Source organism: Aegilops tauschii, chromosome 7 (assembly GCF_002575655.3).
Source record: "Aegilops tauschii subsp. strangulata cultivar AL8/78 chromosome 7, Aet v6.0, whole genome shotgun sequence".
In the NCBI taxonomy this organism is placed as follows: domain Eukaryota; kingdom Viridiplantae; phylum Streptophyta; class Magnoliopsida; order Poales; family Poaceae; genus Aegilops; species Aegilops tauschii.
This window is the reverse complement of record NC_053041.3, coordinates 521,693,257-521,765,345: the sequence shown is the minus strand read 5'-3', so window position 1 is coordinate 521,765,345 and position 72,089 is coordinate 521,693,257. Positions and strand designations below refer to the sequence as shown.

The 72,089-nt window shown below is 46.0% G+C and overlaps 1 protein-coding gene and 1 pseudogene across 1 annotated transcript; both read right to left on the bottom strand.

Moving 5' to 3' along the window:
* Positions 1 to 53,215: 53,215 nt before the first annotated feature.
* On the bottom strand, positions 53,216 to 53,575 carry LOC141027330 (UDP-glycosyltransferase 72B1-like). The gene has a single exon (XM_073504332.1). The coding sequence runs from the start codon at positions 53,573 to 53,575 to the stop codon at positions 53,216 to 53,218; it is 360 nt and encodes a 119-aa protein (XP_073360433.1).
* Positions 53,576 to 55,619: 2,044 nt separating this feature from the next.
* LOC109755843 (hydroquinone glucosyltransferase-like) lies at positions 55,620 to 63,602 on the bottom strand (annotated as a pseudogene).
* Between the last annotated feature and the right edge of the window lie 8,487 nt (positions 63,603 to 72,089).

Below are 72,089 nucleotides of genomic sequence, written 5' to 3'. Positions count from 1 at the left end.
GAATGCTTAATAGTGAAAGATTGGAGCAAAATTGTTAACGATCGCAGAGAAGTACTAGGGGGCATCAATCAGAAGCGCATCCCACGATTAGGAGACAGGTTCATCTGCATGCTCCAATATGATGAATCAGGAGAGCTATACATGTTCTATGCTATTTTACCTGAGAGAGAGCAGCAGGAGTGATTTAGCTAGTTATCATGCTCTTAGTACTTGTTGTCCTCTCATGCGTGTCCGTGTTCTTCGTCCTGAACTTAATCTCAAAGAGTGATTTGCTTTTGTGGTGTTATGAACGCTTCTAATATGATGATGATGATGAGTTATTATATCATTTATGAAAGAAACCGCATATTAGTTTCAACTGGATGGATCCTAACTAAGTGATCAAGTATATGCCATATCCATATCAATGTAAAACAATCACTAAATTAAATTGAAAACACAAAACTAAAGGAAAAATAAAAATTAAAACCAAAACACACCCAAACATTTAGTACCGGTTGGTGTTACCAACCGGTACTAATGTCCTACATGCACCCGGGCCTAGCTCGTGCCACGTGGTGGCACATTAGCGCCGGTTCGTGCCAAATCGGTACTAAAGGGGGGGCCTTTAGTCTCCACTCCATAGTGTCGGTTGCAGAACCGGCACTAAAGGCCCTTACAAACCGGTGATAAAGGCTGGTTCTGCACTAGTATTTCCCTCCTTAGTACCTCACAGGAATTTTTGAATTACTCGCTCACTTCTCACTCCGGACTGCGGGCATGTTTAGTGGTGGAGGTTAGCTTTTATCGACATCGGTGTTGGAGCTTCTTAGCAAGGTGTAGTGTTGGGTTGCCAGTGTTGCCCTTTCCCCCCTTCTCATTGGAGGGGTTTTTCATGTTAAAACCCACTTGTCCCCTGTGTTGATTTGACCTTCTTCATTTTCTTGCTTGTCACATCTCTGCATCATTGTGATGCATATAACCTTTTTTATTATAGTTGATGTAAGGCAACAAGTCCAAAGACATCAAACAAGTAGAGTACAGAACATAGACAATCACGATCGAAACATTATAAGATGTGAAATAAACATCTACGACTAAATTGACTTCTTGCGTAGCAATGCCTCCAAGAAAGAATAAATTCCCTCGTGTAGTCGTCACTCGTCACCGCATCTGGTCAGGGATGGTTTGGACAAGGATTTTCATCTTGATTGCCAAGACATACCAATGGAGGCCAAGACAACAACTCAACAAGGAGACAACACCTTCAACATGATAACGCCTTCAGCAAGGAGACAACACCTTCGACGGCAAGAAGTACATCGCTGTTGAGCCCGACCAGTAAAGGCCGGGACAAGGGTTTTCACCCCGGACATGAAGCGGTGCTCCCATCACTATCTAGATGCCGAATCTTTTGATAGTTGCACTAGTTAGTACTCCATGACAAACCAAAAAAGTGCTAACGTATTGGTGGGACGTTTTCCCACCTTCAGACATCTCGCCACGACCACCGGGAGGTCATCCATGGTGTGGCGGGGATGCAGTCGCTGCCATTCCGCACCACCGTGCGTCGACCTGCATCATCCACCATGCTGTTGCCATGGTACTGGATGATGAAGGGGAGTCGTCGGTGTGTGACCCTGCGTCTATTGAAAGTTTCCTTCCCGGATGCAGTCCTGCACGGGCCTAGATCCGGCCTGACGACGCTTGAAAAATTCCTTTTGCACCATCAACGAGCGTGCACATCGCTGCATGCGACCGCCGCTGATGCGCTGGCGCGCCTGTAGTTGCGCATCTGCGCCTGGCCTGCGGTCCTTGACCTACTTGTTGCGGTCGTCGAGGGCCACCACCCTTGTCGTAAAGACGAGCGGAGGCTGTCGCCACCACCGTCCTATCTTGCCATCAATGGATACGAACACCGTTGCCATCAATGGCATGTGCCTCCTCGCCTGTCGGCTCATGCGCGCGCCGCCCGCACGGCCACCACCGTCGCGCGTGATAGGATAGCAGGGCCCCGGCACGGCAAGCGACATACGCGAGCACACATCAGGGGTCCACGGAAACTAAAACGTTCTTTCTATGTCTTTCCAAACAAAAAAACGTTCTTTCTAGGCTTATTACCTGCATGGATAAATGCCATGATGCGGATCGATGTGAGCTTGAGGTTGCAACTTCCACGAAGTTTCCTCCTCCCAAAATATGAACCGGCATGGCGCAATACCCTGTTCAATTCTAGCACTACTCTAGCTACGCGCCATTGATGCAGGTACAGGCCACAGTTGTTAGATAATAACGAGAAATAAACGAGATAAAGAGACACGGATTTTTACGTGGAAACCCTTGCGGGAGAAAACCACGGACGCACGAAGGCGCAATCACTATGAGGAGGAGTATTACAAGCACGAGACGACAGACCGTCTGAGGTGCGACTACATGGGATATATAAGAGGGCAATACATGAGAGTCTTGGAGGACAAGTAAATTAACGAGTTGTACTCGTACGCGTCGACGTCAACGCAAAGGCCCACACCGGTTGTACTACGTCTAGTCCAACACAGTATAATTTGGATCACAATTTAATAATCTCCACCTTAATCCAAATTCCCTCCAGTAGTCAAAGAAAGTGAATAACTCCATCCAAATCAGTATAAACACCTTGTGCGTCAAAGTTCACATGACTAGTGAGAAATACCAACTAAACCTGAGCAATGCTCAAACTTATTGGTCGGAACTGGCTTTGTCATCATGTCAGCAGGATTATCATGAGTACTTATCTTGCATACCTTCAAATTGCCTTCAGCAACAACATCTCGAATATAATGGAATCTGACATCAATGTGCTTCGTCCTCTCATGATACATTGGATTCTTTGTAAGATATATGGCACTTTGACTGTCAGAAAATATGGTAGGGCAAGATGGATCTCCACAAAGCTCAGTATACAAACCTCTCAACCAGATAGCTTCTTTGCATGCCTCAGAAATAGCCATATACTCGGCATCGGTAGTGGAACAAGCCACAATAGACTGCAAAGTTGCTCTCCAACTCACAGCACAACCACCAATGGTGAAAACATAACCTGTGAGTGATCTTCTCTTATCCAAATCACCAGCAAAATCAGAATCAACAAAACCAACAAGTCCATCTCTAGATTTCCCAAACTGTAAATAAGCATTAGAAGTACCACGCAGGTATCTGAAAATCCACTGAACTGCTTTCCAATGCTCTTTTCCAGGATTAGCCATGTATCTACTGACAACACTCAACGCATATGATAAATCCGGACGTGAACAAACCATGGCAGACATAAGTGAACCAACTGCACTGGAATAGGGAACTCTAGACATGTACTCAATATCTGCATCTGACTTAGGACATAAAGCTGACGATAATTTGAAGTGTGCAGCTAACAGAGTACTCACCGGCTTGGCATTATGCATATTAAAACGACGAAGAACTTTATCAATATATCCCTTCTGACTTAGATATACTTTTCCAGACGGTCTATCTCTGGATATTTCCATGCCAAGAATTTTCTTTGCTGCACCCAAATCCTTCATCTCAAATTCATTACTCAATTGCTTCTTTAGTTCATTAATATCTGACATACTCTTTGCAGCAATAAGCATATCATCAACATAAAGGAGCAAATAAATAGTTGATCCATTGACAGTTTTCAAATAAACACAACTATCTAGTTAGACCTTTTGAAACCTTGAGAGAGCATAAAGGTGTAAAATCTCTTGTACCACTGTCTAGGGGATTGCTTCAATCCATAAAGAGACTTCTTTAACTTACAGACAAGCTTTTCTTTTCCAGGAATAACAAAACCTTCAGGTTGTTCAATATAAATATCCTCTTCTAATTCTCCATGTAAAAATGCAGTTTTAACATCCAATTGTTCAAGCTCAAGATCATGCATGGCAACAATACTGAGTAAAGTGCGAATAGAGCTATGCTTAACAACAGGAGAAAAGACTTCGTTATAGTCAATACCTGGAATCTGACTGTAACCTTTAGCAACTAACCTTGCTTTATATCTTGTCTCATCATTAGGAGAAACACCTTTCCTCTTGAAAACCCACTTGCAACGAATAGGTTTCTTCTCTCTAGGTAATTTTACTTAATCCCAAGTGCCATTCTTTTCAAGTGATTCCATCTCATCATGCATAGCGGTCATCCACTTATTACTATCACCAGAAATAATAGCCTCGAAATATGAACAAGGCTCAGCATTACCTTCAATTTCTTCTGCAACAGTGTAGCGACCAGACCTCAAATGGTCTGTGCTGCTGTGCACCAGTGTCATCCCTGGATTAGTAATGCTGACACGCACAGTACAAATGGAGGATTTATAACAGAGTAGCAATCACACACTTATTACAACGAATATCTCCAAAGAGAATAAGTATGATAAATATGGCTTAAGGCCAACTAAGAACGATAACAGCGGAAGACTTGGAAGATAAGTGAGTCCATCAACTCCAGCGGCATCACTAAGTATAAGACCACGACCTAAGGCACCTTACTCGTCGTCTGAAAAGTCTGCAACATGAAACGTTGCAGCCCGAAAACGGGTCAGCACATAGAATATGCTGGCAAAGTAACACATAGAGAATAATGAACATAATAATGCTATACTACATGCATATATGGCTGGTGGAAAGCTCTATGGTTACAGTTTTGCGAAAAGCCAATTTTTCCCTACTTCAAAGGAACAAATTTTATTTAACTATCATGGTGGTTGTGAAACATTGAGATGGTTGACAGCATCTCAATCCCAATTAAGAATCATTATTAACCCAACAAAATTAATTAAAAGTAACATGGTGATGAGATTCACATGATAATCCAAGTACTAGATACTCAAGTTGTCCATAACCGGGGACACGGCTAACCATGATTAGTTTGTACACTCTGCAGAGGTTTGCGCACTTTTCCCCACAAGACTCGATCTCCTCCGTTGGATTACTCGCACTACATGGTGTTTGAGTAACGGATGACCGAGACACAGTCTTTCAGAAGTGTTTGCACCTTACGTATGGGTAGACAGTTACACCTACTTTCCCCTACATCTGCTAGTCTACCACTGTAAGAGTTCACACAACTTAGTCAACTATGCTAGAGCCCATAATAGCTTGCGGCTGCACACGGAAGTTTCTAGCATGAATAATCTTATGATCCCTTTGAACCTGGGTGGCGGTCCAAAAGAAAAACAGGCAATCCTGGAATACCCAGGTACCTCAATCCACCCAGATGTGAGTTTTAGTTGCCACCTTAAGTAAACCATTATTAACAATCTCACATCTGTCATGAAAATCTCTCAAACCCAATCCACGTCTACGAGCATAGCATGGCAATATAATAGCAACGTAGAAGTAACTCCCAAGGGTTTGATAAACAAAACAGGTAATAGGTACTACCTCAAGTACTTCCCAATACCCACAATTTATTTAGATCCTAATCATGCAATGTTTGAGGAATAGATCTAATGCAATAAAAACTGGGTATGGAAGGTATATGATCAAAGTGTTACTTGCCTTGCTGATGACCCGCGTAACCTAGCGATTCGAAGTAACAAGCGGCACACTCCGGGTACTCTATCGCAAACAAACAAGCAGACAATCAGTACTCATCTAATGCACAGGTAAAACTCGAATGAAAGATCCAACCAGAAAGTTCAACTTAAGAACTCCGGTTTGCAAAAAGAATCAACTCGAACGAAGCAACGAAAGTCAAACGGTGAAAGAAACAAGCTTCGTTTACTAATCTGGATCTAGGTCAAATTTTACAGTAGCAAAAACTTGTTTGAGTAGGTTAAACGGAAAGAGAATTTCGAGACGAAACTCTAGGCGCTTGAATCGCCTGATTCCGATAAACGAGCGAAAAGTTAAACAAAAACGAAGATTCGATCAGAAATCGAATCTGAGATAATCGCCGAAAAAAATCCGACAAAAAAGAAAAACGGACGAACGGTTAAAGAACGGACGTTCGTTAACAGAGAAAAACCGACGAACGCGTTCGTTAAAACGAACGAGTCGGTGAACGCTCACAAAATAACAAAACCGAAAAAAACCGATCTAGGTTTTTTTTAAACGAACGGTTTTTTTTAAAACAAAACCGGCAACGAGGCGAGGTGCGGCTACCTCGTCGAGGGCGTGCTCCGGCGGGGCTCCGGCGGCTCGGGGCGAGGGGCGGCGGGGTCGGGCGGCGGCTCGGCGAGGGCCGGGGCTCCGGCGGCGGCTCGGCGAGCGGCGGCGGCGGCGCGGGCTTCGATGCGGGCGGCGGCGGGTGCGACGCGGCGGCGGCGGGGTGAGGTGAGAGGAGGGGGCCATATATATAGGAGGGGGGTCCGGCGACTTGGGGGAGGGGCAAGCCGGGTGGGGGCGGCTCCCGTGTCCGCCATGGACACGGCGCGGCGGCGGGGCGTCGTGCGAGGAGAGGAGACGACGGGCGTGGGCCGGCGGCCTGGCTCGGCTGGGCTCGGCCCAGTCGAGCGCAGCGCAGTTTTTTTTTTAAAACGTTCCGCGGAAAATAATTCGTAGAAAAATAAATAAAAGTCCAAAAAAGATAAAACAAATTTTCCCCGTCTAGTTAGAAAATCTAGGATAGGGTGAACATTTTTTTGACACAAAATAAATTTTGAAAACATGCAATATTTTTTTAATGGAAATAAAATTGCAAATAAAATCCAATAAATGATTTTAACACTTTTCCTCCAGTATTTCAATTGTTTTGGAGAAGTCATATTTTCTCCTCTCGTTTATTTTTTAAAATGAAATATTTTTCCGGAGAGAAAATAATTAAAACCAAAATCCTCGTTTTATAATTTGATGAAAATTAAATATGAAAAATTCGAGAAAATCCCCAACTCTCTCCGAGGGTCCTTGAGTTGCTTAGGATTTATCGAGGATTTGTCAAAATGCAATAAAATATGATATGCAATGATGATCTATGTATAACATACCAAATTGAAAATTTGGGATGTTACAAACCTACCCCCCTTAAGATGAATCTCGCCCTCGAGATTCGGGTTGGCTAGAAAACAGGTGGGAGTGGTCCTTCCGTAGATCTTCCTCTCGCTCCCAGGTGGCTTCATCTTCCGTGTGGTGACTCCACTGGACTTTGCAAAACTTGATAACCTTACTGCGGGTAACTCGGCTGGCATACTCAAGAATCTTAACTGGTTTCTCCTCATAGGTCAAATCACTTTCCAGCTGAATCGCTTCCAGTGGCACAGTATCTCTCAGTGGTATCTCAGCCATCTCTGCGTGGCACTTCTTCAACTGGGAGACGTGAAATACATCATGAACTCCTGACAATCCTTCGGGCAATTCCAGCTTGTAGGCAACTTCTCCCATACGTTCCAAAACTCTGTATGGTCCGATAAAACGGGGCGCTAACTTTCCCTTAACTCCAAAGCGCTTCACTCCTCAAAGTGGTGATACTCAAAGATAAACTCTGTCTCCAACTTCGTGCACTGTCTCCTTTCGTTTAGAATCCGCATAACTCTTCTGTCTGGACTGGGCTACCTTGAGCCTATCGCGAATCAACCTCACTTTCTGTTCAGATTCCTTAATCAAATCTGGTCCAAACAACTGACGGTCTCCAACTTTGTCCCATAACAACGGTGTTCTACACCTTCTTCCGTACAAAGCTTCGAAAGGGGCCATCTTCAAACTGGTTTGATAACTGTTGTTGTAAGAAAACTCCGCATATGGCAAATTGTCGTCCCAACTAGATCCATAATCTAGTGCACAAGCTCTCAACATGTCCTCCAAAATCTGGTTGACTCTCTCGGTCTGTCCATCTATCTGTGGGTGAAAGGCTGTACTAAATTCTAGCCTGGTTCCCAATGTTTCATGTAACTGCTTCCAAAACTTCGAGGTAAATTGGGTTCCTCTGTCTGATACAATGGTCCTCGGAACTCCATGCAAACATACGATCCTGGTCATGTATATCTTTGCCAACTTAGCACTGGTGTAAGTGGTCTTTACTGGAATGAAATGAGCCACTTTCGTCAAACGGTCGACTACAACCCATATTGAGTCATAGCCTGAACGAGTCCTGGGTAATCCTGTGATAAAATCCATGCCTATTTTATCCCACTTCCATTCGGGTATCGGCAATGGTTGTAGCAATCCTGCTGGCTTCTGATGCTCTGCCTTCACTCTCTGACATACATCACAAACAGCTACATACTCAGCAATATCCTTCTTCATTCCGGTCCACCAGAAAGTATTCTTCAGATCCAAATACATCTTGGTATTCCCTGGGTGAATCGAGTATGGTGAATCATGGGCTTCTTGCAAAATCAACTTCCTGATCTCCGGATCATTTGGCACATATACGCGGTCCTCAAACCATAAGGTATCGTGCTCATCCTCACGAAATCCCTTGGCTTTTCCTTTGCTCATCTTCTCCTTTATCTCTTCAATCTCCTTGTCTGTCTTCTGAGCTTCTCTGATCCTTTCCATCAAGGTAGACTGAATCTCCAATGTCGCTAAATATCCTTTGGGACTATCTCCAAACATAGCTCGCGAAGGTCCTCGGCTAACTCCTGAGGTAACTCTCCTGTCATGAGGGTGTTGACATGACTCTTGCGGCTCAACGCGTCTGCTACTACGTTAGCCTTTCCAGGGTGATAATGCAATCTCATATCATAATCTTTAATGACCTCCAACCATCTCCTCTGTCTGAGATTTAACTCCTTCTGCGTGAAAATATACTTCAAACTCTTGTGATCCGTGTACACCTCACAATGGTTTCCGTTGAGAAAATGTCTCCATGTCTTCAATGCATGCACCACGGCTGCTAATTCCAAATCATGCGTAGCATAATTCTTCTCATGGGGTTTAAGTTGTCGTGAAGCATATGACACAACTCTTCCTTCCTGCATAAGCACTGCTCCAAGTCCTCGACGAGAAGCGTCGCAATAAACTTCATAGTCCTTGCGTTGATCTGGCAGAATCAACAATGATGAGGTAACCAATCGTTTCTTCAACTCCTGGAAACTAGCTTCACATTCCTCAGTCCAATTGAATTTGGTGTCCTTCTTCAATAGCTCAGTCATGGGCTTAGCAATCTTCGAGAAATTCTCGATGAATCTCCGGTAGTATCCTGCAAGTCCAAGAAAACTCCGGATTTCTCCAACTGTCGTGGGTGATTCCCAACTTGTCACTGTGTCAACCTTGGCAGGGTCTACTGCTACTCCTTCTCCAGAAATAACATGTCCAAGGAATCCAACTTCCTTCAGCCAAAATTCACATTTGCTGAACTTGGCATATAACTGATGTTCTCTGAGCTTCTCAAGTACCAATCGTAAATGCTCCTCATGCTCTTCCTCATTCTTGGAAAAGACTAAAATATCATCAATGAACACCACGACGAACTTATCCAGAAATTCCATAAACACTTTGTTCATCAGGTTCATAAAATAGGCAGGTGCGTTAGTCAGACCAAATGACATAACGGTATACTCATACAATCCATATCTAGTGGTAAATGCCGTCTTGGGTATATCCTGCTCTCGAATCTTTAACTGATGGTATCCTGATCGTAGATCGATCTTGGAAAATACTTTAGCTCTTTGTAGGCGGTCAAACAAATCATTGATCATCGGCAGTGGGTACTTGTTTTTGATGGTCACTTCATTCAATCCACGGTAATCAATAACCATCCTCAGCGATCCATCTTTCTTCTCCACTAGAAGTACTGGTGATCCCCAAGGTGACGAACTTGGGCGAATATAGCCTTTATCTAGTAAGTCCTTGATCTGCTTCTTAATTTCCTCCAAATCTTTTGCGGGCATCCTGTACGGTCTCTTAGATATTGGCCCTGTGCCTGGCAAAAGTTCAATCAAGAACTCAATGTCTCTATCTGGTGGCATGCCTGGCAACTCTTCTGGAAATACATCCGGATAATCCTTCACCACTGGTACTTCCTCCTGTACAACTCCTGATAAGGAATTTACTTGAGTCCTCTTCGGCATATGCCGGGATACATACTTGATCCTTTTTCCTTCCGGGGTGGTAAGCAAAATCGTCTTGCTGGCACAATCGATGTTTCCTCCATACAACGATAGCCAATCCATTCCCAAAATCACATACAAACCTTGCGACTCCAAAACTACGAGGTCTCAGGGGAAAACATGCCTACCAATGGCCAATGGTATCTGAAAACATCCTTGGCTGGCCATATACTCTGCTCCTGGCGAGGTTACTAACATAGGGGTTCTGAGAACTTTGGTGGACAGCTTAAACTTATTCACAAATCCCCTTGATATGTATGAATGCGATGCACCAGTATCGAAAAGAACGGTTGCAGTAAATGACTTAACCAAAAACTTACCTATTACTGCATCAGGCTGAGCTTCAACCTCCTCCACGCTCACGTGGTTCACATGTCCTTTGTTGAACGGGTTCGGCTTCTTCCCAGAGCTTGCATTGCCATTTCCATTTTGGGCTTCAGGACATTCATTGGCATAATGTCCAGTCTTCTGGCACTTAAAGCAAGTGACTTGGCTTAGGTCCCTCTTGGCTGGGGTAGATGGGTTGGTGCGGTTCTGTCCGTTGCTTCCTCCATTCCCATTACCATTTTTAGAGCCATTATGGTTGTGCGAACTACCTCCTCCATGGATATGCTGAAACTGTCCTCCCGGCTTCGGGGCAAAACGAGGCTTCTGTTGAGCTCCTGAGTTATACTTCCCTTGTCCATACTTCCTCTTACGGTTTTCAATCTGCTGTTGCTTCCCGTCAATCATGAGAGCTCTATCTACCAACTCCTGGTAGTTGTTGAAGGTTGCTACCATCAACTGCATACTCAGTTCATCATTCAGTCCTTCCAAAAATTTCTCCTGCTTGGCAGCATCTGTAGCAACGTCATCTGGTGCATAACGTGCTAATTTACTGAAATCCTCCACATACTGGCCTACGGTGCGTCCTCCTTGGCGTAGGTTGCGAAACTCACGCTTCTTCATAGCCATATCTCCTGCTGAAACATGAGCTGTACGGAAAGCTTGCTGAAACTGGTCCCATGTGACAGTGTCAATAGGGTGCGTGGCTGTATAATTCTCCCACCATGATGCTGCGGGTCCATCAAGCTAATGTGCGGCAAAACGCACTCTTTCCGCATCTGTGCATCCTGCAGTGGTCAACTCCCTTCCAACTTTGCAGAGCCAATCATCTGCAACAATCGGCTCGGTGCTACTGGAAAACACCGGCGGGTTTAGCCTCAAGAAACGGGCTAAGTGATCAACAGGTGGTGGTGGCAGTGGGTTGTTGTTGTTGTTGTTGCCTTGGTTCTGTACTAACACTTGCATCAGGGCATTCTGTTGCTGAATCAACTGGGTGATCTCCGGTGGGAAAACAAATCCGGTGTCGCGTCTCGGAGGCATCTGATGGGTTAGAAGAGATGAGAGTTAAGAATAGAATGAGGTCTAGAGGGAAAACACTACCCATATGCTCATGAGACAAATACAATCAATATCACTCAAACAATTCAAACAAGGCAAAACAATCGATCTAACTAGCGTTACAAAGTGCTTGAACTATACTATTAAATGGGGGAAAACTACTACTGATAGGGTGGTCTACTAAAAATTCTGATCCGTTGAAGACTCCATGATGTCTGCTCCAGCTTCGTCAACAAAGTCATCTTCACTTGGTTCCGAGTCGGTGTCGTCGATGATGATGTAGTTATCCGGACAAGTGCATTCGTCAACTTCTGCTTTTGGCACTGGATTTCCCATGAATACTCCATTCTTCTTCTCCAGGTCGTCATTCTTCCCTACTAGTGCGATGATTTCCTCCATATAATCCTCGCGTGTAGCCTTGAGTTCTTCTTGGAGCTCCTTGATCTTCGTTAATGCCTTCTTCAGTTCTTCCTTGTCCGTGCACATCTGGTTCTCCTGGCGACGAATATGTTGGTTTTGCTTCTGGATGAAAGCTGCAATTGATCCATCCTTCTTGGTTCTGATCATCTCCCATTGCGCGTCTCGGCGTCCACAAATCTGATAAATTGTATCCTTAAGCTCCTGGTAGTAGACTTCTCCAATGCGTCCCATGGCGATGTGAGCGGCCATGCTCTTCCCTAAACTCCAGGTTGGTGCTTCGAAAACCAATCTTATAGGTTCAGTAACTAGCACAAACGTCCTTCCTGGAATGTGAACTTGAATCTTCCAGCTCTCCTCTTCAGGTAATGTGGCGTTGTAGGTTCCGGTGATGCTTGGTATTCCTATGTTCAAGTACTTGGTGACTTCCTTCAAGTGTCGACCAAACGGCGTGTCTTCATCTGGTTGCATGAACTTGCTCCTTGCATCCGCCATTCCTAAAAGAGTAGAAAAAGGAGAGGGGTCAGAAATGAGAAGAGAGAAGCTTTCTAGGGCTTAAGCTTAGTGGTCGTGTCCTACAGTCAGCGTGTGCTCTGATACCACCTTTGTAGCGACCAGACCTCAAATGGTCTGTGCTGCTGTGCACCAGTGTCATCCCTGGATCAGTAATGCTGACACGCACAGTACAAATGGAGGATTTATAACAGAGTAGCAATCACACACTTATTACATCGAATATCTCCAAAGAGAATAAGTATGATAAATATGGCTTAAGGCCATCTAAGAACGATAACAGCGGAAGACTTGGAAGATAAGTGAGTCCATCAACTCCAGCGGCATCACTGAGTATAAGACCACGACCTAAGGCACCTTACTCGTCGTCTAAAAAGTCTGCAACATGAAACGTTGCAGCCCGAAAACGGGTCAGCACATAGAATATGCTGGCAAAGTAACACATAGAGAATAATGAACATAATAATGCTATACTACATGCATATATGGCTGGTGGAAAGCTCTATGGTTACAGTTTTGCGAAAAGCCAATTTTTCCCTACTTCAAAGGAACAAATTTTATTTAACTATCATGGTGGTTGTGAAACATTGAGATGGTTGACAGCATCTCAATCCCAATTAAGAATCATTATTAACCCAACAAAATTAATTAAAAGTAACATGGTGATGAGATTCACATGATAATCCAAGTACTAGATACTCAAGTTGTCCATAACCGGGGACACGGCTAACCATGATTAGTTTGTACATGCTGCAGAGGTTTGTGCACTTTTCCCCACAAGACTCGATCTCCTCCGTTGGATTACTCGCACTACATGGTGTTTGAGTAACGGATGACCGAGACACAGTCTTTCAGAAGTGTTTGCACCTTACGTATGGGTAGACAGTTACACCTACTTTCCCCTACATCTGCTAGTCTACCACTGTAAGAGTTCACACAACTTAGTCAACTATGCTAGAGCCCATAATAGCTTGCGGCTGCAGACGGAAGTTTCTAGCATGAATAATCTTATGATCCCTTTGAACCTGGGTGGCGGTCCAAAAGAAAAACAGGCAATCCTGGAATACCCAGGTACCTCAATCCACCCAGATGTGAGTTTTAGTTGCCACCTTAAGTAAACCATTATTAACAATCTCACATCTGTCATGAAAATCTCTCAAACCCAATCCACGTCTACGAGCATAGCATGGCAATATAATAGCAACGTAGAAGTAACTCCCAAGGGTTTGATAAACAAAACAGGTAATAGGTACTACCTCAAGTACTTCCCAATACCCACAATTTATTTAGATCCTAATCATGCAATGTTTGAGGAATAGATCTAATGCAATAAAAACTGGGTATGGAAGGTATATGATCAAAGTGTTACTTGCCTTGCTGATGACCCGCGTAACCTAGCGATTCGAAGTAACAAGCGGCACACTCCGGGTACTCTATCGCAAACAAACAAGCAGACAATCAGTACTCATCTAATGCACAGGTAAAACTCGAATGAAAGATCCAACCAGAAAGTTCAACTTAAGAACTCCGGTTTGCAAAAAGAATCAACTCGAACGAAGCAACGAAAGTCAAACGGTGAAAGAAACAAGCTTCGTTTACTAATCTGGATCTAGGTCAAATTTTACAGTAGCAAAAACTTGTTTGAGTAGGTTAAACGGAAAGAGAATTTCGAGACGAAACTCTAGGCGCTTGAATCGCCTGATTCCGATAAACGAGCGAAAAGTTAAACAAAAACGAAGATTCGATCAGAAATCGAATCTGAGATAATCGCCGAAAAAAATCCGACAAAAAAGAAAAACGGACGAACGGTTAAAGAACGGACGTTCGTTAACAGAGAAAAACCGACGAACGCGTTCGTTAAAACGAACGAGTCGGTGAACGCTCACAAAATAACAAAACCGAAAAAAACCGATCTAGGGTTTTTTTAAACGAACGGTTTTTTTTAAAACAAAACCGGCAACGAGGCGAGGTGCGGCTACCTCGTCGGGGGCGTGCTCCGGCGGGGCTCCGGCGGCTCGGGGCGAGGGGTGGCGGGGTCGGGCGACGGCTCGGCGAGGGGCGGGGCTCCGACGGCGGTCGGCGAGCGGCGGCGGCGGCGCAAAGCGGCGGCGGCGCGGGCTTCGGTGCGGGCGGCGGCGGGGTGAGGTGAGAGGAGGGGGTGCTATATATATAGGAGGGGGGGTCCGGCGACTTGGGGGAGGGGCAAGCCGGGCGGGGGCGGCTCCCGTGTCCGCCATGGACATGGCGCGGCGGCGGGGCGTCGTGCGAGGAGAGGAGACGACGGGCGTGGGTCGGCGGCCTGGCTCGGCTGGGCTCGGCCCAGTCGGGCGCAGCGCAGTTTTTTTAAACGTTCCGCGGAAAGTAATTCGTAGAAAAATAAATAAAAGTCCAAAAAAGATAAAACAAAATTTCCCCGTCTAGTTAGAAAATCTAGAATAGGGTGAACATTTTTTTGACACAAAATAAATTTTGAAAACATGCAATATTTTTTTAATGGAAATAAAATTGCAAATAAAATCCAATAAATGATTTTAACACTTTTCCTCCAGTATTTCAATTGTTTTGGAGAAGTCATATTTTCTCCTCTCGTTTATTTTTTAAAATGAAATATTTTTCCGGAGAGAAAATAATTAAAACCAAAATCCTCGTTTTATAATTTGATGAAAATCAAATATGAAAAATTCGAGAAAATCCCCCACTCTCTCCGAGGGTCCTTGAGTTGCTTAGGATTTATCGAGGATTTGTTAAAATGCAATAAAATATGATATGCAATGATGATCTATGTATAACATACCAAATTGAAAATTTGGGATGTTACAAACAGATAAAGCAAAAGAAACAATGTTGCACTCTTCAATTAACCTGTCAGGTTTATTAATAGCCCGCCTAACTCTGTCACGTGCAAGATTCCAACTGGGTGGAATAATAGGCTGATTTGGAGTGGGAGTGACATGTTCATCATCAACGACGGGATCATCATGTGCATCAACAATTTCCTTACCAGATGTATCACCTAAATCAATAACATGCTCCACCTGAACAGTAGGCTCCTGAACAATAGGCTGTTGTTCACTCTCAACGGGAACATTAGTAGATGACACATCATGTAACATAGCAGATTCTTTAAAGATAACATTTCTGCTAATAACCACCTTCTGGGTTTCAGGATTCCACAATTTAAAACCTTTAACACCAAACTTATAACCAAGAAAGATGCACTTAACAGCCCTAGGCTCCAATTTTCCATTATCAACATGAGCATAAGCAGTGCAACCAAAAACTCTCAACTGTGAATAATCAGCAGGTGAACCAGACCATACCTCAATTGGAGTTTTCTTATTAAGAGCAATAGACGGTGAACGGTTAATGAGATAACAAGCAGTGGAAGCTGCCTCGGCCCAAAAACGCCTATGCAAACCTGCATTGGACAACATGCAACGGGCTCTGGAAATAATGGTCCTATTCATACGCTCAGCAACACCGTTTTGTTGAGCAGTATAAGGAACGGTGTAGTGTCTGACAATGCCTTCAGACTTGCAATAATTCTTAAATTGCTTAGAACAGAATTCCATACCATTATCAGTGCGAAGTATTTTTACCTTCTTTTCAGTTTGTCTCTCAATCATAATCTTCCACTCCTTAAATGCTGAGAATGCTTCAAGAAATAAGGCGAAACTTTTCTCGAATAATCATCAATAATAGTCAGCATGTAACTTGCACCACCTAGTGACTTCTTGCGAGATGGTCCCCATAAATCAGAATGCACACAATCAAGAATACCTTCAGTTGTATGGGTCGAAGTATTGAACTTCACCCTCTTGTGCTTTGCCGAAGATACAATGCTCACAAAATTTCAATTTACCAGGTTCATATCCATCAAGAAGACCTCTCTTATTTAACTCTGCTAAACCAAGTTCATTCATATGTCCAAGACCCATATGCCAAAGGTTAGCAGCATCACAATCAGAATTCTTTGAAATAACTTGAGTAGCGTTACCTGAAACGGTAGAACTTTGAAGGTAATAAAGACCATTGGTCGAACTCAAATCACCTTTCATCACAGTAAGGGAACCTTTGGTGACTTTCAAAACACTATCTCCACCTGAATACTTGTATCCCTTTGCATCAAGGGAACTCGTAGAAATAAGATTTCTCTTCATCTTCGGAATATACCGAACATCTGTCAAAGTTCTGATTATGCCATCAAACATCTTGATTCGAATAGAACCTATGCCTTCAATCTTGCATGGTGAATTATCAAAACCCAAAAGGAACCAGCAGAAGTAGTGGAATCAAAAGTATTAAACCAATCTCTATGTGGACACATATGAAAAGTGCATGCAGTATCAAGTACCCACTCATCATTGGTCTCAGCACATCCAGCAATAACAACAAGAGCATCATCAAAACTATCATCACGAGCAACATTAGCAGAATTTTCACCTTGTTTGTTACCTTTCCTCTTTTCCTTGTTCTGCAACTTGAAACACTCTGAGATGTCATGCCCGTCTCTCTTGCAATATTTGCAATATTTCTTGTCTCTGGATTGCGACCGGCCCCTGTGGCCGTTCTTACTTTTGCCTCTGTTTCCATTATTGGAGTTCTTCTCCTTTGTCCTGCCACGAACAGATAATCCCCCGGCTTGGGATGAACTCAAACCATCATGAGGCACCATTAATTTCATCTTCTCCTTAGAGTTCAAAGCTTCATAAACTTCATTAAGCGTGAGAGTATCACGACTGTATAATATGGTGTCTCTAAAATTGGTATAAGAACTTGGCAGTGAACAAAGTGACATTAAAGCAGTATCTTCCTCTTTATACTTAACCTCCATTGCAGCTAGATCAGATATGATCTCTTTAAATTCTGAAATATGATTCAAAACATTACCTCCCTCGAGTAACCTGTGCAGGAATAATTTTTGCTTCAGATGCATCTTACTGGTGAGATCTTTAGTCATGCAAATCCCTTCCAGCTTTAACCATAGAGCGGCGGCAGTTTTCTCGCTCAAAACTTCCTGCAAAATATTATTATGCAAATGGAGTTGAATTTGTGACAAAGCCTTACAATCAATTCTTTTCTCCTCATCAGTCCAGTCCTGAATTCTATTCTTCCCAAAACTATCCAGTGCTTCATCATAGTCGGACTGTGCCAACAACGCCCGCATCTTGACTTGCCATAGGGTAAACCTTGTGTCACGGTCCAGCAGCGGAAGATCATACTTCATGGATGCCATTAATAGATAAATCTGTGCACAAAGTAGTACAAGTCGAAAAAAAATCTTGACAGAATTTAAATTACGCGGAGCAAAGAACTAGGAACAGTTGCACCTGGTAGCTGGGGTAATCGAAGACCAAAAGCTTGATCTGTAGCTTGACATGACAAATAGTACTAGTAGTCAAATCACGTAGTGGATCGAATGCGAATTAAACTACTGCTTTGCTTCTGGCCGGCGAGCAATAGTACCACTAGCTTTTGCTTTGGTTGATGACGTGGAGCGCATGAAGTCGATCGAATCTACGGCAGCGTCAACTCGCCGGATGACTCGGTACTTTTAGCATGTACGTAGATCAGCAGCCTCGGGTGCTAGCGACGACCGGCCAAATCGACTTCCTGTTCGGTTACGGGCGCGCGCACAAGGAAAATCCTGTCGGTCTCGGTCGTGGAAATTGATCCGACGGATCGACGAATCGTCAGAGACGCGTGCGGCGGCGCACACGATGTAACCCTAATATCTCGTCTCAAAAAACTCGTATCTACAACTTGGCTCTGTATACCATTTGTTAGATAATAACGAGAAATAAACGAGACAAAGAGACACGGATTTTTATGTGAAAACCTTTGCGGGAGAAAATCACGGACGCACGAAGGCGCAATCACTATGAGGAGGAGTATTACAAGCACGAGACGACAGACCGTCTGAGGTGCGACTACATGGGGTATATAAGAGGGCAATACATGAGAGTCCTTGGAGGACAAGTAAATGAGTTGTACTCGTATGCGTCGACGTCAACGCAAAGACCCACACCGGTTATACTACGTGTAGTCCAACACAGTATAATTTGGATCACAATTTAACAGGCTCACAGCCATGGCATATCGGTGCTTATACTCTCCACCACCAACTGCGCCGGTCAGGCCTGTAGTGATGATGGACCGTCCTTTTTCACTAGTTTGTGCAAACTCACGGCAATGCATTATAGTCGACCGATGGGTCGCTTTTGAACAAGGCCACAGACTCGTAGCTGGGCCTTTAACTTAAAATGAATATTCCCACTGTTTATGGTTCTATTTGCTATCCCAAAGACTCTGAGCTAGCTAACCCATGTGACTTGAAGCAGACGCAAGACTAGCTAGTCAGGCCCACTGATTTGCGGCCAAAAATGGGCGGCAGTGTTCTAGAATTCGTTTCAACTTTCGGCCCGGGGTGTTGAGCTAGAGGATTTACTGCAAGTGTAGAATACAAAGCCTTGAGCCTATCTCTATTGACCGCAAGAACGCAGAAATGTTGTTACAGAACATAACATTTCCAAGCTTCGGGCACCAAGCAGAAAGACGGGTGCCGATATGGGTCACATGACATGATCACAAATAAATTCTTAGTGGTTGCCATCATGTTTCAAACGGCCAATATACATGTCATTTTTAAAATTTGAAAGAATAGAGTTCAAGCTTACAGAGTGCATTATTACACGTGGTTGTCGGATCGCCAAAGTCATTTACACCTAAATCAATGGAGTATTTCCAATCGAAAGATTCGGGCACCCATAGTGCCATCACGGACCCTTCCACGAGATTTGGTGTCTATGTGTGTAGTTCTAGTTCTTTGACGAGGGTAGGAGTTGGGGGAGGAGGTTGATGCTGGTGGTGATGGCGGCCAAGGAGATCATTTCCCACCTTGGAGTCTTACCAGGAATTTCCAAATTAATCGCTTACTTCTCATTCCAAAGGGCGGCATGTTTAATGGTGGAGGGCAACTTTTGGGTCGACGTCAGTGTCAAAAGAGTGCTGGTACTTCTTAGCAAGCTATATCTGAAGGAAATATGCCCTAGAGGCAATAATAAAGTTATTATTTATTTCCTTATATCATGATAAATGTTTATTATTCATGCTAGAATTGTATTAACCGGAAACATGATACATGTGTGAATACATAGACAAACAGAGTGTCACTAGTATGCCTCTACTTGACTAGCTCGTTAATTACAGATGGTTATGTTTCCTAGCCATAGACAAAGAGTTGTCATTTGATTAACAGGATCACATCATTAGGAGAATGATGTGATTGACTTGACCCATTCCGTTAGCTTAGCACTTGATCGTTTAGTATGTTGCTATTGCTTTTTTCATGACTTATACATGTTCCTATGACTATGAGATTATGCAACTCCCGTTTACCGGAGGAACACTTTGTGTGCTACCAAACGTCACAACGAAACTGGGTGATTATAAAGGTGCTCTACAGGTGTCTCCGAAGTACTTGTTGGGTTGGCGTATTTCGAGATTAGGATTTGTCACTCCGATTGTCGGAGAGGTATCTCTGGGCCCACTCGGTAATGCACATCACTTAAGCCTTGCAAGCATTGCAACTAATGAGTTAGTTGCGGGATGATGTATTACGGAACGAGTAAAGAGACTTGCCGGTAACGAGATTGAACTAGGTATTGAGATACCAATGATCGAATCTCGGGCAAGTAACGCCGATGACAAATGGAACAACGTATGTTGTTATGCGGTTTGACCGATAAAGATCTTCGTAGAATATGTGGGAGCCAATATGAGCATCCAGGTTCCGCTATTGGTTATTGACCGGAGACGTGTCTCGGTCATGTCTACATAGTCTCGAACCCGTAGGGTCCGCATGCTTAAAGTTCGATGACGGTTATATTATGAGTTTATGTGTTTTGATGTACCGAAGGTAGTTCGGAGTCCCGGATGTGATCACGGACATGACGAGGAGTCTCGAAATGGTCGAGACATGAAGATTGATATATTGGATGACTATATTCGGACACCGGAATGGTTCCGGGGGTTATCGGATATATACCGGAGTACCGGGGGGTTACCGGAACCCCCCCGGAGATTATTGGGCCTCATGGGCCCAAGTGGTGGAAGAGGAGAGGCGGCCAAGGGGCAGCCGCGCCCCCAAGTCCGAATTGGACAAGGAGGGGGGGCCCCCCCTTTCCTTTCCCCCTCTCTCTCCTTCCCTCTCCTCTCCTACTCCAACATGGAAGGGGGGGAGTCCTACTCCCGGTGGGAGTAGGACTCCTCATGGGGCGCGCCAAGGGTGGCCGCCCCCCTCCCCCTCCTCCACTCCTTTATATACGGGGAGGGAGGCACGCCCTTGAGACACAACAATTAATCCCTTGGATCTCTTAGCCGTGTGCGGTGCCCCCCTCCACCATAATCCACCTCGTTCATATCGTAGCGGTGCTTAGGCGAAGCCCTGCGACGGTAGAACATCATCATCGTCACCACGCCGTCGTGCTGACGGAACTCTCCCTCAAAGCTCGGCTGGATCGGAGTTCGAGGGACGTCATCGAGTTGAATGTGTGCTGAACTCGAAGGTGCCGTGCGTTCGGTACTTGATCGGTCGGATCGTGAAGGCGTACGACTACATCAACCGTGTTGTGCTAACGCTTCCGCTTTTGGTCTACGAGGGTACGTGGACACACTCTCCCCTCTCGTTGCTATGCATCACCATGATCTTGCGTGTGCGTAGGAATTTTTTTGAAATTACTACGTTCCCCAACAGTGGCATCCGAGCCAGGTTTTATGCGTTGATGTTATATGCACGAGTAGAACACAAGTGAGTTGTGGGTGATACAAGTCATACTGCTTACCAGCATGTCACACTTTTTTTCGGCGGTATTGTTGGATGAAGCGGCCCGGACCGACATTACGCGTACGCTTACGCGAGACTGGTTCTACCGACGTGCTTTGCACACAGGTGGCTGGCGGGTGTCAGTTTCTCCAACTTTAGTTGAACCGAGTGTGGTTACGCCCGGTCCTTGAGAAGGTTAAAACAACACTAACTTGCCGAACTATCGTTGTGGTTTTGATGCGTAGGTAAGAACGGTTCTTGCTCAGCCCGTAGCAGCCACGTAAAACTTGCAACAACAAAGTAGAGGACGTCTAACTTGTTTTTGCAGGGCATGTTGTGATGTGATATGGTCAAGGCATAATGCTATATTTTATTGTATGAGATGATCATGTTTTGTAACCGAGTTATCGGCAACTGGCAGGAGCCATATGGTTGTCGCTTTATTGTATGCAATGCAATCACCCTGTAATTGCTTTACTTTATCACTAAGCGGTAGCGATAGTCGTAGAAGCAATAGTTGGCGAGACGACAACGATGCTACGATGGAGATCAAGGTGTCGCGCCGGTGACGATGGTGATCATGACGGTGCTTCGGAGATGGAGATCACAAGCACAAGATGATGATGGCCATATCATATCACTTATATTGATTGCATGTGATGTTTATCTTTTATGCATCTTATCTTGGTTTGATTGACGGTAGCATTATAAGATGATCTCTCACTAAATTTCAAGATAAAAGTGTTCTCCCTGAGTATGCACCGTTGCCAAAGTTCGTCGTGCCCAGACACCACGTGATGATCGGGTGTGATAAGCTCTACGTCCATCTACAACGGGTGCAAGCGAGTTTTGCACACGCAGAATACTCAGGTTAAACTTGACGAGCCTAGCATATGCAGATATGGCCTCGGAACACTGAGACCGAAAGGTCGAGCATGAATCATATAGTAGATATGATCAACATAGTGATGTTCACCATTGAAAACTACTCCATTTCACGTGATGATCGGTTATGGTTTAGTTGATTTGGATCACGTGATCACTTAGATGATTAGAGGGATGTCTATCTAAGTGGGAGTTCTTAAGTAATATGATTAATTGAACTTAAATTTATCATGAACTTAGTACCTGCTAGTATTTTGCATGTCTATGTTTGTTGTAGATAGTTGGCTCGTGCTATTGTTCCGTTGAATTTTAATGCGTTCCTTGAGAAAGCAAAGTTGAAAGATGATGGTACCAATTACACGGACTGCGTCCGTAACTTGAGGATTATCCTCATTGCTGCACAGAAGAATTACGTCCTGGAAGCACCGCTAGGTGCCAAACCTGTTGCAGGAGCAACACCAGATGTTATGAACGTCTGGCAGAGCAAAGCTGATGACTACTCGATAGTTCAGTGTGCCATGCTTTACGACTTAGAACCGGGTCTTCAACGACGTTTTGAACGTCATGGAGCATATGAGATGTTCCAGGAGTTGAAGTTAACATTTCAAGCAAATGCCCGGATTGAGAGATATGAAGTCTCCAATAAGTCCTATAGCTGCAAGATGGAGGAGAATAGTTCTGTCAGTGAGCATATACTCAGAATGTCTGGGTATAACAATCACTTGATTCAACTGGGAGTTAATCTTCTGGATGATAGCATCATTGACAGAATTCTTCAATCACTGCCACCAAGCTACAAGAGCTTCGTGATGAACTATAACATGCAAGGGATGGATAAGACGATTCCCGAGCTCTTCGCAATGCTAAAGGCTGCGGAGGTAGAAATCAAGAAGGAGCATCAAGTGTTGATGGTCAATAAGACCACCAGTTTCAAGAAAAAGGGCAAAGGGAAGAAGAAGGGGAACTTCAAGAAGAATAGCAAACAAGTTGCTGCTCAGGTGAAGAAACCCAAGTCTGGACCTAAGCCTGAGACTGAGTGCTTCTACTGCAAGCAGACTGGTCACTGGAAGCGGAACTGCCCCAAGTATTTGGCGGATAAGAAGGATGGCAAGGTGAACAAAGGTATATGTGATATACATGTTATTGATGTGTACCTTACCAGAGCTCGCAGTAGCACCTGGGTATTTGATACTGGTTCTGTTGCTAATATTTGCAACTCGAAACAGGGACTACGGATTAAGCGGACACTGGCTAAGGACGAGGTGACGATGCGCGTGGGAAACGGTTCCAAAGTCGATGTGATCGCCGTCGGCACGCTACCTCTACATCTACCTTCGGGATTAGTATTAGACCTAAATAATTGTTATTTGGTGCCAACGTTGAGCATGAACATTATATCTGGATCTTGTTTGATGCGAGACGGTTATTCATTTAAATTTGAGAATAATGGTTGTTCTATTTATATGAGTAATATCTTTTATGGTCATGCACCCTTGAGGAATGGTCTATTTTTGATGAATCTCGATAGTAGTGATACACATATTCATAATGTTGAAGCCAAAAGATGCAAAGTTGATAATGATAATGCAACTTATTTGTGGCACTGCCGTTTGGGTCATATTGGTGTAAAGCGCATGAAGAAACTCCATACTGATGGACTTTTGGAATCACTTGGTACTTGCGAACCATGCCTCATGGGCAAGATGACTAAAACGCCATTCTCCGGAACTATGGAGCGAGCAACTGATTTGTTAGAGATCATACATACTGATGTTTGTGGTCCAATGAATGTTGAGGCTCGCGGCGGGTATCGTTATTTTCTCACCTTCACAGATGATTTAAGCAGATATGGGTATATCTACTTAATGAAACATAAGTCTAAAACATTTGAAAAGTTCAAAGAATTTCAGAGTGAAGTTGAAAATCATCGTAACAAGAAAATAAAGTTTCTGCGATCTAATCATGGAGGAGAATATTTGAGTTACGAGTTTGGTCTACATTTGAAACAATGCGGGATAGTTTTGCAACTCACGCCACCCGAAACACCACAGCGTAATGGTGTGTCCGAACGTCGTAATCGTACTTTACTAGATATGGTGCGATCTATGATGTCTCTTACTGATTTACCGCTATCGTTTTGGGGTTATGCTTTAGAGACGGCCGCATTCACGTTAAATAGGGCACCATCAAAATCCGTTGAGACGACGCCTTATGAACTGTGGTTTGGCAAGAAACCAAAGTTGTCGTTTCTTAAAGTTTGGGGTTGCGATGCTTATGTGAAAAAGCTTCAACCTGATAAGCTCGAACCCAAATCGGAGAAATGTGTCTTCATAGGATACCCAAAGGAAACTGTTGGGTACACCTTCTATCACAGATCCGAAGGCAAGACGTTCGTTGATAAGAATGGATCCTTTTAGAGAAGGAGTTTCTCTCGAAATAAGTGAGTGGGCGGAAAGTAGAACTTGATGAGGTAACAGTACCTGCTCCCTTATTGGAAAATAGTTCATCACAGAAACCGGTTCCTGTGATGTCTACACCAATTAGTGAGGAAGTTAATGATGATGATCATGAAACTTCAGATCAAGTTGTTACTGAACCTCGCAGGTCAACCAGAGTAAGATCCGCTCCAGAGTGGTACGGTAATCCTGTTCTGGAGGTTATGTTACTAGACCATGACGAACCTACGAACTATGAAGAAGCGATGGTGAGCCCAGATTCCACAAAATGGCTTGAGGCCATGAAATCTGAGATGGGATCCATGTATGAGAACAAAGTATGGACTTTGGTTGCTTGCCCGATGATCGGCGAGCTCCAGCGATCCATTTATGGACTGGTGCAAGCCTCTCGAAGTTGGAATAAATGTTTTGATAGTGTGATCAAAGCATATGGTTTTATACAGACTTTTGGAGAAGCCTGTATTTACAAGAAAGTGAGTGGGAGCTCTGTAGCATTTCTGATATTATATGTGGATGACATATTGTTGATTGGAAATGATATAGAATTTTTGGATAGCATAAAAGGATATTTGAATAAGAGTTTTTCAATGAAGGACCTCGGTGAAGCTGCTTATATATTGGGCATCAAGATCTATAGAGATAGATCGAGACGCTTAATTGGACTTTCACAAAGCACATACCTTGACAAAGTTTTGAAGAAGTTCAAAATGGATCAGCAAAGAAAGGGTTCTTGCCTGTGTTACAAGGTGTGAAGTTGAGTAAGACTCAATGCCCGACCACTGCAGAAGATAGAGAGAAAATGAAAGATGTTCCCTATGCTTCAGCCATAGGCTCTATCATGTATGCTATGTTGTGTACCAGACCTGATGTGTGCCTTGCTATTAGTTTAGCAGGGAGGTACCAAAGTAATCCAGGAGTGGATCACTAGACAGCGGTCAAGAACATCCTGAAATACCTGAAAAGGACTAAGGATATGTTTCTCGTTTATGGAGGTGACAAAGAGCTCATCGTAAATGGTTACGTCGATGCAAGCTTTGACACAGATCCGGATGATTCTAAATCGCAAATCGGATACGTGATTTTATTAAACGGTGGAGCTGTCAGTTGGTGCAGTTCTAAACAATTCGTCGTAGCGGGATCAACATGTGAAGCGGAGTACATAGCTGCTTCGGAAGCAGCAAACGAAGGAGTCAGGATGAAGGAGTTCATATCCGATCTAGGTGTCATACCTAGTGCATCGGGTCCAATGAAAATCTTTTGTGACAATACTGGTGCAATTTCTTTGGCAAAGGAATCCAGATTTCACAAGAGAACCAAGCACATCAAGAGACGCTTCAACTCCATCCGGGATCAAGTCCAGGAGGGAGACATACAGATTTGCAAGATACATACGGATCTTAATGTTGCAGACCCGTTGACTAAGCCTCTTCCACGAGCAAAACATGATCAGAACCAAGGCTCCATGGGTGTTAGAATCATTAGTGTGTAATCTAGATTATTGACTCTAGTGCAAGTGGGAGACTGAAGGAAATATGCCCTAGAGGCAATAATAAAGTTATTATTTATTTCCTTATATCATGATAAATGTTTATTATTCATGCTAGAATTGTATTAACCGGAAACATGATACATGTGTGAATACATAGACAAACAGAGTGTCACTAGTATGCCTCTACTTGACTAGCTCGTTAATCAAAGATGGTTATGTTTCCTAGCCAAAGACAAAGAGTTGTCATTTGATTAACGGGACCATATCATTAGGAGAATGATGTGATTGACTTGACCCATTCCGTTAGCTTATCACTTGATCGTTTAGTATATTTCTATTGCTTTCTTCATGACTTATACAAGTTCCTATGACTGTGAGATTATGCAACTCCCGTTTACTGGAGGAACACTTTGTGTGCTACCATACGTCACAACGTAACCGGGTGATTATAAAGGTGCTCTACAGTTGTCTCCGAAGGTACTTGCTGGGTTGGCGTATTTCGAGATTAGGATTTGTCACTCCGATTGTCGGAGAGGTATCTCTAGGCCCACTCGGTAATGCACATCACTTAAGCCTTGCAAGCATTGCAACTAATGAGTTAGTTGCGGGATGATGTATTACGGAACGAGTAAAGAGACTTGCCGGTAACGAGATTGAACTAGGTATTGAGATACCGACGATCGAATCTCGGGAATGTAACATACCGATGACAAAGGGAACAACGTATGTTGTTATGCGGTTTGACCGATAAAGATCTTCGTAGAATATGTGGGAGCCAACATGAGCATCCAGGTTCCGCTATTGGTTATTGACCGGAGACGTGTCTCGGTCATGTCTACATAGTTCTCGAACCCGTAGGGTCCACACGCTTAAAGTTCGATGACGGTTAAATTATGAGTTTATGTGTTTTGATGTATCGAAGGTTGTTCGGAGTCCCGAATGTGATCAGACGAGGAGTCTCGAAATGGCCGAGACATGAAGATTGATATATTGGACGACTATATTCGGACACCGGAATGGTTCCGGGGGTTATCGGATATATACCGGAGTACAGGGGGGTTACCGGAACCCCCCAGAGGTTATTGGGCCTCATGGGCCCAAGTGGTGGAAGAGGAGAGGCGACCAAGGGGCAGCCGTGCGCCCCTCCCCCCCAAGTCCGAATTGGACAAGGAGGGGGGCACCCCCCTTTCCTTTCTCCCTCTCCTCTCCTACTCCAACATGGAAGGGGGGGAGTCCTACTCCCGGTGGGAGTAGGACTCCTCTTGGGGCGCGCCAGCGGTGGCCGGCCCCCTCCCCCTCCTCCACTCCTTTATATACGGGGAGGGAGGCACCCCCTAGAGACACCACAATTGATCCCTTGGATCTCTTAGCCGTGTGCGGTGCCCCCCTCCACCATAATCCACCTCGGTCATATCGTAGCGGTGCTTAGGCGAAGCCTGCGTCGGTAGAACATCATCATCGTCACCACGCCGTCGTGCTGACGGAACTCTCCCTCAAAGCTCGGCTGGATCGGAGTTCGAGGGACGTCATCGAGTTGAACGTGTGCTGAACTCGGAGGTGCTCTGCGTTCGGTACTTGATCGGTCGGATCGTGAAGACGTACGACTACATCAACTGCGTTGTGCTAACGCTTCCGCTTTCGGTCTACGAGGGTATGTGGACACACTCTCCCCTCTCGTTGCTATGCATCACCATGATCTTGCGTGTGCGTAGGAATTTGTTTGAAATTACTACGTTCCCCAACAGCCGACACCTTAGAATAGTGCATAATGACATCCACAATTCCGTACTCGTGCAACATTATCGATGTTCCTACAAAATATTAGCATATGAGAATGGGCCGGAGCTCAACTGATGAGGAACCCAAAGAAAATAGGGAAACTTGACCACCTCAAGTAATCTGGTTGAGACTATTCACTGAATTTATTTCTAAAAAATGCTTTGTATGAATTGGATGAGGGGGAAAGTATATGTTTCACAAAGCACTAGAGACCAAAAAAAGATGGGGTGCATAAGATTACAACTGAACCTATATAAAGCTGCAATTAAACCTTTTGACTTTTGAAAAAAAGGTCGTGGGAAGCAACAAAAACTGAGATGCATTGTGACGCCCGGATAATTAAGCTACAGTAACCCTCTGGAAATGACGCCACATCACCTCGGTTAGTAATGATAATCTCACGTTAGTTCAAAACCGGTTCGAATTGCAATTCAAAATCAAGCAAACAATAAAAGTTTTCAAATATTTAAACTAAAATGTTCGGAGTGAGCCAAATAATGCATAGGTAATTATGGTAAAGAAACCACACTTTTATAAAATGTTTAGATGCTTCAATGTGAATGAAACAGCAACATAACCAAATAATAAATGCCTTTTATTAATTATAAAATGTTAAAGTATTTTATTTAGGGGTTTAAACTTTTGTAACAAAGGTATAATTTGTAATATTGATTTTGGTACAACTTTTATGTTTTTTTATATAAAACTTAAATAAGATGAGACTAAAAGTAAAACAGTAAAAGGAAAATAAATAAATAAATAAAGACAAAACAAAAAAACAAGAAAAAGGGAGCCCCCCCCCCACTGGGCCAACCGGCCCAGCTAGTCAGCCAGCCGGCCAGCCCACTACCCCTGGCCTATATCCCCGCCAGCCCCCCGAAACCCTAACTCCCCACCCCCACGATCCCCACTCCCTCTGTTTCCCCCTCGATCCAGATCGGGGCAACGGCGCCCCGACTCCATCGACCCGTCGACCGTGTCGCCCATCGTCCCTGGAGCACCATCGCCGCCGCCGCTTGGACCTCGCCGGAGGCCATGACGCCGGAGCTCCCTCGACGACCTGCTTCCTCCTCCCCACCGGTCTGCCTCCACGCCGCCCACGTCGTCCCCGTCCCCCCACCTCGAGCACCGCTGCCCTTGACCCAGCGAACCCCGGTGAGGCCCCGGGCATTTCCCCCTCCTCCTCTTCCCCTCCGTCGTCGTGCTTCCCGCGTCGCGTCCCGCGGTCGCCACGCCCCGACCGCGCCCGATGCGCGCACGCCCCGCCTCCGCGCACCGTTGCCCGACCCCGGCCGCTCGCGTCGGCCAAGCCCCGCCTGGCGCCCGCCTCTAGCACCCGTCGCCCGCCCCCCTCCCGGCGCGCCTCCCCAGCGTCTCGGCCTCCTGCTGCTGGCGCTCGCCGCCATGGTGACGCCCGCACCTGTTCCTTGCTGCGGCGCCGCCGCAGTGCTCCAGCCATCCCGCGGCGCACGCCCTCCCGCCCCACAGCCGACGACCCCTGGCCTCGCATCGCTAACGGGCGCGCTGCGGCTACGCCCGTAACCAGCACCCGCAAGCCCCTCGGGCCACTGCCAAACGGGGCCCATTGCCCAGGACGTTAAAAAAACGAAAATGAAAAAATTAGTAAAATTAATAATTAATTAGTGAATTACTTAAGTTGATTAACTGTTTAACCAAACTAATTAAGATTAGTTAACCTAATCCATTAGCTAAACTAATTAACCCGGGTTAGCTAACTCGAGTCTATGACCAGTAGGACCCACGTGTCAGTTTGACCAGTCAACGGTCTGAGTTGACTGTTGATGTCATGCTGACGTCATAAATGCAATTTCGAATTAAAATAATCTGTTAATTCTAGAAAATGATTTAAAACTTTAAAAATTAATATAAAATAATCCGTAACTTGGATGGAAAAACTTTGTACATGAAAGTTGCTCAGAACGACGAAACGAATCCGGATACGCAGCCCGTTCGTCCACCACATATCCCTAGCATAGCAAACATGCAACAATCCCTCTCCGGTTCATCTGTCCGAAAACGCGAAACACCAGGAATACTTTCCCGGATGTTTCCCCCCCTTCGTCGGTATCACCTCCTACCGCGTTAGGGCACACCTAGCACCGCGCATTGTCTTGTCATGCACCGTCATGCTTATGTTTGCATTATATTTATTGTTTCTTCCCCCTCTTCTTCTCCGGTAGACCCCGAGACCGGCGCTGATGCCACCGAGTACGACTACGTCACTGACGACCCTTCTCCCGGTACAACAGAGCTTCCAGGCAAGCCCCTCCTTGATCACCAGATATCGCCTATTCTTCTCTATACAGCTTGCATTAGAGTAGTGTAGCATGTTACTGCTTTCGGTTAATCCTATTCTGCTGCATAGCCTGTCATTGTTGCTACAGTTGTTAACCTTACCTGCTATCCTACTGCTTAGTATAGGATGCTAGTGTTCCATCAGTGGCCCTACACTCTTGTCCGTCTGCCATGCTATACTACTGGGCCTTGATCACTTCGGGAGGTGATCACGGGTATATACTATATACTTTATATACATGACACATGTGGTGACTAAAGTCGGGTCAGCTCGTTGAGTACCCGCAAGTGATTCTGATGAGGGGGCTGAAAGGACAGGTGGCTCCATCCCGGTAGAGGTGGGCCTGGGTTCCTGACGGCCCCCGACTGTTACTTTGTGGCGGAGCGACAGGGCAGATTGAGACCACCTAGGAGAGAGGTGGGCCTGGCCCTGGTCGGCGTTCGCGGATACTTATCACACTTAACGAGATCTTGGTATTTGATCTGAGTCTGGCCATTTGGTCTATACGCACTAACCAACTACGCGGGAACAGTTATGGGCACTCGGCGTCGTGGTATCAGCCGAAGCTCTTTTTGACGTCAGCGACTGAGTGGCGCGCGCCGCATTGGACTGTAAGCTCGCGCTTGTATTAAGGGGGCTAGGTCTGCTTCCGGCCGCGTACGCAACATGCAGGTGTGCAATGGGCGATGGGCCCAGACCCCTGCGCGCATAGGGTTTAGACCGGCGTGCTGACCTCTCTATTGAGCCTAGGTGGGGCTGCGACGTGTTGATCTTCCGAGGCCGGCCATGACCCAGGAAAGTGTGTCCGGCCAAATGGGATCGAGCGTGTTGGGTTATGTGGTGCACCCCTGCAGGGAAGTTTATCTATTCGAATAGCCGTGTCCCTCGGTAAAAGGACGACCCGGAGTTGTACCTTGACCTTATGACAACTAGAACTGGATAGTTAATAAAACACACCCTTCCAAGTGCCAGATATAACCCGGTGATCGCTCTCTAACAGGGCAACGAGGAGGGGATCGCCGGGTAGTATTATGCTATGCGATGATACTTAGTGAACTTACCATCTACTCTCTTCTACATGCTGCAAGATGGAGGCTCCCAGAAGCGTAGTCTTCGACAGGACTAGCTATCCCCCTCTTATTCTGGCATTCAGCAGTTCAGTCCACCGATATTGCCCCTTTACACATATACCCATGCATATGTAGTGTAGCTCCTTGCTTGCGAGTACTTTGGATGAGTACTCACGGTTGCTTTTCTCCCTCTTTTCCCCCTTTCCTTTCTACCTGGTTGTCGCAACCAGATGCTGGAGCCCAGGAGCCAGACGCCATCGTCGACGACGACTCCTACTACACCGGAGGAGCCTACTACTACGTGAAGCCCGCTGACGACGACCAGGAGTAGTTTAGGAGGATCCCAGGCAGGAGGCCTGCGCCTCTTTCGATCTGTATCCCAGTTTGTGCTAGCCTTCTTAAGGCAAACTTGTTTAACTTATGTCTGTACTCAGATATTGTTGCTTCCGCTGACTCGTCTATGATCGAGCACTTGTATTCGAGCCCTCGAGGCCCCTGGCTTGTATTATGATGCTTGTATGACTTATTTATGTTGTAGAGTTGTGTTGTGATATCTTCCCGTGAGTCCCTGATCTTGATCGTACACATTTGCGTGCATGATTAGTGTACGATTGAATCGGGAGCGTCACAAGTTGGTATCAGAGCCGACTGCCTGTAGGAATCCCCTTTCCAACTCCTTGGCGGAAGTCGAGTCTAGTCATTGAAAAACTTTTACTAACATGGCTGTGTGGCTTACGGGCCCACGTCGCCATTGGGTGGTATTAGGATCTGTTACTCCTTGTCTATACTCTGGGACTCTGATCTCTCTTCTATTCGGGTTAAGTGAATTTTGCTAAATCTAACATTAGGATCTCGTTATCACTTTCACCCGGAGAGCCCCTTATTACTGATGATCGTCTGCTGCACGTGAAGACCCTGAAGATACTCTTCGCTGATAACCCGAGAACTTGTGTTCATCGCTTTTGCAATTCCCTTTCATCGATAAACTCCTATGGATAACCACGTATACTCGCCATTCATACAATGTTTCCCAGTTGATCTTGTTATTACAAAATACCCCGAAATTCTCTCTGTTGTTCCGAGAATCCTTTGAGCTTACTACCTTGCTGTTCTTTGTCACCTGAATACCCCTATAGATAATTCTTGCACTTACCGAGTATCCGCTCATTCCAAGTTGATTCAAGTATTTCACAAAAGTGTTCAAAATACCATTCGATCTTCCGAAAATCCTCAGGAGCCTTTTTGCTCTTGAAATTCTTGCTTACTTGCATTATGATTAATCTTAAGTCTAGTAATCTTGTTGACATCCATTGTCATTATCATTTTGAGTCCGTTAATTCAATTGTTGCGAATGCTCGCAATCCTCAAACAGATCCTAGAATTCATCCTTCCGACTCAGATGTCATTTTAAACATGAGCTGGTTCTCGCCAATCAAATTGTCGTCGATTGTGCCCCTAAGTCTATTGAACTTATCCATCCTTGATCAGAGCGTCTGCTTCTGATCCTTCGCTTTGTAAATCATAATTCCTTTACAATTGAGCTCTAAGTTATTCAGTTGTTTCTATAATCCAATGTCTTTGCATTGATTCTTCCTTTGGTTGTGTGTCGATACTCACATCAGATCCTTTTGTGGACCACCAGATCCTTTGTTGGATTTTATCCGTTAATGTCCTTCATATTCAATAACCTTGTGAGCTTTTCCTAGGATACATAATGTCTTTGTAAAATGGTGTCCTCTACTTTCTCAACCATGCTCTGCTTTCGAGCTAGTGATAATTACTCTCGAAGTTTGTTATATATGTTCCTAAGAGGCCCCGATGGGTTGGACATATGCCTTCTCTAATCTGTGTGAACCCGGAAACTACTACGGGTCATACTCTACTGGTGTTATGTCAGATAAAATTTCAACACACAACTTCGTTGAAGGCGAGAAGTGAATGAAAGGTTATGCATTAAAGAAGTGGGAGTCGACCTTGAACTTTGTGTTCATGCCCATGGACACGATGTAAATCTTATCATGGAAGCTTCTCGTAAAATAGTTACCCCCTTGTTATAAGTTCTTGTATCCGTGGTTTGATCATTTACAAATGTGGTTCTGACCATACTGTTCCCCTTGATTCAATTTCTCAGACAAGTTAAACCACTTGTCCTCTGCAGATCATTGCACCTGTCCAACCTTTACTTTAATCTATCGTCGAGTATTACCCCCTGGTATCTCGAGATAAACACAAAACATCATAACTTCTTATGAGTTCTTCATCAAGTACTACATTCTCACTGATTCCAATTTTTCACGGGCTCTCAGTTATTAAACACTCAAAGACACCGATAACTGAACCGAGTCCGCACTACAGTTCAACAACTTTAGTAATCTTCTTTACTTACGAGTTTGTACCCAAACACGTCATTCCTAGCCTGATTGGCTATATCATTATCGTGCTAAATTTTAAACTGTGCCACCCGGTCCTTCTTCCCGGAGCACAACTTTCGACGGCGAGCAAAGCTTACGTCGATCTTCCCCATAATACCATTTCACCTTGAACAGCAAGCTTGATTTCGAATTTGTGTCATACCCGTGGTTCCAATATCCTTCCGCTTCATCATTCCTTTGACTTGATGTCATCGCCAATCGATTACATCTTCATGAAATCTATCGACAAATGTGTCGTGATCATCATCGGCATTTTGAGCTCTTCCAGGATAGCACTTGAATTCATGATGAGAAATACCATCCTTGCCCCCGATGATTTGTGTTATCATTGACCACTTTATTGCCTTCCGTTCAACACAAACTTGTTCGTGTTTTGTGTTGTACCTTGAGATCCTTGCTATCCAGCCTTAGTTCTTCTTTACCTTGGAGTATTACCATATTTGATGTCAAGAATGTCGTGAGCATTACTCCACCTCTTAAGAATTCTTGGTACAGTGATACTTCTCACCATCACCATTCTTTCTTGGTCCCCGTGTTGTTTCTAAACGAAATACCGACAAATGGTCTGTGATGTGTAAATTCTAAACTTCTAGCAACCCTATTGCTTTGAAGTTTTTGGTCTATAGTTTCATTCTACGTCTATGGCTTAATGAATCATCATTCGAACATTGATCGTGCTACCTAGCCCATGTTTCGGGCGCACATTTCAACCAATGTTTAACTGTGTATGTTTTCCTCGAGCATACATCATTAAGTCATTCGATCTAGCTAATGTTATCTCCTTGTTCACATAGTTGTGGAAATCCATCTTTTGGAAATCTCAATGGATTGTCGCTGAGTCAATCAGTCACCTCCTCACCTCCCCTTGATTTAATGATGAACCCTTGTTCGGAACTCGCTTCCATAGTTCATTTCCCGAGAATCTTACAATGTCGTCTCGTCAATTTGTTTTGCACCTTTTCTTCTCAGGCATCCTGAGTCTGAGGTATCCAAACACCGATCATATCTGAATCTCGGTCATATATGATGGTTGGAACATTTTTCCAAGAGTTATAACACTGGTCTTTTATGACCCAGTAAGGTGATGATACCCAGCACACCTGGCGGATGACCCGTTGTTATAGTTTCCTTATTAGCAAGGTTATCCATTCTTCCATGAGAAAATTGTAAGACTTATTCTACAAGTTTTTCCCGATGGATCCTTCCTGTATCCAAAGTCTCATCTTTGCTTGAAGACCATGTCAATGCTATCTCGAAACATGTATGTGGTACTCCGATTTTCAATAAGAGCATTTGAAGAACAATGCTAAATTTTCTTTGTCCATTATCCAAACACCGTTGTATGGGTGATGTCATGAAATTTCTCTCCCCTTACCTAAAGGGTTTTCTACTTCAATCCAATCATGGATATCATGCTCTGCTTACCCTTGGGAAGGATATACCCGTGAAATATGTGTTTAAACACATTTTCCTTTCCATTGTTCTGTTAATCTGATAAACACCTTTTCCTTTCCATTGCTTTCTTTAACCTTTCTGGAGATCATTATGATCTAAGCAGTATTATTTCCCTGCTTATGTGAACACCTCGGTGTACAACTCTGTCAGTAAGACCCTGTTTCTACTGTTGATGACATTCCGGTAACCGCCGATGGACGAGAACTTTGCCTAATGGCCCGCCTCGTTCAACGAGCAGAAAAATGGTTCTCTCACTACTAGAATCAGCTAATTTGCCATCTGCCAGCTCTTTGCCGTCTGCTAGCTGACGGCAAAGAAGCTCTTTGCCATCACCTACCCAAAAGCAGACGGCAAAGAAATGGCAGACGGCAAAGAAGCTCTTTGCCATCGGCGAGCTCTTTGCCGTCTGCCAGCAGACGGCAAAGAATCTTTGCCGTCCGCTGGCAGACGACAAAGAGAGAGGTGGCCCCCACACCCCGCCCGTTTGGAAAAAACTTAACGCCCCACCTCTTTGCCGTCTGCCAGTAGACGGCAAAGAGGCAAAAGGGCGGACGGCAAAGAGTGGCGGACGGCAAAGAGGAGACTACCTAACGGCCCGTACCCCCCCGCCCGTTACTCTCTCTTCTCTCCCTCTCTCTCCTCGCCGACGCGCCCCGCCACCACATCCCACCCCACCGCCGCCGCCGCCGCCCGCCGCGCGCCGCCGCCCCCACCACTCGCCGCCGCCCGGTCGCCCCACCACCCCGCCGCCCCACCGGCCCCCCGCCCCGTCGCCACTGCCGCCCGGCGCCGTCGCCCCACCAACCGTCGCCCCCGGCGCCCCGGCCCCCCCGCGCCCCACCGCCCCGGCCCCCCGCCGCCCCACCGCCCCGGCCCCCCCGCGCCCCACCGCCCCGGCCCCCCCGCGCCCCACCGCCCCGAGCCCGGCGCCGCCGCCCCAGGCCGCCCCGCACCCCTCCTCCACCGTCCACCTCCTCCACCGCCCCGCCCCCCTCCTCCACCGGCCACCTCCTCCACCGGCCCTGCCCCAGGTGAGCTCTACCTCCTCTTTTTTTCCTTTTTTCTGTTTTTTTAGTTTTAGGTTTATGTTTAGTTTAGTTTTAGTTTTAGTTTTAGGTTTAGTTTTAGTTTAGTTTTAGGTTTAGATTTAGTTTTTTCCTTTTTTCTGTTTTATTAGTGTTATGTTTATGTTTAGTTTAGATTTAGTTTTAGTTTTAGTTTTAGATTTAGGTTTAGTTTTAGGTTTAGTTTAGTTTGAGGAAAGAAGAAGAAGAAGAAGAAGAAGAAGAGAAAAAGAGGAGAGGAGGAGAAGAAGAAGAGGAAAAAGGAAAGGAAGAAGAAGAAGAGGAGGAGGAGAAGAAAAAAGAAGAAGAGGAAGAAGAAGAAGAAAAAAGAGGAGAGGAGGAGAAGAAGAAGAGGAAAAAGGAAAGGAGGAAGAAGAAGAAGAAGAAGAAGAAGAAGAAGAAGAAGAAGAAGAAGAAGAAGAAGAAGAAGAAGGAAAAAAAGGAAGAAAAGGAAGAAGAGGAAGAAGAAGAAAAGGAAAAAAGAGGAAAAAACCCCGACCCGACACGGCACCCCGACCCGGCACCCCGACACGACACCCCGACCCCTAGACCCCGACCCCGACCCCGACCCCGACACCCCGACCCCGAGCCTGACCCGACACCCCGACCCCGACACCGACACGACACCCCGACCCCGAGACCCCGAGACCCCGACCCGGCACCCGACCCGACACCCCGACCCGACACCCCTAGACCCCGACCCCGACACCCCGACCCGACACCCCTAGACCCCGACCCCGACACCCCGACCCCGACCCCGACACCCCGACCCCAAGCCTGACCCGACACCCCGACCCCGACACCGACACGGCACCCCGACCCCGACCCGGCACCCCGACCCGACACCCCGACCCCGAGACCCCGACCCCGACACCGACACGACACCCCGACACCGACACTCTGACACCACACCCACCCTTACCCCGACACCGACCCGGCACCCCGACCCCGACCCGGCACCCCGACCCGACACCCCGACCCCGAGACCCCGACCCCGAGCCTGACCCGACACCCCAACCCCGACCCGACACCCCGACCCCGAGACCCCGACCCCGAGCCTGACCCGACACCCCGACCCCGACACCGACACGGCACCCCGACCCCGACCCGGCTCCCCGACCCGACACCCCGACCCCGAGACCCCGACCTCGACCCCGACCCCGACACCCCGACCCCGAGCCTGACCCGACACCCCGACCCCGACACCGACACGGCACCCCGACCCCGACCCGGCACCCCGACCCGACACCCCGACCCCAAGACCCCGACCCCGACCCCGACACGGCACCCCGACACCGACACGACACCCCGACCCCCGACACCTCCCGAAAAGGTGTTCTTTGGCCTTCCAGAAGCCGACGGGGTCATATATTTGTGAATTATTAGTTAGGTCATATATTTTTCGATTTTGTTATGAAAAACATCATATATTATTAGTTAGGTCATATATTTTTCAATTTTCGACAAGTAATGGCTCTGACGGCTCAGTTCAACTTGGGCAGAGAATGCTACGATGCAATGATGACAGTATTTGGACGCTTTCTACCCAAAGGCCATGTAATGCCTGCAAACCTGTACCAGTCGGACAAAATCCTCCGTGCACTGAAGATGCCCTATGATAAGATACATGCCTGTGAGAAAGGATGTGTCTTGTTTAGGCTTGACTATGCGGACTTGAACTATTGTCCCATTTGCAAGTCTTCCAGGTATGTTGTGGTAGACAACGGTATGGGTGAGAAGACACAGACCAAAATCCCCGTTAGTGTTCTTCGGTATATGCCAATCGTACCAAAACTTCAACGTCTTTTCATGGTCGAAGAGACGGCCAGACAGATGACATGGCACAAAACGGGCAAAAGAACCGAACTAGATGCAGATGGGAATCTGATGATTGTACACACATCGGATGGTGTTGCGTGGAAAAAGTTTGATGAATTACATGGTGACAAAGCGGCAGATCGGAGGCATCCTCGAGTCGGCATCAGCACGGATGGGTTCAGTGTGTTTGGTATGACGGCAGCCCAATACAGTTGTTGGCCCGTATTTGTCTTTCCACTCAATCTCCCCCCCCCCCCCGGACAGATTATGCAAAGAAAGAACATTTTCCTGACGTTGATAATTCCAGGGCCCAACTATCCGGGTAATGCCGGTGATGTTGCGTGGCTTCATCCCTGAGGATGAATGGCTAGTACTGGCAGAACTCAGCTATTTCTTCCGTGTTCTTTGTGCGAAAGAACTATCGCCTGGCGTGCTAGAAGAAATGGAAGTGTTGGCGCCGGAGTTGCTCTGCAAGTTAGAGAAGATCTTTCCACCGGGCTTCTTTAATCCAATGCAACATTTGATTTTGCATCTCCCGACCGAGGCAAGATTGGGGGGGCCCGTGCAAAATTGTTGGTGCTACCCAACTGAGAGGATGCATAAGACGCTTCGACAAAAATGTAAAAATAAACGTAAAATTGAAGCATCGATGGCTGAGGCATTCATCACTTAGGAGGCGGCAAACTTCGTGACAGCACACTACGAAGCCAAAAATCGTCATTTGCATAATCCGAAGCCTCGGTACAATGCTGACGACCCTAAAAAGGGTGGGTCCAACCTCAGCCTATTCCAAGGGAATCTCGCACCAGCCAGTGTTTCAAATCCAGTATCTTTGGATAACGAACAATGGCGGACCATTTCGTTGTATATCTTCAACAACCTGATAGAAGTGCGGCCGTACATCGAGTAAGTTCTCGGTACATAGTTTCGCAACTTCTATTTCCTTTGAACTGCTCTTATTGCTGGATATTTCATACAGTCGATACGTCGCCTTATTCTCGTATGGAGCGGTGATCCAAAAGGATTCTGTCGAAGAGTATGAGCTTCTCGCAAAGCAAGGAGGCGGCTATCCCGGTTTCATCTCTTGGTTCAAACAAACGGTAATTTCTATTAGACTTGTAGGCTAATTTGTAGGCGGCTATCCCGGTTTCATTCGCTAATTTGTGTGTAATGCAACAATCCTTTCATATTAAACTTGTAGGCTAATTCAGAGTCTATGGACGCCGAATTGAGACAAGTCGCTAATGGTTTTGACTATAAGGTCCGTTCATTTGACAAATACGACATCAACGGGTATCGCTTTCGTACCTATGGCAAAGAGCTATCTATGGCCGACCGAAAGTCTACAAATTGTTGTGTATCTGCTATCGGCGAAGGAGGTACCGAGTATTATGGGAGAGTTGAAGCAATTTATGAACTTCTATTCTATGGTGAAAACCCACCGAATGTCGTAGTCTTCAAATGTTATTGGTTTCAGCCGAAGGAGACTAGAAGGACTCATGAACATATAGGGCAAGTTGAAATCAACCAAAGCACCCATTTAGATGTTCCTGATGTCTATATTACGGCTCAACAGGCGACCCAAGTATTCTATCTACCATGGGCCTGCCAAACTAATCCAAATCTGAAAGGTTGGGATGTCGTTTATGAAGTGCCGCCACGTGCTAGACTATCTCCCCCAAAGGAAGAGGATTATGAACCTCACATTAACCCAGACACATATGAAGGAGAATTCTTCCAAGAGACACGTCTTTCCAAAAAGCGTTTCAAGAACCGCTATACTTCACCCCAAAACATTGAAGTAGACAGCGACAGTGAATCCGACATCACCCCAGAGGAGGAACAAGAAGAGCCGGGACAAGAAGAGGTTACTACTGCGGATGACCTGTCATTGCTTGACCGATTACGTCAAGGTGGCCTTCCACATGTTGATGCCACTGAACCCTATGAGCCCGTCATTGATTATAGTGATGATGATGATTATGCATTTATTGATGATACTGATCGAGATTATTAGTAGTGTCAGGTATTAAATTTTTTTATGTTGTACTTGATGATGATACACTTAAGTGATACACATATTATTATTCATGTCGGTCTTTTTTTATGTTGTACTAATTTCGTTTACTGTTTGTCATGGCAGGTGTTGAAAGATGGTGGGCGCTGGTCGGGAGCGCGCCAAGGCCCCTTCTTCGTCGGCGCGTGGTCTGAGGTCTTCCATTCCAGACGCACCTCTCCGCCGAGCGTTGCTGGACAGTATGGCCACACCGCCGGGCCCTCCTTCGTCGACCGCGGTGCCCAGCAGGGGACGAGGTAGGAAGAGAGGAGGTGGGGCACGTGGTCGTGGGAGAGGAGGTAGGGTGACTGCTACGGCGCCTTCCTCGCCGCCACCCTAGCTGTTTCACCCGAGCACGTGACTGCTAGGGTGGACTCGTCCGAGGAGGAGGCTACACGGACTCCGGTCCACGAGCCTCCGGTCCACGGGTCTTGGGCCCACGAGCCTCGGGTCGACTGGCCTTCGGCCCACAAGACCCCGGAGGAGCACACGTCCGGATGGGGTACCTGGCCGGATCAGCCCGAGGAGCCGAGTGGCCATGCTGATGATGGCGGGGAGCCAACTGATCTTGAGGAGGAGGGGGGCACCGTCTACCAGCGTGGTGCTACACGGCTCCCGTCCGTGCCGGCGACCCGCGAGCAGAGGTGGTTGATTTTCCCTGATGGGGAGAGGTATGTAAGTGCATTTAATATTTTTGTACCTTGTGCATTCACGTTTCTTCAAATAACTAATGTGTTGGCCTTGTCGTGCTGCAGGGGTTGGGACCACCATCATAGTGTCCGCCGGCCCAACTCCGTCCTTGGAGTTCTTTGCCGGCAAAACTTCCCGGGGTTTGTCACGTTGCCTGGTGAGGGTCGGCTTCCAGAGTATGGATTGAGCTGGGAGCACTACGTGGCTGCCCCGGCCCCGCCGGATGAGATTATCGACGGTGTCGTGTGCGACACGAGGGCAGACATGGTGATCAGAAAGTTCTGGGTAATTTCTCCTTTACACATTTAAAAATCTTCAACTAGCTAGTTATTAATTGTACTAATCAATATTGTCTCATTTGATTGCAGACATTCTACAGGTGTGAGGAGGGATACGAGGAGAACGCGGCACATGTTATCGAGAACGTCTGCAAGCGCCTACTCCAGAACTTACGGTACGAGGCTCGGGTGCAGGCTGTTCGAGACTACTACGCCTTGCGTGGTATCAAGAAGACCAAGCCGGCGTGCCGCGATAAGTTCCTGAGTAAGGAGCAGTACATGAAGGTAATTCTTAAGGCCTTCTACTTAAGTTCCTTCATTTAGTAATTCTTAGCCGTAGCGCTCAAGTTTCTATTTGCTAACTTAGGTGCCTCCGAGATGGTGTGCGGATCGGATGGATTGTTGGGAGGTGTTGGTCGATGAGTGGTGCTCAAAAGAATGGCTAGCCCTCCACAACGAGGCCAAGGACAAACGTGCCCAAATGGAAGGTGTGCCACACCATCAAGGCAGCTCCAACTTATATCAGTTCGGGCGCAACTGGGTATGTGGTTTGCTTCATGATTCATGCAATTCATTCATCATGCTAGCTTGAGCCCTTTGATTACTAATTTTCATTGTTTCTCTCTTTCAGGCATGCCACAATAAGGTGGATAAGGTGCCAGAGGTGTACGACCTGTATGCCATGGCCCACACTGCCTCTTTCAAGAAAGTCAAGGCTTTCTCTCAGTCTGACCTCGATGATGCAAACAACTTCACCAACATCTCCTCCCACAACAAGCTCGTGAGATATAGAGATGAGGGGAAGGCGAGGAAAGGGGAGGACTTTAACCCGAGCCAGGGTCCCATTGATCCAGAGCTGGTGATGATATCTGGTGGCGGGAGGTCCCATGGCTCCATAGCCATTGGAGATGGACTTATCCGTTGTCCTAGCACTCTCCCGGAGATCAAGGCGCGTCAGTCGAGCTCCGCTCCTGAGAAAAGGCCTCGTGAATGGCCAGTGCAACTCGCCATCAAGGTTAGTGATACGTACTCAATTATCTTTCTCCATTACATTGGGTGCGCTTCCATCAATGATTACAAATGGTCATGTGAGTGGTGTTGCAGGCTGCTATATAGAGTGAGAGAGATAGAACGGAGAAACTTCTGGCGGAGGTGGCGGAGAGGCAGCGGGAGTTGGAGGAGAGGACGACAAAGATGATGGAGGAGGAGAGGGCACGGAATGACATGCAGGCAAGGGCCATGTACGAGCTCCTTGTGGTAAGTTTCTTCTGCAGATTAGCCAAAACATTCATGTAGTGTTTGTCTCATTACTAACTAGTATGACTGAGTCGTCAAAACCAAATGTGCAGTCTGTGTGCGAGAAGACAGGCCAGACCGCTCCGCCGATGCCAGTGATTGCTCCTGGGACCACGGTGAGTTTTATTTGAATGGACATTACTTGCTAGTCTTAACATTTGAGTGTCATCATGCTAACAAGACATTGGAAATGATGTTTGGTGCAGCGTAACTCCAGACAAGCATCGCACGATCCTTCTCCAGCTACCGACACGAGCCAGCCCGCTCCTACACCTCCTGGATCTTGGTAAGTTTATCTAGTGTTTTGCTTAACACATGCATAAAGACCTAGACTTAGCTTTATTTCCTCCAATGCTTACCATAATGACCTAGACTTAGCTTCTTCTCCTCCAAAATGACTTAATAAGCTTACTGACCTCCAAAACCATCCATTTTACCTAAGTTAGCTCTAAAACGATCTGTACTTAGCTTACTTATGTCAAAAATTGCATAATTAGCTTAGTTAGCTCATAGACGATCCATTTTACCTAAGTTAGCTCTAAAATGACCCATTTTACCTAGGTTAGCTTATAAATGATCCAGTTCATCCAAGTTAGCTCAAAAATGACCCATTTTACCTAGATTAGCTCCTAAATGATCCATTTTACCTACGTTAGCTTTAAAATGACCCATTTCAACTAGGTTAACTTCAAAATGACCCATCTTACCTAGGTTATCTCATAAATGATCCATTTCAACTAATTTAGCTCATAAACGATCCATTTCACCAAGTTAGCTAAAAAACGATCCATTTCACCTAAATTAGCTCTTAAATGATCCATTTCACCTAAGTTAGCTCAAAAAGATCCATTTCAACTAAATTAGCTCATAAATGATCCATTTCACCTAAGTTAGCTCAAAAACGATCCATTTCAACTAAGTTAGCTCATAAATGATCCATTTCACCTAAGTTAGCTAAAAAACGATCCATTTCACCTTAGTTACCTCAAAAACGATCCATTTGACCTTAGTTAGCTCATAAACAACCCATTTCAACTAAGTTAGCTCATAAATGATCCATTTCACCTTAGCTAGCTCATAAACGACCCATTTCAACTTAGTTAGCTCATATATGATCCATTTCACGTAAGTTAGCTCATAAATGACATACTCTTCTTGTTCTAGTCTTCTTCTTGTTCTACTCTTCTTGTTCTAGTCTTCTTCTTGTTCTACTCTTCTTGTTCTAGTCACCTATTTCTAACTTTCTTATTTTGCCATTTTGCAGATTTCATTCACTTCATGGAAGCTACTCTTCTTGTTCTAGTCTTCTTGTTTATGTATGGATGGAACTTTGTTTATGTATGAAGGCTCTTTGTGATATGAATGGAACTTTGTTTATGTATGAAGGAACTTTGTTTATGGATGGAACTTTGTTTATGTATGAAGGAACTTTGTTTATGGATGGAATTTTGTGATATGAATGCCTGTGAAATATATCTATATATGTCATATATATTTGCTGTGAAAATTGTTGGATTTAATAAAAAACAGAAAAAAGAGCCAATATGCAGGCTCTTTGCCGTCTGCCACCGACGGCAACGGGCTCTTTGCCGTCTGCCGCGGACAGCAAAGCAGACACGTGGCATCCAGCTGTGCTTCCTGGGAGCTGACCCATTTGGTCAGTTTGCCTACAGTGGCAGACGGCAAAGAGTAAACGAGTTTGCCGTCAGCGGCGGACGGCAAAGGCCTGCCATGTAGTGACGTGTAGATGACATCATACGGCGGACGACAAAGACAGTAGAAAGTTTGCCGTCCGCTGGCAGACAGCAAAGGCACTAGAAAGTTTGCCGTCCGCTGGCAGACGGCAAAGGCCTGCCGTTAGCCACTTAACGGACTGAGAGCACAATTATTGCCGTCCGCCCTCTTTGCCGTCCGCGGCAGACGGCAAAGGGCCTTTGCCGTCAGCCGTCAGGAAGCAGACGGCAAAGTAGCTGTTTACCGTAGCCTACTTTGCCGGAGCCTTTTGCCGTCCGCGGCTGACGGCAAAGGCCTTTGCCGTCCGCCATTCATGCCTTTGCCGTCCGCCATGGCAGACGGCAAAATAGCTGATTCCTGTAGTGTCTTCGTCCCTCGCCCTTGGTACCGATGTTGTTGCCGACATAACCGATAGACTATCCTCTGACATGCTTTGCTTAGATGATCGTGCAAGATGTCACCACCCTTCCTACTTTTAACCCACATGGTGGGTCCGTAACCCACAGTTCCACAGGATCGAAACCTGACTCTCCTATGCACCCCGTGTTCCCAAGGTTGTTCCTCGCGCGTGGCCTCATATATAATTCACGACCACCTTCCGAGAGGTCATCAATTCTGGTATCAGACACAATACTTATTCCCATTTCTTTGAACCCCTTTTCACGCCCTGTTTCAGGCATCGAACGATTGCCTGCCCGCTCGAAACTTCCCGTGATACCTCCTCACTTTGCTCTCGATATTTTCTTAAGTTTAAATTCGAGAGTTACTTCTGCCACCTTCCTCGATGTTATCGACCATATAGTCGACTTTGCAGAGGTCTGTTCTCCAGGAATGCCCACCCTTTATTCTTTCGTAAGTACGATGGAGTTCCCGAAGAAAGGATGCCGACTTCATTATGATGACCCGAAGCAGAGAAATGAAGACGTCAATGTAATGGATCGACCTCTTCGAGAAGAGAAACTAAGACCGAGAAGACTCGTTAGAATTTCGCAACCAAATCCCTTCCCCCTTACCTCCCCTCTTAAATCTCGGGACGAGATTTCTTGTAGTGGAGGAGAATTGTGACGCCCGGATAATTAAGCTATAGTAACCCTCTGGAAATGATGGCACATCACCTCGGTTAGTGTTGATAATCTCATGTTAGTTCAAAACTGGTTCGAATTCAAAATCAAGCAAACAATAAAAGTTTTCAAATATTTAAACTAAAATGTTCGGAGTGAGCCAAATAATGCATAGGTAATTATGGTAAAGAAACCACACTTTTATAAAATGTTTAGATGCTTAAATGTGAATGAAACAGCAACATAACCAATATAATAAATGCCTTTTATTAATTATAAAATGTTAAAGTATTTTATTTAGGGGTTTAAACTTTTGTAACAAAGGTATAATTAGTAATACTGATTTTGGTACAACTTTTATGTTTTTTTATATAAAACTTAAATAAGATGAGACTAAAAGTAAAACAGTAAAAGGAAAATAAGTAAATAAATAAAGACAAAACAAAAAAACAAGAAAAAGGGAGCCCCCCCACTAGGCCAACCAGCCGAGCTAGTCAGCCAGCCGGCCAGCCCACTACCCCTGGCCTATATCCCCGCTAGCCCCCCGAAACCCTAACTCCCCACCCCCACGATCCCCACTCCCTCTGTTTCCCCCTTGATCCAGATCGGGGCAACGGCGCCCCGACTCCATCGACCCGTCGACCGCGTCGCCCATCGTCCCTGGAGCCCCACCGCCGCCGCCGCTTGGACCTCGCCGGAGGCCACGACGTCGGAGCTCCCTCGACGACCTGCTTCCTCCTCCCCACCGGTCTGCCTCCACGCCGCCCACGTCGTCCCCGTCCCCCCACCTCGAGCACCGCTGCCCTTGACCCAGCAAACCCCGGTGAGGTCCCGGGCATTTCCCCCTCCTCCTCTTCCCCTCCGTCGCCGTGCTTCCCGCGTCGCGTCCCGCGGTTGCCACGCCCCGACCGCGCCCGATGCGCGCACGCCCCGCCTCCACGCACCGTTTCCCGACCCCGGCCGCTCGCGTCGGCCAAGCCCCGCCTGGCGCTCGCGTCTAGCACCCGTCGCCCGCCCCCTCCCGGCGCGCCTCCCCAGCGTCTCGGTCTCCTGCTGCTAGCGCTCGCCGCCATGACGACGCCCGCACCTGTTCCTTGCGGAGGCGCCACCGCAGTGCTCCAGCCATCCCGCGGCGCACGCCATCCCGCCCCCACAGCCGACGACCCCTGGCCTCGCATCGCTAACGGGCGGGCTGCGGCTGCGCCCGTAACCAGCACCCGCAAGCCCCTCGGGCCACTGCCAAACGGGGCCCACTTCCCAGAACGTTAAAAAAACAAAAATGAAAAAATTAGTAAAATTAATAATTAATTAATCAATCAATTAGTGAATTAATTAAGTTGATTAACTATTTAACCAAACTAATTAACCCGGGTTAGCTAACTCGAGTCTATGACCAGTAGGACCCACGTGTCAGTTTGACCAGTCAACGGTCAGAGTTGACTGCTGATGTCATGCTGACGTCATAAATGCAATTTCGAATTAAAATAATCTGTTAATTCTAGAAAATAATTTAAAACTTTAAAAATTAATATAAAATAATCCGTAACTCGGATGGGAAAACTTTGTACATGAAAGTTGCTCAGAATGACGAGACGAATCCGGATACGCAGCCCGTTCGTCCACCACATATCCCTAGCATAGCAAACGTGCAACAATCCCCCTCCGGTTCATCTGTCCGAAAACGCGAAACACCAGGAATACGTTCCCGGATGTTTCCCCCCTTCGTCGTATCACCTCCTACCGCGTTAGGGCACACCTAGCACCGCGCATTGTCTTGTCATGCACCGTCATGCTTATGTTTGCATTATATTTATTGTTTCTTCCCCCTCTTCTTCTCCGGTAGACCCCGAGACCGGCGCTGATGCCACCGAGTACGACTACGTCACTGACGACCCTTCTCCCGGTACAACAGAGCTTCCAGGCAAGCCCCCCCCCCTTGATCACCAGATATCGCCTATTCTTCTCTATACAGCTTGCATTAGAGTAGTGTAGCATGTTACTGCTTTCGGTTAATCCTATTCTGCTGCATAGCCTGTCATTGTTGCTACAGTTGTTAACCTTACCTGCTATCCTACTGCTTAGTATAGGATGCTAGTGTTCCATCAGTGGCCCTACACTCTTGTCCGTCTGCCATGCTATACTACTGGGCCGTGATCACTTCGGGAGGTGATCACGGGTATATACTATATACTTTATATACATGACACATGTGGTGACTAAAGTCGGGTCGGCTCGTTGAGTACCCGCAAGTGATTCTGATGAGGGGGCTGAAAGGATAGCTGGCTCCATCCCGGTAGAGGTGGGCCTGGGTTCCTAACAGCCCCCGACTGTTACTTTGTGGCGGAGCGACAGGGCAGGTTGAGACCACCTAGGAGAGAGGTGGGCCTGGCCCTAGTCGGCGTTCGCGGATACTTAACACGCTTAACGAGATCTTGGTATTTGATGTGAGTCTGGCCATTTGGTCTATACGCACTAACCAACTACGCGGGAACAGTTATGGGCACTCGGCGTCGTGGTATCAGCCGAAGCTCTTTTTGACGTCAGCGACTGAGTGGCGCGCGCCGCATTGGACCGCAAGCTCGCGCTTGTATTAAGGGGGCTAGGTCTGCTTCCGGCCGCGTACGCAACGTGCAGGTGTGCAATGGGCGATGGGCCCAGACCCCTGCGCGCATAGGGTTTAGACCGGTGTGCTGACCTCTCTATTGAGCCTAGGTGGGGCTGCGACGTGTTGATCTTCCGAGGCCGGGCATGACCCAGGAAAGTGTGTCCGGCCAAATGGGATCGAGCGTGTTGGGTTATGTGGTGCACCCCTGCAGGGAAGTTTATCTATTCGAATAGCCGTGTCCCTCGGTAAAAGGATGACCTAGAGTTGTACCTTGACCTTATGACAACTAGAACTGGATACATAATAAAACACACCCTTCCAAGTGCCAGATATAACCCGGTGATCGCTCTCTAACAGGGCGACGAGGAGGGGATCGCCGGGTAGGATTATGCTATGCGATGATACTTGGTGAACTTACCATCTACTCTCTTCTACATGCTGCAAGATTGAGGCTCCCAGAAGCGTAGTCTTCGACAGGACTAGCTATCCCCCTCTTATTCTGGCATTCAGCAGTTCAGTCCACCGATATTGCCCCTTTACACATATACCCATTCATATGTAGTGTAGCTCCTTGCTTGCGAGTACTTTGGATGAGTACTCACGGTTGCTTTTCTCCCTCTTTTCCCCCTTTCCTTTCTACCTGGTTGTCGCAACCAGATGCTGGAGCCCAGGAGCCAGACGCCACCGTCGACGACGACTCCTACTACACCGGAGGAGCCTACTACTACGTGCAGCCCGCTGACGACGACCAGGAGTAGTTTAGGAGGATCCCAGGCAGGAGGCCTACGCCTCTTTCGATCTGTATCCCAGTTTGTGCTAGCCTTCTTAAGGCAAACTTGTTTAACTTATGTCTGTACTCAGATATTGTTGCTTCCGCTGACTCGTCTATGATCGAGCACTTGTATTCGAGCCCTCGAGGCCCCTGGCTTGTATTATGATGCTTGTATGACTTATTTATGTTGTAGAGTTGTGTTGTGATATCTTCCCGTGAGTCCCTGATCTTGATCGTAGACATTTGCGTGCATGATTAGTGTATGATTGAATCGGGGGCGTCACATGCATACTCGCTGTACAAGCTTAATGACTGAGAAACAGGGACTTGCGTGGAAAAAGGGAAATACATACAGACAATAAAAATGGGAACAACTCAAACTATGTGATTCAGGGTACTGCTTGTACCAAATTGCTGCAGCTTTTCATATGTGCAGAATGTAACACAAGACTAAAACATTCATGGACACCATGAATCGAAACAAACACCTAGTAACTGGTATATGTAGTATACTATCTTTATAAGATAGCATGACTTTCACATTAAAAAAATTGAGCACATGGTAGCATTTCAGTTCCATATAGACACAATAAAATCATCACAAAATGTCACATCACAAAATGAATTGGTGTTACCTTCTTTTTAATTGACTACTGCAGCAGGCTTGCAAAACTAAATTTCAATCAACCTGAAACAACGGAAAGGGATTACCACTTAATTATTGTAGATATGCAAAACTGAACCCGAATTAACCTAGAAAAGTAGAGGGGATTAGGATTTGGGACCCGCTTGTGTTCTAGGGTTCAAGAAGAGAGAGGGATTGACTCGCAGACAACACAATAGAGAGTAATGAGGCACATATGAAGAAGGGAAGGAGATGGGCGTCATGTGAGGGACAGGGATGGGTGCCATGGGAAGGGAGGGAGAGAGAGAGAGAAGGCGCCATGGTAGGGAAGGGCATGCCGGAGGAGAGAGGCAGCAAATTGAGAGAAGAAAGGGAGGAGATATACCACACAAAAGATAATATGTGAAGGTTTACCTCTGCCGCCGTCGCCTCGAGCTCGCCGTTGTCACCATGGATGAGGAGGATGGAACAAAGCCTCCACGCGACTCTAGATCGCCGGGGTCCTCTCTCTCTCTCTCTCTCTCTGCTATCTCTTGATCTCTTAGTGTGAATGAGAAGCGAAATGGGGGAAGAGGGGAGCGAGTAGCTGAGTAACGTCGCATCATTCACTGGTTTTTGTCTAGAGTGAATGACAGTTGGATGATGAGGTGGCAGGCAATGTGCATTAAGATGTGTGCCTCCAAATCCAACGGTTCTCAGGTAGTTTGCTGGAAAAACATTGACAGAGAACATTAGCCAAATAGTATTTCCTAAAAAAAATAGCTCGTAAATAAAACCTTGACAAGATACAACCATCTAATGAAAAATGGTAAGAAAGAAAGCTGATGATGGCTCATATTTTTTTCAAATAATGTAAATGGTTATTCTATAATAATTTAATATAATGTGTTATGCCTGATGTTATTCAGAAAGAACGATTTGAAGTGCTCTTTTAGTGACTTTGTGTCAGATGCAAGTTTTTGGTAAGTTACAAAGAAAAAAAAGTTTAGACCCCAACAACAAAGTGCAGTTTGGAGACAGAACAATAAAGTGCATTCATAGGGGGTGCATAGACCCCAACTTGTATTTGAAGATGTATTACACATATACACACGCGCGCACACACAGAGATACATAGGGCCTGATAAGTTTTCTTGGGTAGCCTTTAACCATTGATAAAATTATTAGTATATGAGATGTATGATACAAAAACTATATAATTAGAAACTCCTTTCAGATACAAAATTGATGGTATGCTTTCTGTAACATGCATGTCATATATTATTGTTCTAACACATGGTCAAGGGTTACATCAAAAAACGTATTAGGCCCTATATATTTGAACAGAGGGAGTATGTCAAATGCTAATTGCTAGTGGGCATGTGACTTGCCAATTTACAAGGGCCCACCAACATGCATGTCAATAACTTCATGTATGTGAGTAATAATTAAAAATTTCTACAATATGTTAAACTTGTGTACATGCATATCAACGAACACGGGATCTCATCACCATGCATATCATTGCCGATGAGATCATGTGATATATGGTACATTGTGTTAGTACAATGAAAAATCCAGGAATTTGAGTGTGTCTTTCTTTGATTTTTTTAACAAGAGTACTTTTTTCCTTGGAATTAGTACAATGAATTTCCTTGGAATTGTTACTTATCTAACAAAAATTTCAATTCAGAATCACTAATTGTTCTTTAAATATTCTTTGGAATTGAGATTACGAAAATCTAAGTTTTCTTAAGATAAATGATACTAGGGACTTGCACAATTAAAATTATATGATTTTTTATAAAGAATTCTCAAATATCCATGCCAAGTGTTAAGTTTAAAAATTTATGAATTTTCATGGAAATCAATTATCTCACAAGCTAGCACTGTAACAATTACCCTAAGAGCTTCTCTCTTACAAAAGTACACTAGGAGAGAACATTCTCTTTATCAGAGGGAAACCATTGTATTTGCGTCGTAGTTCAGCCAACAAATGTCACTCTTATAACCCAAAAAAAAGTTCAAAAATTCAAAAAGACTGTCGAAAAATTACATTGTGTAATGTAACCGGTGCATGTAAAAGCGCATTAACTAGCTGCATTTATTATTCATTCTAGGTGCATTAACTAACTGCATGTGCATCTATTGTCCAATAATGCAGTGTATTATCACAGGAGTAGTTACATGTCTGCACTACAAAAGTGGACTTGATTGTTGCAATCGCATAGTAATCAATAGCGGTACCAATTTCGGTTGATGGCGCACCCCGGAGCCAATTGTCCGCATCCGTTCATGGGGCTACTAAATTGATATTTTCAATTGCCACATGCCTTCAATGCATAATATTTTGATGACAATATTCACTAGGCTATTCTGGGTAGAAATTTTGGCGTAATATCTTCATTTTAAGGTAAGGATAAAATTCTAAATTCAGATAACATGGTTTTATTCACATTCCCATGGTTAAAAAAGTTGGCAATAAGCAAATAATCTGTCAATTAAAAGGAGAGCATGTTGGATGTTCGTATGATAATTAGAAAAGTTGGTGATACTACCACGGAAACTTATGTAGTTTGTTTTCCTATATATTCAATAAAGTCATAGTAGTTTTCTCGCAAAATAAAAATAAAATAAAGTGATCACAGATTTTGACCGTACATGTATAGTTGGAGTACCATCACCTGCAGTTTATACTTTGACTACATTGTTGATCTATATATATATGCAGATGTAGTTGGAAAGGATTGCACTCAATCACCCTTGGTTCCTCTCCTTTTGTGCCACACCAGTTGGAGGTGAGTTTCTACTTTCTTCTTTTCCAGTAAATACGAAGAATTCAAATCCATTATTTATATTATTTTTTCTAGAATAAATGGCCTTTTCAATTCATCTATCATTCTGTTAGCATATTTCACATATGGTCTCACATGTAATGTGAACATCTAGAGCGTAATCAGATTTGCTATTTTTGCATTTTATTTTTGCTGATCTAATAATGTCACATGGAAAATATTGAAATATGTAGGTCGGTAATATAAAAGGCCTATCTTAAAAACCATGTCATTTGTGATGTCAAATTCTCTCCCTTCGACATTCTTGGCTTAGATTTGATTACTCGCCTGAGCGTTGTCCTTAATCATTTCAATTATGAGTTTATGACACAACTAATTTGGATTGTCCTACTTCTTTTACCTTTGAATAATTTAAAATTTGCTTCCATCTTTTTTTCTTTGAAATTCGGCCTCATGGCGCTTTATTAGGATTCAACAAAAGTTACATCATGGATTACATAAGGAGGAATTCGGGTGGATCCCCATCCCAACTAAATTCAGTATGAGAATCATAAATTATTTTGCTAAATGATGCACCACTTGATTTGCTTCTCTCAAGCAGTAATGAAACGAAATACCATTAATCATATGTGCTCTAGTAAAACAGTTCGCCAAGGTAGCTGCGTAGGGGCCTAACACCTCCAACTCGCCTCTTCATGCACTAATAACTTCCAAAGAGAGCGATTCTATAGCCACATTCGTGCATCCCAAGTGCTCAATGAGATCAATACCTTTTTGAACCGCCAGGGCCTCAGCATATTCCACATTGAGGACATAAAAAAGGAGCTGCAACACTTGTAACTGTTTCACCAATACTATTACGGAGGACAACCCCTACAACTCAAGTCCGGTCGTCATGGAAAGCAGCATCATCATTGAGTTTATAAAGTCCCTGTTTTGTTTTAGCCCATAATATTTCACGCGGTCGGCTAGACGAAGACATAGAACTGTAGTTTGCAGTTAGGATTTCGACTGCAAAAGCAGTCCGAGGGGGTGCCGCAACAGGTCCCCCCTTTACGAATTCACGTCCTTGCCACCAAATATACCAACAAGCGACATCAATTGACTCTTGCAAACCGAGCATCCCTAGAACTCGAGACTTCCAACTAGAGCTGCATAACATAGCTTCCTACACTATCGATCCCGATCTGTCCGCACATAAAGCATGTTGAATCACCTCAGATAGATCCAAAGCTTTCCACACATGTGAAATTGCTTCCAGATTTACAATATGTAATAATAGTATCTTCAAAGGACAAAGTGTTATTCCATATTTAAATGTAAAATACACATATAGCAATCGATACAAACATAAATCAAGAAAAAACTTCAGGCACCATGCCTCTTATTCAGTTCTTTTAGGGATCCCCCTCTTTACTCATCGTGGCTCTTCCGATGCAAGGAAACCATGCCAGCCACTACCACGAGAGCTCGATCCTGTGGCCCACCTGGTGCCGAAGCAATCTCGGCCTCATCCCGGAGGTGACCAACCTTTTTCCGTGCCGCGGCGCCCTTCTCCCCTTCCATAAGCTCTCTGACCAACGCCGCCACCTTCTCCCGCAGGACAAACACTCCGTCCTTACCGAGGGGAGGCCTCTCCCACAACGCCAGGCACACCCGCCCCGACGACAGCATCACCGCGTTCAACCTCTGCTCGGCGGACAGCGGCCACACCACCATCGGCACGCCCGCAGCCACGCTCTCCAGCGTGGAGTTCCATCTGCAGTGAGACATGAACCCTCCCACGGCGACGTGGTTAAGGATCTCCACCAAATCCAACAGTTCTCAGGTAGTTCGTTGGGAAAACTTTCACAGAGAACGTCAGACAACATTTCCCTAAATTTTTAGCTTGCAATAAAACCCTGGATACAACCAACTAAAGAAAAAAAGGTAAGAAAGCAAGTTGATAACTCATATTTTTTGTCAAATAATTTAAATTATTATTCCATAATAATTTAATACAATGTGTTACGTTGTTATTCAGAAAGAACGATTAAAGTACTCTTTTAGTAACTTTGTGCCGGTTGCAAGTTTCCGGTAAGTTAGAAAAAAGAGTATAGACCCCAACAATAAAGTGGAGTTGGGAGACAAAACAATGAAGTGCATTCAAGGGGGATGCACAGACCCGAACTTCTATCTGAAGACATATTTCTTATATACATATTATATATATACACGCACAAGTACCCACACAAAGATATATATGGTCTAATATGTTTTTTGGGTAGCCTTTAACCATTGATAAAATTCTTAGTATATGAGATATGATATAAAAATTATATCATTAGAAGCTCCTTTCACATACAAATTTGTGGTATGCTTTGTATAACATGCACGTTATATATCATTGTTCTAACACATGATCAAAGGTAACCTCGAAAAGCGTATTAGGCCATATATATTTGAACAGAGGGAGTACATCAAATGCTAATTGCTAGTGGGCATGTGATTTGGCAATTGACAAGGGCCCCACCAACATGCTTGTCAATAACTTCATGCATGTGAGTAATAATTAATAATTTCTAAAATGCGTTAAACTTGTGTACATGCATATCAACAGACAAGGATCTCATCATCATGCATATCAATAGTACTCATTTTGCCAATGAGATCATGGGATATATGGTACATTGTGTTAGTACAATGAAAAATCCAGGAATATGAGTGTGGCTTTCTTTGATTTTTAACAAAGACTATTATTTCCTTGGAATTGCTGCTTACCCAATAAATTTTGAATTTCTATATCACTAATTGTTTTTTTTAATATTCTTTGCAAATGAGATTACCAAAACTTGCACAATTAAAATTACATGAGGTTTTCTTAAGATAAATGATACCAGGGACTTGCACAATTAAAACTACATGAATTTTTATATGGAATTCTCAAATATCCATTGCAAGTGTTAAGTTTAAAAATTTATGAATTTTCACAGAAATCAATTATGTTAAAAGTTTCTCTCATACAAAATTACATTAAGAGATAACATTCTCATTATTATAGTGAAACCACTGTATTTGCGTCATAGTTCAGACAATAGATGTCACTCCTACAACCTAAAAACAAGGTTCACAAATTCACAAAGACGGTAGAAAAATCACATTGTGTAATGTAACTAGAGCGTGTAAAAGCGTATTAACTAGCTGCATGTATCATTCATTCCAGGCGCATTAACTAGCCATGTGCATGTATTATGCAATAATGCAGTGTATTATCGCAGGAGTAGTTACATGTCTGCACTACAAAAGCGGACTTGATTGTTGCCATCTGATAGTAATGAATAGCGGTACCAATTTCAATTGATGGCGCACCCAGAGCCAAAAATCCTCATCCCTTCATGGGGCTATTAAATTGATATTGTCGATTGCCACATGCCTTCAATACATAATATTTTGATGATATATTCATTGGGCTATTATTTCTAGGTTGAAATTTTGGCATACTATCTTCATTTATATCCAGGTGTAAGGATAAAATTGTAAATTCGGATAACGTGGTTTTATTCACAATTTCATGGTTAAAATTTAGCAATTAAGCAAATAATTTGACAATTAAGAGGAGAGCTGGATGTCTGTATGATAATTAGAAAAGTTGGTGATACTACCACGAAAACTTATGTGGTTTGTTTTCCTATATTCAATAAAGTGATAGTAGATTTTGACTATACATGGATAGTTGGAGTATCGTTTATACTTTGACTACATTGTTGATCTATGCAGATGTAGTTCGAAAGGATTGCACTCAATCACATCAATTGGAGTGTAATCAGATTTGCTATTTCTGCATTTTGGTTTTGCTGATTTTATTAAGGGCCCATAGAAAATATTGAAATATATAGGTCGACAATATAAAAGTCTATCTAAAAAATCCTGTCATTTGTGATGTCAAATTCTCTCCATTCAAATTCTTGGCTTATAATTGATTACTCACCTGATCATTATCCTTAACCATTTCAACTATGACGCACAAAAAAATTATGACACAACAAAGTTTAGATCGTCTTACTTATTTTGCCTTAGAATAATTTTAAAATTGCTTCCATCTTTATAATATGTAATAATAATATCATCAAAGACAAAGTATTATTCTTGCCCGCAAAAAAAAGACAAAGTATTATTCTATATTTAAATGTATACACATAGCAGTCGATACAAACATAAATCAAGAATAAACTTCAGCCACCATGCCTCTTATTCAGTTCTTTTAGGGAGCCTCCTCTTTACACAGTGTGGCTCTTCCGATGCAAGGAAACGATGCCAACCAGTACCGCGAGAGCTCGATCCTGTGGCCCACCCGGCGCCGAAGCAATCCCGGCCTCATCCCGGAGGTGACCGGCCTTTTTCCGTGCCACGGCGCCCTTCTCCCCTTCCATAAGCTCTCTGACCAGCGCAGCCACCTCCTCCCGCGGGACAACCGCTCCGTCCTTAGCGAGGGGAGGCCTTTCCCACAAAGCCAGGCCCACCCGATCCGACGATAACATCACGGCGTTCATCCTCTGCTCGGCGTAAAGCGGCCACGCCACCATCGGCACGCCCGCCGCCATGGTCACCAGCGTGGAGTTCCATCCGCCATGAGACATGAACCCTCCCACGGCGACGTGGTTAAGGATCTCCGCCTACGGCGCCCACAGTGGCACAAGGAGCCCTGTACCGTTCATCCTCTCGACGAACGCGTCGGGCAGATAGCTCAGCGGGTCGGCATCGGTAGCGGCAGTGCCAAGGTAGGCCGCGCTACTGTCCTTGTCGTTGGGGTGGTGCACCACCCAGAGGAACCTCTGCCCGCTCGCCTCCAGCCCAGCCGCTAGCTCGGCCGTCTGCGCCGTGGATAGCGTGCCGCCGCTGCCGAAGGACACGTACAAGACCGAGCCATCCAGCTGGTTGTCCAGCCACCGTAAGCAGCTGTGCTTGACCTCGTCGGAGTCGGTGGACCGCCCCCGGGTGAATGGACCCACAGCGTACGCCGGAGGGTACACGCCCTTGTCAGAAAGCTCTTTGAACGCCACCAGCGTCTCGTGCTCCAACGCGTCCATGGTGTTGACGATGAAGCCTTCCGCGAGGAGGTAGTTGCGCTCGCGGTTGATCATGAGCTGGTACACGGGGTCAGAGCGGTTCGAGATCGGCGCCGTGTAGCGGCACGCACCCCGGGAGCAGCACGGGCTCCGGGAGGTTGCGGCACTCGCAGGTGGTGGTCCTGGCGAGCTCCGGGCGAAAAAGTATTTTTACCGGTGGCGGGAGGTACCGGTGGAGCATCCACCGTTAAACGTTGCTTTAAGATTGATCTGGCTGAGGACCCCACCATGCTTTTATTTTTGTCATTTATAGCAATACAAATCTTATACAAATAGGTATACTCCATTAGACGGGGGCCACAAAATATCTTTTGTCAGGTGTCAGGGTGAGAGCAAATATGTTACACCACGGGCATGCAAACACTAAATGCATGTACTTTATTTTTCCATGTGACATTTTAAAAGGTTGATAACTTTTGAACTAAATATCCAGTTTTGAAATTTTTTATATTTCTGAATTCAGGGCGACAAGAACTTTGAAACAAGATCAATCTTGGATACACTTTGGCTAGTTTGAATTTAACCGTTTCACTCATTTCAGAAAACACATTTCAGTCTATTTCACATTTCACTAGTTTCAGAAAACCATGCAGTCGGTTTCACATTTCACTAGATTCGGAAAACACATTACACCCATTTACAAAAGATAGATTTCACTCATATTAGAAATCACATTTCATATATTTAACGTATTTCACACCAAAATATGTGTCGTGTGTATGAAAAACAAATTTCACTCATTTCAAATATTGGTTTCACTCAATTCGAAAAATATTTCATATACTTCAGGAAACTAATTTCACTCATTTCAGAAAAATTACCGGTTAAAAAAACAATTTCACTTGTTTCAAAAATAGATTTCACTCGTTTCAATAATCACATTAGACTCATATGCAAAACACATTTCACTGCGAATTTATGTAATATATTGAAATGTATTTCACTCACAAAAAAATATCAATTTCAAACACTAAAAAAAGCAGTGAAATTGGAATAACTCAAATCATCCTTTGAAAGTTTTGAATTTCATATATTACTGTTTTTGGAGTTCACTAATTTGAAAGTGAAATGTACTGAAACTGGTATGTATACGAAAATATTTCACTCTTTTAAGTTGATTTTTTGGGTCAGTTGTTTGAGATAATCATTTACACTATTTTGTGAAAAGGACTGTAATCAGTTTTTCTAAATATGGAATCCTTTTTTCACTCTTTTGAAATAACGAGTTTGATCTTTTGGGAAAAGTGAAATTAGAATGCATCATGCTTTGAAATTTACACTCTTTAGAAAAAAAAAGGAGTGTCTTATTCCCCAATAGTGAATAAGTATTTGAAATTTTTGGAAACTGAAATATGTGTTTGGAAGAATTGAAATAAGTGTTTCAAAAAGTGAAATATGTGGTTATGGAATTACTACCTCCGTAAACTAATATAAGAGCGTTTAGAATACTAAAGTAGTGATCTAAACGCTCTTATATTAATTTACAGAGGGAGTATAAGTTAATAAGCCAAAGTGTGTTGTTCTGTTCTTGTGTCGCTGTCATGGACATGCACGTAATATAACGTTCTGGATATGCACGTGGTGGGGCATCCTGGGTGGTGGGACGTAGCGCAGGAATACAGAGCAGGGAATCGTGCGGAAAAGGTGGAATACAACTGAGTGAGGGCTTTTGGTGGCCGGGCTATAGGCAGGCCATAATCTGGTCCGTCAGGATGGGCTTTGGGATTGTGGATCAGTCATGTCATTGCAGCAGCGTGGCAGGCTTAGTGGGTGAAATACAGTCCCTGATACACCTAGCCTCGCATAGGCGTATTAATGTTCGGCCTAGCAAATGTTCCTGTCCCCGGCCCGCTCGATCACTCATTGGCATGGACCGGCATTTTGGTACAGGGTGACGTTTTCGAAACAACACATCTAAATGAGTCCGGTGACATATGTGGAGCATGTAGATCCACGCGACCAGGTTGGCTCACATTACCCTCTCTCCCACACAAGGCTCGGACCGGCGGCTGCTCTGTAATTTCACACAGGCGCGGCGCGGCGGCGATTCCCCACCGGCGATATGTCGACGGACGGACTTGAGCTCGACGGGTATGTTCCTATTGCTTCAATGGTCTCTCTTCCCCCGAGTTCCTTCTCCCATTCTTTTGCAAAGTTCATCTACTGATGCTGCTAGATCTTGGTCGCAGGAGGGGGGAGCACACATCGGCGGATGGGGTTGTGATGTGTTTCCAGTGGAATCCCAAGATTCCATGAGTGCACCAGTTCTTGAGCTCGAGAAGGGCGGCGAAGGACGTGGAGCTGGAGATGGACAGAGATACGAGGTCTGCTTTGAAGCTACCAGCGGCCGGACGAGGAGGTGCGTTTTTTCCTGGTCCCAATCATGCTTTATTCGCAGCTATTGAGCTTAAACTGCTACTCCCAGTTTAGTTCAGTTTCTGATGTGTCGAGGCATAAACAGGATTTTGTTCTGAGGCATCTCCCTTTCTAGGGGAAGCATAGTAGAGTTATCATAGTTAGAATTGTGAGTTGCACAGGCATCGGCTCCTCGTAACCTTTTTTTATGATTAGCAAGCAGTGTAGTATGGATGTACAATCTGGGCTATGTGGGACGCTCCTTTTTTATTCTAGGATTACCGAGAATATGATGTTATGGTGCTAGATAAAATTCTCGTTTGTGGATTTAGCACGCTGCAAAAGGAAACAAAATTAACATGTGCATCGGTTTGGAGGTTTGATTTTGTAATTATAGCTGGTATCGGGTGTGGATCGTAACAACAAATTAAGGTTGACATTGAGGATGTGTTTATTCTATATGTAATCCTTCTGTTCAGTCTGTAGGCAAAGAGAAACAGAGCACTTAGGTGGTTCCCCGCTCCGGCGGCGGCTCAACTCTAATCTGCAGAACACCGGATCTGCCAAGGGCAAGGCCCTCGTCCACGGATCTGGAGGGGAAAAATCATTTTCTTCGTTGTTTCGGCCGGTGAGGCTGTATCACACGTCAATTACTTGCGCTTTTCTCCTAGCTATTGTTCATCAGTTTCAGATTTGAACTTTTTTGGTGATTTTGTAATATTGTGATCTTGTATCCTGAACCCTGAAGTAGAAGGCATTTAATCCGATGCATTTTCCTACTGTTGTGATCTTGTAATATTGCCTTCTGGCCAAATCAGCAAAATCCCTGGTTGAAGCTGCGCAAGCTCTGTTTCTTTGGCTGTTGTTCTCTCTCAGCAATCCATTCGACTCGGGTATATGTTTGTAATTATTGTAATGGATTTGTACCATTTGTGAACCATGTCAAATTGTTAAGGTGGGTGATGGGTATTACAACTATGTATGCATGGTTGCTAGTTCTATGCGTAGAACTTGATCTGTGTATTAGTCAAAACCGACACATATTGTGTGTTAGCTTAACAGGAAGAAACTGCAATTGTCAATGAGAGCAATATGTCGAGAAGGGAGATGGCCCAGTAGTCTAATGATTTCTGTAATGGAGTGTTTGAATCATCTTCGTCTGGCAAACTATTGTTAATTGCTTTTCCCAACCGTGACCATCCATTCTTGGTGTAGGCGTACAAATCAATGGTTTGACTAAGGTTTTGGATTGGTCTTGTGATTAAGAAATTGGTTCGTGTACTTGGAAGAAGTTTGAGTGGTGACCGCGCCTAGCGACAGCTGCTGTAGCTACGTGCTAGTGAACTTGACCACACTGAAAAGTGCAACGCCTTGTGCAATGCTGATCAAACTGTGGTGAGGTGACATGACAACACGGCTTAAAGTGCACCGGCCTGCGCAAAGCTGTTCACACCGGCCCTGGCGCTGTTTCACTTTATGTCCACACTGACGCGGTTTAAATCATTGTTTGGCCTCTAACCGGCTTAATTAAGCTAAGTTATGCAGCCTGCCATGAATCAGTTGGTGTGCCAATGACGACGCTGTAGCATTTCAGATTGTCAGTACACATCTTTTTTGCGGGTGCAGTACACATTTTCTTAGCAAATGAAACATCAACATAAACAATTAGGCATGAACGTGGCGCCCCGGCGTGATTAATTGAGAATAATCTGTTTGTTCTATCGTATAAACCATTAGCAGTTTAGCACTAAACATGACGCTAAGCTATATAGTGCAGAACACATAGAACCCAAGTGCCAAGTTAGTCGTGATGCTTTTTAGAGCAAAAAACATTGTAGCACTTGCTAATCCCCACAGACAGTAGTATTAGCATGAAACCGAATAAAAGTAATCAGTGGACGGTGGCTATGGTGAACAAACTTGTGTCTTCCCTGGGCGAAAATGGTTCACCTCCATACTTGAGCAACCAATGGGCTCCGTTGGCCAAAAATCCTCCACGGCATTCATGCACAAGGGTGTGTACTGGTCTTGAGCCTGCGGTCGCTGTGCGTACATGTCAGATGAGCAGGAGCCTAGCTGCCTTTTGCATGTGTGTGGGGCCAGACGAGTTCAATACGAGCCAAAAACAAATCAAATACATGACATATACAACGCCAGCACGCATCCCTGTGCACATGCAGCGGCCGAGATTCCGGCCTGCCTGCAGCGCGGCCACCATTGGCATTTTTCGGAATAGAACTCCCGTATATAATAGACTTGATGTGGTGTCCTACTCTTATTGGCTAGAGGTTCACCGGTAGCTCCCGGCTCCGGTAAAGAGTTAATTGCACGTTGGTACCACACTTGCGCACCTACTCACGAATCAGTATCATTAGTCATTTTTTTTGCCATGCAGTGCCAACTCTAAGCCTAAGTGTTGCAAAACAGTCTGACAGCCGTATAAGCGCGTATTGACGGTGTATCTGACCGCTGGGACCCGTGCGTCAGGGCTGACGTGGCATGCTCTTTTACAAAAACAACCCTTGCGTCGTAGTGGCCCTGGAACGGCAGCAGCCACTCGCCGCAGGGCGTCCACTCGGCGTCCCCGCCGAGCGAGCCGACGGCCGTGTCGAGGGAGAAGGTTCCCGCGTAGCCGCCGCGGCGCGTTGCGTGGGCGGAGACGAAGATGCTGCGCCCGTCGGGGTGCAGGTGATCTCGATGGGCTCGTCGTCCTCCTCCGGGTCGCCGCCACCGCCCGGCAGCTGCAGCGGCGACGAGACCCTCGTCCACGCCCACCGGTGCTCCTCCGCCTCGTCCAACACCAACTCCAAGCAGTGCAGGCCTCCCTCGTGCAGCGCGTAGAGCCGCTCTCCGGCAGCGACGACGAAGCGCATGGTCAGAAGCGCGTCCGGGTGCGGGGGGCCGACGGCCAGCTTGTCGGTGTCCGTGCCGTACGCGACGGCGTGGGTCGTCGAGTGCCTGTCCGCCGTTGGCTGCCACAGGGCCAGGATCTTGCTGCCGAGGGCGCCGACCAGCACGCCCCCGGATTCGTCCATGGATTCGAGTTGCAGCAGCGGAGGGTCGGCGAGACCCACACCGTCGGCGTCGCCGGGTGCCGTAGAGGAACGGCAGGTCGCCGGCCCAGTGCGCGGCGACGGCGGGGCCGAGCGTGGCGGGGTGGCGCGCGAGCCAGGCGCCGAGCAGCTCGCCGCCGGGGAGCACAGCGGAGGGCGCGGCCGGGTGCGTGCCCATCCAGAGCTCCGCGTAGGGGCGGGCCCGGTCGCAGTCCTCCCGCACCTACCCGGCGTCGGGTCCGCGCGACCCCGTCGCCACCAACCACCGGGCCATTAGCCACTTCCTTCTTCTCCCCCTCAGGCCGCCGTACCTCCATGGGCCTCCCACTGCTCCCTCCCATGCCTTGCCGGAGACCGTCCATCCTCTCTGCGTGGCACGCCTCCGACAACGGATCCGGCCGTGGCACGCCTCCTCTGCTCTACTTGCCGCCGGAATCAGGCTGCCCCCTGCCACCTGCGGCCGGAGCTGAGAGCAAAGGGGACGGCGCAGCGGGCGTGTGCGCACGCGATGGCCGGGCGGAGATGCAGTCAACACCCGTGCGGCGGCTGAGAGGCGCGCGACGGGGCTCCGGCGAGCCAGCGACGAGGCTCCGGCGAGCCAGCAAAAAAATATGCCAAGTTGGCTGTTGACATGCGGGCCCCGCTGGTCAGATACATCGTCAATACGTGTTTATACGTGGCTTAGTCTGTTTTGCAACACTTAGGCTTAGAGTTGACACTGCATGGCAAAAAAAGTGACTAATGGTACTGATTTGTGAGTAGGTGCGCAATTGGCTCCGGTAAAAAGCACTTTGTGGAGCTCCGGGATGTAGAGAAACGATAACAGAGACATGAGGCTGGAGGTGTAGAAGACCTACCCAGGAAGACCCATCTCCTTGCCCACGGCGAGCGCCGCGGGGCAGAGCATGTCGGTCACGAAGGCTGTGATCCCCGCCGGGAGGTGGAGGAGGGAGCGTAGTAGGTCGCGTAGCGCTGGCAGGGCGCGAGTGATGACGGTGAGGATGCGAGTCACCAAGTGCGCGTCGGCGGGGAGGTCGTCGAGGGACACCTCCGGCAGCGCGGCGACGGAGACGCCCGGCGGGAGGGAGGCGAGCGGCGAGGAGTGGCCGGGCGAGGACAAGCTGGCGTAAGTGACCATTGTGATGGTGAAGCCGTGGTGCACGGCGAGGCGCTTCGCCAGCTCGGACGCCGGGAGGACGTGGCCCAAGCCGGAGCTCGTGAGGATGACGACGTGCGGCACTGCTGCCATGTCAAAACGAGCTAGTATGTTAGCAAGTTGTATGTCACCCTGCGTTTATTCGGCAGCAAACACGTACGCATACTGATCCTACTACGAGCTACAGAAAAGAAAAGCCTGAGGTGGAAGTTTCCAATCTGGTGGTTGTACGCTCGCGTCGGCCACCACAGGCGGTCTGACACGTACTACGTGCCCCATGCAGTCATGAATGGGGGGCTCCGCGCAGGCGGTGTTCTTGCTCTATCATAACCCCACACATCCCAGCATCTAGCTAGAAACCTCATCGCACCGCCCATATATTACTCCTCCGGCAATCCTATCCTCAAGATCTGCAGTGTAAGGATGTGTTTGGTTCCAGAACAAAGTGGAATGGAATGTCATGATTCTATTTCATCGGAACGGTCGGTTTCATCTTTGTGTTTGCAGTACATCAAAATCCAATTTTGCCGTGTGTTAGTCTATAAACCGTGAGCTATTTTTTTAGGGACTCGGCTTATGTTCCTCTAAGCTGAGTGCAAAGGAAAAAACACCCGGTAAACAAACTGATCCGGCTTATGGTATCCTGTAAGCCGAGTGGTCCAAAAAAGCCCTCGGTTTAAATGACGTACACGGCATATATAAAAAGAAAACTCTCGGCTTATAGCGCTCACTCAGCAAAGATATCTGTCACGTGTCTACGGCGAAGGTGGTTGACGGCGCCGTCATGGAGCAGCCGATAAGCCATGTGCCATGTGAGAGCACTCGGCTTACATGGCATATAAGTCGTATGCCCTGTGAATGCACTCGGCTTAAGTATTTGCAAGTCTATATTTTAATGCAAAAATGGTTTTAAAATGATTTTCATTACATTTGTGTTTACTACTTGGATATTATTTCTTTCACTTCCTTCTCACCCGTTTTCTCCCAACTAGTTTCCATGGGTCTTATTTTCGATGCCCTCAATTTCCAAATACTGCGTGAGGGAGGGTAGGAAGAGCACATCCACCTGCATATGACCCAAATATATGTATGAGAGGGTGGTGCGATGGTTAAATACCTAATGCACAATTTTAACGCGGCAGTCTCATAAACGCGACAGTCCCGCAGGAAGGTTCTGCACCTACAGTGTTGGTGCCGCACTTAGCACCACCGGAGGGTATCATGTGAAGGCATGTGCTCAAACATGGTAAGCCACAAACAACATGCAGGGTTATTACCGGATGATGTTTCCCGGGGCCCGAAGCTATCTAAACCCTTGTCTTGTGTTGCGTCTCTCGATTCCAATCAACCCCTCTCAAGCTACCACATACATGCGTTGGCCTCACGACTAAGTCCTCACACTAGGACATTTGCCGTGACAAATCCACGACAGTTGGCGCCCACCGTGGGGCCTACGCACGGTGGTGTTGAGTTCTTAGAGGGATCTCTCCCAGGATCGAGGAATTCGCAATTTTCTAAATGAAGAAGAGCCAGTTCGAAAGAATCTACGTCATCTCTGGCAGACAGCGGGAACAACATGTACGAAGATTTGTGATAGAAAGAAATTTAGGGTTTTGCGGTTAGTGCACCGCACCCGTCTTTGGCGATCCGACGAAACCAACAGAAGATTAGTTTTTTTGCTTTTGCTTTGCCGCAAGTCGCCGAGTCCGATAGGAGTTCAGAGGATTTCCTTTCTTGGGGCGGTGTGTTGTACGCCGCAGAATCGGTCCAAACAGAAGTTTCCACCGAGAAACGGATTTCTGCTGCGATCCACGTGAGGATCGAGACAAACTGCTAGTACTATCAACACATCAAGTCATGGGTCAATTCTGCTGTCTATTACGCATCAGCGTCAAGCTCCACGTGAAATCCCAGGCAACACTAGTATTTGCACAAGGTTTGCGAGAGTGGATTTTTAGTACCCGGTGCCCCGGCACCCGGCTGATGTGACAAACTGACAATACAACATTACCAACTAGAGAACTGTTGGCTACAGGCATTCTACATGCACCTGTCACTTTTCGTTGGTTGAGATGAGATAGGCTGTCGGGGAGGAGAGAGATAGGCTTTGAAGGGACTGAAAGAAATGTCATGAGAGAGACCGTGTGAGAGAAAAGAGAGATAAAATAATTGTTTTCTTGGGAGAGAGAACAAATGGGGCAGTGTGAGCATGCAAATTTCTTTTTCCAGGATTCGAGTCTCTTTCACGTGTGAGAGAGAGGTCGTGAGAGTGGAGGAGAGAGTTATGAGAGAGAAAAAGGTATTGTATATTCTGTAGTTAACTGTGCGGCTGTTCTAGTACATCTAGCAGAGGCTGCATCGGGCCATTCAATGCTACAGTTACCTGCCACATATGTCGGGAAGCACCGTGGAAATAGGTGCCTAGTGCTACCTGTTAGAAGAATTAAGTAGACTGATAAAGCTGCAAATGGTCTGGTTCCATTTAGGCCCAACACGAATCTCAGCAGCACTGGACGGCCAGATAAGGGGGTGCCGGGAGCCCCGGGTGCTACTACACCTTTCCGTTTGCACAAAGACCGATGTTTAATTGATCTGGAGTTCAACTAGCACTACCAAGTACAATGCATGTGAAGCCAGCAAATAAGTCAGCAGGGGGCCACGACCTGGAGGACATGGACTTGGATTCATCAAACAAACAACGACCCGGAGGAGGACGTGGGCACGGACTCGGGCCTCGCTGGAATCGCCGTGCCTCGGAACAATGGCTCGCCTCGCGCCGTTTCGAGCGAGGACGGCTCGGCCTCGCTCTGAGCGGTCCTCGCGGCCTCGCCTGCGCCGCCACCCCTCAAGCCGGCCTCGCCTTAGCCTCGCCTTGGACCGCGCCGCCACGCCTCTTGTCCGAGCCGCCGCGGTTACCGCTGCTTCAACCCGCCGCCGACATACCCCCCTGTTTCCGAGCCGCAGTCATTGCACTCTGTTGCCTTCAAGTCGCCGGCGCCGCGCTTCGTCTTGAGCCGTCCGCTTCGAGCGACCCGGCCTCCTCTGTGTCACCAAGGAACCACCTCGCCGCTACCTGAGCCACGGCCTTGCCCCGCGGCCGGCCTCCGGCGGTGTTCACACCTCTGCGTGCCGCCTCCACGCTCCTGTGATGCCCGGCGTTTTCGCGCCTCTGCTGCTCTCTCATCTCTGCGGTGAGCCGCCACACGCGACCCGGCCTGCCTTGCCTCCGCCGGCTGCTACTGCTGGTCTCGTGCAGCTGCGTTTTCTCCTATAGCAGCGCCGGGTCGAAGATCTTCCTGCGCCGCGGCGCCGTCTCCACCCCGCGTCGAGTGGCCTCCACTGCTGCGAGCTGCCCGGCCGTCGAGCGGCCTCTGCATGCAAGCTGCTGTTGTGGCCTGTTTTTTCCCCGGCCTTCGAGTGGCCTGCCGCTGCCATACCTCGGGCCGCCGGCGCCCCTCGTGCATGTCCTGAGCCATCGGTCCCCGCCGTGGCTCCTCTTGCCGCAGCCTCTGCCGCGGAGCCGTTTTGCGGACGGCCTCCTCGACCGCTGCTGTTGAGCCGCCATGGCCTCGCATGAGTCTTACGCTGAGCCGCCCGCTGGCTTCGTCATGTTGCGGTGCCCCCGCGGGTCTTGCTGCCACGGGCGCCTCAGCTGCCGCACGCCGAGTTGACCGAACGCCGCCGACCACCTCCGCGCCAATATGCTGCTTCGCCTCATGCGGGCTGGACTAGCCCTGAAGCCGCCTGTCGCGTCGCCCTGTTAACCCGCCGTGGAGCGCCCTCACTCGCTGTTGCCGCGGCCTTGTCTGCGTTGGCAAGATGTTTTTTGTTGCGACCGAAGTTGCTGCCGCGCGCTCGCTGTGAGCCGCCAAAATGCCTCCACCTTCAACGTGATTAGTTCTGGGATCCCATTAAACAAAAGGAACAACAATGATTTTCATCAGCTATTCACAACCATTATCATGCGCTAGCATCTGACCGTGCTATGATGCTCGACAAATATATGTGCAAACCGCCGTTTTTACGGCCCAATTTACATCAATATGACGTAGTTGATTCGCCCGTCCGCGCTGGCTTACAATACTGCGGCCGACTCATCTGTCTGCTCCCGCGGCCGACTCGGCCGTGATTGATTTCAACTTCACCATGGTGATCATCAACTCCGCGGTGGATAATTGCTGGCCTGACATATCAGGTGAAATCTATCCAGTATATTTTTATATTACATATTGCTTTCTTTAAAAAAGCAATTACTCTGGCATGCAAGTTTCTCCAATGCAGGACAAGTTGACTATTGCAAAAGGGACTATTATGTCACTGAGCCGTTGAAAGACTTATACCGGTTTACATCACGGTTCAATATGAAGAATCTCAAGCCAACTCCTCGAGTCGTTTTAGGACTCGGGGGCTACATGGACATGGCTCAGTAAATGTTGCTAGTTTAAGCAGATTCGACAACTCCGAGCTATTGGAGGGAAGATAACCCGGTCCCGGAGGCAACTGTTATATTGATGAAAATTTAAAGGCCGTCAGAAAATTTCTGGCTTAAAATGAAGAGTTCTGGTTTAAAATCCAGCTCAAGGGAAATCTGCCTCTCACAAAGCTTTGAAGCTCTCAATATCCGGTTTAAAATTCCGGTTCAAAAAGAATCCATCTCTCGCAAGTTTGAGTTCTCAGAAAAATTAAAGGTTGCCAAAGAGAACTTGCTTCCATGATGCGCGGTTCAAACATGGGCATCCTGCCTTATGGACTTATCTTATGATGGTCACTTGGGGGCTTCCTGCTCATTGAGCATAGCTGTGAATATCCCTCTTGATCCGGCTCATACGCCACTTTTACGGATGGTCACTTGGGAGCTTCCTGCTCATTGAGCATAGCTGTGAATATCCCTCTTGATCCGGCTGATACGCCACACTTACAAATCACTTGGGGGCTTCCTGCTCATTGAGCATAGCTGTGAATATCCCTCTTGATTCGGCTTCTACGCCATACTTACAAAGCACTTGGGGGCTTCCTGTTCAAACATAGGTGTATTCACCAAAGAGAACATAGCGTTACTACCCTTGTGAACTGGCTTGGAACACCAGGTGTATTCACCAGAATTTTCCGGGTTATCCTGCTTTGTAGAATCTGCCACTCCGCCCGGGTAATCCCGGAATGACCCGCCGAACTCTTGACAGTCAATCTTACATAGACCCTGAACTTTTCAAGGTTAAAACGGCGGTCATGTGAGGCCCGGTTCACAAAGTGTAAAAGGTTAACTCAATGGCTTGGCGGCCCATGAAAGCCTTGGAGATTTAGGCTTGGCGGCCTATGAAAGCCTTTTTTTCTCTTGATTTGATTCGTTATGTTTTTCTGAGCGTTTTTTTGGATCCATATATTGACGCCATATTAACATATGGCTTCAGACAATTCAGGCCATGTGGCCTTCATTTCTGTGTCTCATATTTGAGCATATCTGGAGTTTATTAACTCGACCTGGCTTTGGACGATTAAGTCACCGGTGTATGATGATTATGTGCTTGGAGTGCTGGCTCTAAGCTTTGGGATATTACCCCTTGCTGCATATGGCGTGATAAGCTGGCGACGTGACTAAAGTGAACAGGGCGTTGTACTCTATATCTTCAGGGTTATTACCCTTACTGGCGTGATAAGCCGGCAATGTTCATAAGTATCACAGGTATGATATTTATGTTTGTTATCTGAGGTTTGATAACCCGCCCTGGTTTTGACGTTAAGTCGCCAGTTTTATGATGATGTGCACTTGGAGTTCCGGGTTATATTGATCAATATTGGGTTTATTGAGGCTATGAGCCGCCGAAGTGAGCTTGTCAAAAACTGGACATGACTATGAACCTCCGGGTTACAAAATGCTATAAGCCGCCAGGTTACAAAAATTCCGGTGTACAATGAATGCGCATTAAGGCGCTATTGGCCAAGAGCCGCCGGATTATATTATTCCAATCTTTAATAGCCAACCTAGCTGGATTTTCATTATGATATTGAATGATTGAGGTTTTTAAAGTAGCTTCAGCCCAATGGTTATTATTATCTGGACAATGGATATAATTTTATATACAATGGAAGGAATAGTCCCGAGTCGCTGCATGCTTACAACCTTGCACTTGGGGGCTACATTATTAAAATCATGATTATATCAAATATGGAAGTCCCATGTCGCTGCAAGCATGCACCATGACACTTGGGGGCTAATGTAAATTCATTTTGTGCTCGCCTTATTGAAGACCCGACTCATCACATTGTAATGAGCCATCCCTTGGGGGCTACTAATTGCTCCTGTTAAAAATTCAAGGTACACAAGTTAAATCCATTATTTTGAAGGGTCCATTGCTCAGTTGGTAAAGCACAAGGCTCTTAACCTTGTGGACATGGGTTCAAGCCCTACGATGGAGGCCACATCATATGATGTTATTTTCAAATTAAGTATATATAAAGTCCCAGCCCAGTATTATCTTACTGAGCCGGCCCTTGGGGGCTACACGTTGCTGTTCAAGTCTACATGATTATATCTACAAAGTCCCTGCTCATTATTGCATAATGACCCGGCCCTTGGGGGCTACACTGGTTGAAGTTTTTATGGGCATCAGGCAATTACAAGTCCCAGGTTGCTGCAAGCATGACAACCCGGCACTTGGGGGCTACATATATGGAATATTCAGTTTTTACTAGTGATTGAGATGAACAAACATGGATTTCTTCAAAGTGGTAGTATTTATATTAAAGCAAGTCTTAAGTCATCACTTTGCTCTGCTCAAGACTTGGGGGCTACAGGTAATATGGATATAAGGGAGAAATATCTTCAAATTCTCAGTTTTGAGCAAACCAGATTGACCCGGTGTCTGCAACAATCATGACCCGATGTCACCAATAATTATAACCCAGCGTCGGCAACAATTATGTCTCGGCATCATCTGTTTATAACCCGGCAATTTTGGTAATCATAAATTGGCAAGATCCACATCGTCAAGCCGGCTGAAAATCAGATGAGTATTTCAAGACCAATATTTTTTAAGCATTGGGAGCTGAGGCAAATGAATTATTCTTCACAATACTTCTGTGAGAAACCAATGTCAGCAAATTGATTATGAAGCTGGTCTGTTGACCCGGACTTTCCAGAAGGAGGAAATAACAAGGACTTAAGTATGATCAGCTATCGGCTTACAAGAATTGTTAACCCGGAGCACAACCTGTCAAATTTGTTCTTGAGTTATTTTGTAGGATCAGTTTAACATGGATAATTCCAAATTAAACTGGGGGATAATGTCGGGGATATACCCCGCGGTATGACCCGGACGGAGTTATGACCCGGCTGGGACTTGGCGTTTCATTGGTAACCCGCCGGAGGATTGGCGACCTACGAGTCTGGCGACTCACTGGTCTGACGACTAATGAGCCTGGCGACTCACGGATGGCCCCGACAGGCGGGTCCGATAGAGGACTAGGCCCAAGGCCCAGAAGGCCGGCTCATGTTATGGTGGGCCGGCTTAAGAGGAAAGGCATAAGGAATATTATCCTACAAAGGAAGCAAGACTATGACTCCACTTGTAATAGAGTAATCCTAATCCTACTAGGACTAGTCATGTAACCCGCCCCTTCAACTTATATAAGGAGGGGCAGGGCACCCCAAGAGGGACATGCTGAATAATTCTGAGGCTAGACACAACAAAGGGGAGCCGGCTTATACAACGACTCCCTCATGAGTATAATGAGACCTAGCCACAAACAACATGTAGGGTTATTACCGGATGATGTTTTCCGGGGCCCGAAGTTGTCTAAACTGAAGGAAATATGCCCTAGAGGCAATAATAAAGTTATTATTTATTTCCTTATATCATGATAAATGTTTATTATTCATGCTAGAATTGTATTAACCGGAAACATAATACATGTGTGAATATATAGACAAACAGAGTGTCACTAGTATGCCTCTACTTGACTAGCTCGTTAATCAAAGATGGTTATGTTTCCTAGCCATAGACATAAGTTGTCATTTGATTAACGAGATCACCTCATTAGGAGAATGACGTGATTGACTTGACCCATTCCGTTAGCTTAGCACTCGATCGTTTAGTATGTAGCTATTGCTTTCTTCATGACTTATACATGTTCCTATGACTATGAGATTATGCAACTCCCGTTTACCGGAGGAACACTTTGTGTGCTACCAAACGTCACAACGTAAATGGGTGATTATAAAGGTGCTCTACAGGTGTCTCCAAAGGTACTTGTTGGGTTGGCATATTTCGAGATTAGGATTTGTCACTCCAATTGTCGGAGAGGTATCTCTGGGCCCACTCGGTAATGCACATCACTATAAGCCTTGCAAGCATTGTGACTAATGAGTTAGTTGCGGGATGATGTGTTACGGAACGAGTAAAGAGACTTGCCGGTAACGAGATTGAACTAGGTATCGAGATACCGACGATCAAATCTCGGGCAAGTAACATACCGGTGACAAAGGGAACAACGTATGTTGTTATGCGGTCTGACCGATAAAGATCTTCGTAGAATATGTGGGAGCCAATATGGGCATCCAGGTCCCGCTATTGGTTATTGACCGGAGACGTGTCTCGGTCATGTCTACATAGTTCTCGAAC

Coding starts and splice junctions, on each gene's coding strand:
- LOC141027330 (XM_073504332.1), bottom strand. CDS start 53,575: ATGTCTCACTGCAGATGGAACTCCACGCTGGAGAGCGTGGCTGCGGGC.